Source organism: Necator americanus, chromosome IV (assembly GCF_031761385.1).
Source record: "Necator americanus strain Aroian chromosome IV, whole genome shotgun sequence".
Lineage (NCBI taxonomy): Eukaryota > Metazoa > Nematoda > Chromadorea > Rhabditida > Ancylostomatidae > Necator > Necator americanus.
Genome location: NC_087374.1, coordinates 34,957,258 through 35,020,907, shown reverse-complemented (window position 1 = coordinate 35,020,907; position 63,650 = coordinate 34,957,258). Strand labels below are relative to the sequence as shown.

General features: G+C 38.3%; 6 protein-coding genes across 9 annotated transcripts; 3 read left to right on the top strand and 3 right to left on the bottom strand.

Annotated features, from left to right (window-relative positions):
- Positions 1-20,605: 20,605 nt before the first annotated feature.
- Positions 20,606-26,914, bottom strand: RB195_003703 (uncharacterized protein; the record flags this gene model as incomplete). 2 transcript variants are annotated; one of them, XM_013447359.2, is made up of 7 exons in its annotated part: positions 20,606-20,747; positions 22,783-22,910; positions 23,930-23,983; positions 24,042-24,211; positions 24,952-25,172; positions 25,249-25,412; positions 26,873-26,914. In XM_013447359.2, the coding sequence occupies 7 exons, from the start codon at positions 26,912-26,914 to the stop codon at positions 20,606-20,608; spliced, it is 921 nt and encodes a 306-aa protein (XP_013302813.2). The 2 variants fall into 2 exon arrangements, with proteins under 2 accessions (XP_013302813.2, XP_064057346.1); XM_064201465.1 differs by having other exon boundaries at positions 25,333-25,412.
- A 1,297-nt stretch (positions 26,915-28,211) lies between these two features.
- RB195_003702 (uncharacterized protein) lies at positions 28,212-28,595 on the top strand (the record flags this gene model as incomplete). The annotated part of the gene is made up of 1 exon (XM_064201464.1): positions 28,212-28,595. One exon carries the CDS (start codon positions 28,212-28,214, stop codon positions 28,593-28,595), a length of 384 nt encoding a protein of 127 aa, XP_064057345.1.
- An 8,514-nt stretch (positions 28,596-37,109) lies between these two features.
- On the top strand, positions 37,110-42,371 carry RB195_003701 (uncharacterized protein; the record flags this gene model as incomplete). Of its 2 annotated transcripts, none has more annotated exons than XM_064201463.1 (9): positions 37,110-37,259; positions 39,224-39,332; positions 39,452-39,556; positions 39,730-39,831; positions 41,442-41,579; positions 41,659-41,736; positions 41,862-41,948; positions 42,018-42,170; positions 42,244-42,371. In XM_064201463.1, 9 exons carry the CDS (start codon positions 37,110-37,112, stop codon positions 42,369-42,371), a joined length of 1,050 nt encoding a protein of 349 aa, XP_064057343.1. The 2 variants fall into 2 exon arrangements, with proteins under 2 accessions (XP_064057343.1, XP_064057344.1); XM_064201462.1 differs by lacking the exon at positions 39,224-39,332 and adding an exon at positions 37,450-37,567.
- A 1,199-nt stretch (positions 42,372-43,570) lies between these two features.
- RB195_003700 (uncharacterized protein) lies at positions 43,571-47,548 on the top strand (the record flags this gene model as incomplete). 2 transcript variants are annotated; one of them, XM_064201461.1, is made up of 12 exons in its annotated part: positions 43,571-43,780; positions 44,707-44,736; positions 44,796-44,896; positions 45,396-45,477; positions 45,551-45,709; positions 45,792-45,940; positions 46,060-46,173; positions 46,455-46,566; positions 46,630-46,726; positions 47,178-47,268; positions 47,342-47,447; positions 47,498-47,548. In XM_064201461.1, 12 exons carry the CDS (start codon positions 43,571-43,573, stop codon positions 47,546-47,548), a joined length of 1,302 nt encoding a protein of 433 aa, XP_064057342.1. The 2 variants fall into 2 exon arrangements, with proteins under 2 accessions (XP_064057342.1, XP_064057341.1); XM_064201460.1 differs by lacking the exon at positions 44,707-44,736.
- Positions 47,549-48,090: 542 nt separating this feature from the next.
- On the bottom strand, positions 48,091-51,116 carry RB195_003699 (uncharacterized protein; the record flags this gene model as incomplete). The annotated part of the gene is made up of 4 exons (XM_064201459.1): positions 48,091-48,153; positions 48,217-48,290; positions 48,382-49,279; positions 50,976-51,116. 4 exons carry the CDS (start codon positions 51,114-51,116, stop codon positions 48,091-48,093), a joined length of 1,176 nt encoding a protein of 391 aa, XP_064057340.1.
- A 4,830-nt stretch (positions 51,117-55,946) lies between these two features.
- Positions 55,947-61,477, bottom strand: RB195_003698 (uncharacterized protein; the record flags this gene model as incomplete). Its single annotated transcript, XM_064201458.1, has 16 exons — positions 55,947-56,096; positions 56,313-56,436; positions 57,122-57,207; positions 57,269-57,418; positions 57,476-57,603; positions 57,670-57,785; positions 58,208-58,286; positions 58,417-58,552; positions 58,660-58,739; positions 58,932-59,079; positions 59,149-59,258; positions 59,348-59,427; positions 59,525-59,619; positions 59,867-59,989; positions 61,109-61,216; positions 61,397-61,477. The coding sequence occupies 16 exons, from the start codon at positions 61,475-61,477 to the stop codon at positions 55,947-55,949; spliced, it is 1,794 nt and encodes a 597-aa protein (XP_064057339.1).
- Between the last annotated feature and the right edge of the window lie 2,173 nt (positions 61,478-63,650).

Sequence of the window (63,650 nt, the reverse complement as noted above, 5' to 3'; positions counted from 1 at the left end):
CCATATTTTCAATAACTGTTTTCTGCAAAAATTCATGACCAGCTTTCTCAGATTTTCTTTCTGATTTTTAAGCTTAGGGTCCTTCAACAGACAATATCAAAGTACGTCTACGGGTTACTTGTACATCGCAAAAAAAAATTACATATCTTAATAGTAGAGTTTTTTTCTGGAGATCTCTTATTATGTTTCGTTTTGTGATATACTTTAATGTGTACATCTCAGACAGATTGCTCCGTTTATACTGTTTCACAGCTGTTATGTGTATACGGTAACGAGTTGCTGATGTTCTCATCGCTTGTTGTGTTGTTACATTACACTAAAAATAAATTTAACAACGAATAAGCAAATAAGTAAGGTTTATGAATGGAATTTGAAAAGGAGGGAATTTTGTAGAGGATTTGTGAAAGTTTAATATTTGTTGAAATATTCAGAAAGAAATTTTTTAGGAACTGAAGGTTTAAAACTAAAAACAAGAACTGCCCATGTTCGACTGTCTTTGAATCTTGGCATGTTGAAAGGTAGTTTTTATTTGATTTTCTTGAGCTGTAGCCAAGATTGGTATTGATCTTCTTTATTAAACAACAGCTAACGTTTCGGCGTTATTGCCTTCGTCAGAGCCTGAGAAAGTTCGAAGCCATTAGTGATTTATCCCCTGAAGCGCCTCATCACCCTACAGAAAGCATCCAAACGGTAGACAAACTCAAACAGCAACACATTGGCTAGTACTTACCTCATTAGCTAGACTTGTTAACACAGCAGACCACCACGCACCACAACTATTACATAGAGACCTCACGGCCCGCCCCGTGGATCAAAACCCGCATAGGTCTTGATATGAGGATAACTCGTTTGTGATAGCAATGCACTCATCCTTCTTGTTCATTTTTGGACTTTTGGCGGTGACCCAAAATGCCTTTAGTGTCCTGCGTGCTGTGATCTCGGACTCGTAGGATAATATTCTCACTTCTACCTCTACTTCGGAGTTTGGATGACATATTCTACGGTGGTCTCCAAGTGGGGTAAAGATTTTGGATTGTAATTTGTTGTTTAATAAAGAAGATCAATAAAAATCCTGGCTACCGCTCAAATAAATCAATTAAACACAAGCAATTGGAACAAATGAAAATTAAGGAAATAAACTAATAAAAGTTACCCATATCAGAAATTGAAATAATCGTTCCGCTTCACGAATTTTCCGTAGAGTCGTTTTGAAGGGTATTGTTTCAGATTTTTTTTTGAAACCAAGTCTGTAATTCACTTTTTTCTACTGCTATTGGTATTTTTAAAGTAACTGCCAACAATCTCATTTTTTTTTGTATTAAACTCAACTTTAGAGTGAGATTGAACTAAGAAGTGTCGCTTATATAACTGTTGCTTCAAATATATAAGATTTATTCTCTCACTAAAATAGAACATAGAATTTTCCACATGTACCTCATTTAGGTTTACGTTCATGTATAATCGTAGACACTACTATTGTTCCGTTTGTTGATGAGTTTTTTGTTACAAAGCCAAAAAATCGTGCTAGTGTATAATCTCTATACGGTCGAATAAAATACAAGCTTAGTAAAGGGCTGAGCATTGGCATCATGCCAAACGATAGAAACGTGAAACTTTCCAGCATTGGATGATTATACAGACCGAGTTGTCCAATACCATACGAGATAACGCCCAGGAAGAAAAAGATAGGTAGACAAGCTTGATAGGTAATAGCCTGAATTTTTTTTTAATTTTCCTAAAAGTCAATTCCATTATAACAACTGTTTAAAATCATCACCCACCAAATCTGAGGTGATACGGATTTCAGGTGGAGTATACGTATACGGCACAGTAGATCATGGAGAGAAGGTGATTCCGTCCATTTCTTCCTAATTGCCGTAAAAAAACGGTCCGGAAGATACGGCGCGTGCACAAGGCTGGCGCGCTCCAATCGAACTCGTTGTAGAAAATAGTGCGCCGGAATGCGCGAAGGTGTCTTCCGGGCCGTTTTTACCGGCAATTAGGAAGAAGTGGACGAAATCCCTCTCCATAATCTACGATCCGTATAACCTGAAATCCGTATCCCTTTGGGTGTGATTTTAAACAGTTGTTTATGGAAAAAAAAAAAATTCGCAGCTTTTTCTTTTTCTTCCTGGGCGTTATCTCGTATGGTATTGGACACTCGGTTGTTATCATACTGAAAGCGTTTCTATCGTTTGGCATGATGCCAATGCTCCCTTTACTAAGCTTGTATTTTATTCGACCGTATAAGATTATACATAGACGAGTATAGTATACATAGTCTGGAGGTGTTCCGTCCATTCTTCCTATTGCCGTAAAAACGGTCCGAAGATACGGCGCGTGCACAAGGCTGGCGCGCTCCAATCGAACTCGTTTAATAGTGCGCCGATCGCGAAGCCGTGTCTTCCGGGCCGTTTTTACGGCATTAGGAAGAGTGGACGAAACACCTCTCCTAATCTACGATCCGTATACGTTACTCCACCTGAAATCCGTATCACCTCGATTTGGTGGTGATGATTTTAAACAGTTGTTTAATGGAATTGACTTTAGAAAATTAAAAAAATTCGGCTATTCCTATGTTTTACCTTCTTTTTCTTCCTGGGCGTTATCTCGTATGGTATTGGACAACTCGGTCTGTATAATCATCCAATGCTGGAAAGTTTCACGTATATATTTCAGGTGGAGTATACGTATACGGATCGTAGATTATGGAGAGGGGGTGATTTCGTCCACTTCTTCCTAATTGCCGGTAAAAACGGCCCGGAAGACACGGCTTCGCGCATTCCGGCGCACTATTTTCTACAACGAGTTCGATTGGAGCGCGCCAGCCTTGTGCACGCGCCGTATCTTCCGGACCGTTTTTTTACGGCAATTAGGAAGAAATGGACGGAATCACCTTCTCTCCATGATCTACTGTGCCGTATACGAGTACTCCACCTGAAATCCGTACCACCTCAGATTCGTGGGGTGGTGCCTTTAAGGTAGAGTATCACGAAGATGTTAGAGTTTCCTCACGAGAGGATAGGATTAAGGATGTAGACGACTTTGAATATGAACTCGATCATGCTCAACTCCCCTTAATTGTCTCGAATAACGGCGTGGGGAACAGCCCTGTCGATCGAATTTCCCTACAAGGCTCCCAACTACGCGACAAGTTTCCTCACTTCCCTCGCAGGGGTCGTGCCCGCCTCCTCTCGAAGACCTGTTGTTAGGTGCCTCGTAAGGGGATGTGTCGCGCCAGTGTTGTTTAGCACGGTTTGTTTCTGGATAATTAGAAGGGATTGAGTGTGATCGCAACCACACTCGTAACTAAACCACTAACCCTATCTTTTCATGGAGAGATCACAACATCGTCAAATTCGTGGTGTGCCGTCTTTGCATGAAACTATGTAAATCTGTTACCTTTAGTAATTGAGCGTGTATTTTCCTTGTTTGCTTTGACATCATATCCGTTGACAACATCAAAACAATTCTTCTTCTTAGAATGAGAATACAAATGTAAACAGGAGTGATTGGAAGCGTCATATGCAATATTGCCGTAAACACAGGCCATTCGAATACACTTCTGTGGCCAGAAATCGTCTCACCGGTGGCATTATATTGCGGAAACCGATCTGCCAGAATGCTTATCAAATATTCTTGTCGGTAATTGCCACCACTTACTATCGCCTGAAAGAGAACGACACACTTTTAGAATAGTAAATGAAATAAATAAGTAAATAAATAAGTAGATATGTGAAGGTGTCTATGGCTGTGCTTATTTCTGATTGTCGTGGTAAGTCCAAACCGTCTAAAGCTGCTGTCCTCTTGCTTCTTTGTGCTAATAAATTCAAAGGAACTTGAAATTTAAAAGAATTTTAAGGGACGGCGATTTGATTCACCTGTTGGCTATCCCAAGACACTGCGTGAAGGGTGTGTTCCAAAACTAATGAGAATGTTTTGATAGGAATTGATTTATTGAACAACTTTGCAAAAGCACTTAAACAACACACGTTTTGATAACTCATGTGTAGTGGAGTATTTCGATGTTACCGCATTGTGCACGAACGTCTCCAATGACTCCGCACACCTGGATAGCAGAAGGAAATCACGTAACTCCACTACATTAGATGGCCATAGGGTACGACGTCATTACGAAGAAGATACTGAAGTTATGATCACGATACTGGCGTACAAACCTAGTACGGCGCCGTGCAAGGCTCTGGAAGCATTTTGTATCCACTTCAAGAGCCCAAAAATGAATTGCAAAGAGGTTTTTTGAAATGGTAGCCACGAATAAATGATTGTAACAATCTCGTTTCCAGGTCAATTTAAGAAAACAAATCCTTAATAAATCTTGGTATTGGTTTTTTCCAGGCTCTGACGAAGGCGAGAACGCCGAAACGTTAGCTGTTGCTTAATAAAGAAGATCAAAACAAATCTTGGCCACAGCTCAAGAAAATCAATTAAAAAGCTTAATAAATCAATTCTTATCGATCCAATCTTATTTGGGACGCACCCTGCCGATCAAACACCTGTTCATAAACTTCAAACAATTCTAAAGCGAAGTCGAGTCGAATGTGTAGGCGTAATGTAATCTAATGTGGATTGTTCGGATCAGCTACGTTACCCTTTTATCTTTCGCAAATGGCCATTATGAATAAAATCGTTTATTCATCGAGAGAAAAGTTGTTGTTGTGTGTTGTAGATTTTATATTCTTTACAAAAAAAGTGTCAGTAATAAGTTTTTGATAGCCAGAAAAATTAACATTGGAATGCGCTATTCGCGAATTTTCATAGTAGGGCAGGATAGTCAGCTGATCCTAAGGTACGGTGTTATCTTCTACTGGTCAGCTATGAGGCCCAACAATAAACGTAGGACTTTCTTTGTTGGGCGGATAAGGCGTTTGATCGGATTAATCACGTTCGATTTCATCCTTTCAGGCTCTAAAGAAGGCGATAATGCTGAAACGTTAGCCACGAATAAAGGATTGTAACAACCTCGTGTCCGGCTCAATCAAAGAAAACAATTATTGAAACATCAACGAGGTTTATCGAAAGTCGCACATGATAACGAATGATTTCGAAAGATAATAGCTTAAATACCTTAAATAAATAACTTACAAATTGAAGTATCGATGGGATTGCAATAACGGCTATAGCTATTTTTAATGATAAATGCGATAGTTGCGGTTTTCTTAACACATAATATCTGAAGTAGAATGAGAATAAAATCGAGTATAACGCATGCGTATAGCATGACAACATTAACGTGTACCTGAAAATTTGTGGATCTTTGAAGTGGATTCATCATAAATTTAAAAAAGACAGTTAAAATCTGTTAAATTTAAAATTAAGAGAAATAAAATCAAAATTTGAAATTCAAAATTTAGTGTAGGAAAATGAAATGTGACAAAAAAAAACGTACGCTACGTAGCAGAATCCTGGTCCAAGCAATCGGCACGGTCCATATGAGAAATAAATTAGACTACTACCTGCAGGAATGATCCTGCAAAAAAAAAGTTGTGTTTTATTCAGTGCCACTAATAATACGAAAAATTCTCATTTCTTTTGGATTCGAATAATAATTCGTGGCCATCTCTGACGAACTCAAAAAAAAAGCAGATACAACTGTTGGCAAAATGTTATGGAACATTTGAAAAGAAATTTTTTTCGCACGTTGTACGACACTGTTTTTTTTTGAATTTTTCAAAAATTTTCTCTTTTTTGGTCAGAAAGGAGTATTTTTGTCACTATTTATGGGTCGAATTTGATGGAGACGATAAGTCAACTGAAATTGAAATTGGAACCTTGTTTGTAGAAGGAACAGTGCTTGGAAATACTTTAGTGTTTTTTCGCATGTAAAGAATTTGAGTCGCACATAATTCCATCATAATCTTTCCTACAGTAAACAAACTTCACGAACAACTTTGATTAAGTGCGGAGAGTATCGAAAATGCTTCATGAGAAAACAAAATTAGGGTGCAGAATTTAAAAAAATATCGAAAAAAACAAAAAAAAATCTTGCAAAAGAGAACATTCTCTATAAAATACTACATAGTGTTTCGCCTTCCGTTTCATTTCTATGTGCATTTGTGAGTTTGAGAAAAACGGTCACAAATTATTCCTGAAGCCGTTTGCCCGATAGACGTACGCGAAGGCGACGATGAGCCAGGCAAATTGCTACACACGCATCATTCCTTAAGGTCACCATACCAAGAACCTGACGTGGTGAGGGAATCAGTGCAGAAAGCTAGAAATGGATTTGTTAAACTACAGATCTGGGATAGTTCTGCTCAACTCTCGCCAATCTTCGTGAAAAAAGGTGTGGAATGTACCGTTCTTTCCTACGAAGTTTGTTGCAACCACCCTCGTGCACGCATCCAGGAGCGAACAGTCGAAGACCAGTGATGTCTTCTATTTAGCTTATTCACGTGAAGTCGACTGCTGAGGGGACCGAAACGTTTACATGGATGAGCGTTCTAACGTGCCTCGTAGGAATTAAAACGGTTCCCACGCTTTTTTTTGCGACCGTTAGGGAGAGCTGGGCGGAATCAGGCCGGACTCCGCAATATACAACCCCGTCGCTAGCTTTTTCCTTTTTCCTTTTTTTTCCAGTGGATTTCCTCACCACGTGAGGTTTGTGGTATGTTGCCTTTAACCTTGTACTTACCGTTGTTGGGTGAGAAGCGAAACAAATGAAGCGAAAAAATCGATAATAGCCGAATTGCCTATTAAAATGGCATAAACTCGCAGAAATTTTGGCGTTTTAAAAACCACAAGATATAGAAGTATTCCGTTGAATAGCATTCCAAGTGAATTAATACCCGTATGGAGTATCAGAGAAAACAATTCAACAAACATATTCTGAAAGAAAGTTATTAAAGCAGTAGTCAAGGATGAACGAACAGAAAAAAAGCACGATGGAGGTCGACAGCAGAGGAAGAAGAAAAAGTACAGGAAGAGGTTTCAACAAGGTGTCTTTCCGAGAAAAAAAAAAAAAACGGTAAATAAAGAGTAAACGGACTTGAATAAAATTGGAATACTGTAAGAACAGCTGTAAAAATTACTGAAAATAAGCAGAATTCAAGTGTTTAGATTATCGATTGAGAAGATGCGTTAGATCAGTGCGAAAAAATTGGATTCAAAAATTTGATCAGAGAAAAATTGAAAGAGATGAAAAGTTATGAAAAATAGTAAGGGTAGGTCTGGCAACAATTTATAGACTCCGGAAGGTTGAAGGGTCTAGTTTACACAAGTGCGGTTTCAAACCATCGATCTTGTGGCCACAACGGACCTCTAACCGACTGCGCCACATCTCTGACCAAAATAACAGAAATATAAACATGAAAACAAAAAAAATAGGAATAAGATCTAAAAATGTACTATTAGTACGTAATAAACTAATGCAATAAACAATTATGTACATGATTATATTTACCAACGATATCACTTAAATGACGCCGAGAAATGTAAATTTAATTTTAAAAGATCCACAAATCGATGTAATAAGCAAGTAATTGTATCAGGAATTGTTTATTTTCATTGTGCTAAGAGTGGAAAACTCTGTCCACATTTTGTTTTTTTTTAATTTTCTTTCTGTCAAAAGTGAAAAAAAGTCTATTCATATATTGTTACTGTTTCTTCTTCCTTCACAGTCGGCAACTTGTCATAAAATGGAAATTTCGAAAAACTTCACATATCACTGAATTCCCTTCTTGGACAGGTCCTTTAATTTTATTGTAGCAACGATATAGAGAATACACGAGTTTTTTTTTTGCAACACTTTTTCGCGGTCAGAGATACGATATTTGTACTCACCTTATTTCACGTACATTATATACTTCTTTTCAAAATTTTAATTTTAGAAAAATTTATTTTTTATTTTACTTCATTACTATTTTTTTTCATTATATTATTATTTTATTTTATTTATTACTATTATTTACTTATTCGTTTCTCATTTCAAAAAATTACGAAAAATTTTGTTATATAAAAGAGTTATGATTTTTTCGGTTCACATAATAATTTTAGGCGGGACAAACGGCGGATAACGATTGGATTAATGGGGTTCTGATAAATTATAGTTATCAGAAAATTCATGTTTCTTAAATCTTAGTGATCATTTCAATATTTCAGTTGTTCGCACGATTGAGTTCTTCTCAGAGGATCTTTTGTTTTTAGCAACAGGAATTTTTTCTCAGCAGGGACTCAGAGGAGTGATAGAATTCCTGGAAGAAAGATTGACAGCAATATTATGCACAGGAACGTTGAAGAAGTGACGATGAGTGACGGTGCGGCGGCGTCTGCGACGCATAAGTTGTCAAGGAATGAAATTTTGGGGAAAATAAGTACGGGAAAGAGAAAGTAAGAAATTATAAGAAAGAATTTGTAAGAAATTACATATTATTGAAATCTTTCTTTTGAGATTTCAATTCAAATACAAGCATAAAATTGAAAAATGAGCGAAATACTGCGAAATATTACAGTAACTGGAGTGAGATCACAATTTGGAAAAGTGTCTAAGGATTCAAATTCCCAAATTTCATCGTAACGTCAGAAAACAAACGACAACAAAGGAACGAAAAAAAGACATATTAGAGGCTACTATAAGCAGTTAATTAATAATTAATTAAGTTAGTTAATAAGGTAATATGTTCGTCTATTCAGAAAAAACAAATTCTAACTGAACTCACTCTAAAAACGGCAGAGAAAAAGAAAGCATGGATTACCAAATGTGGAAATCGATTAAGTACCCAACAATTAGGTTTACTTACCTCAGTTAAACTCTATTAAGTAATCTAATCAGAAAGCGGAAAAGTTACTAAATAGCCTTCTTGGTGGTATCTACATGTTATGGCTGAATACTGACTAATTGCCAGAGGAACAAATCTACATATTATCCGTAAACAGAAGGAGAAGACCGATGATCTCTCAAATAAGAATGGAAGAGGATCTCTCTGTGTACTTTGGGAAGAATGTATACGAGAAATAAACGTAAGAAGAAAAGCACGGAGATAAAAATTAAAAAGTTATGATTTAAAAATTTTAACAGATTCATGTCAATTGGCAAATTTAAGTCAGTCTGTAGCACCTCAATATTCTCTGCTGTTAATAAATTACAGTAGCACTTTGAAATAAATTTTTTTTTACAACTTTTCCAAGAAATAAATGAACAAATGAGAATTTGATGTAAAAATATGTTTATATATATATATACGCAAATATACGACGATATCAATCAATAAAATCGAATCAAATCGAATCGTATCTGATATTTTGTTCTTTTGAGAGACGTGGCGCATAGTCTGGGACGAAAAAATTCCGAGAATTTTGTGAAATTTTTGTGTTTTCGTCCTTTTTTTCGCTCGCCTATAAAGTGAATTCATTCTAATCTCGTGCAGTAGATTAGGTTATTGTTAGCAAACAAAAATCAATTATTAGTATCATTATTTATTATTCATTATTCATTATTAAGCAGAAAATTTAAAGTTTTTTTTTCTAGAAAAGTCGTTTTCCGTAGAGAGTGGGACTTCATGTCATTCTGATTCACAACATCTGCGTAGAAATAAATTGTGTCAACATAAACTCGAACCGAATAGTGTTATTGCTTAGAATTTGACGTTGATTAAAAGCAACCCATCGCAAAATTGACGTAGTGTGGAAACTTCATCAAAAAATAGAGTTCGAGTAGTGGATTACGGGAGCGACCGTAGCCGTGCTCAATTTTCCCTAATCATCCTGGAAAATGGCGTGAGAATCACCTTCGTTCCTACGAAACACATTAGAACGCATTCCCTTGTGCACGCTGCGATCCGCTCAGCAGCAGTCTATTCATTTTCTACTTGGATGAGATGTTTAGGGGATCTCATTGATTTTCGACCGCTCGCCCGTCGATGCGGCGCGTTCCGGCTCACCTCGTAGAAACGAACGCCGTTTTTTTTTTCGAACGATTAAGGAAAATTGAGAGAGAGCACGGTTGTATTCGTAATCTATACTCTGAACTGTATATTTTCCATAAGACTTCCACACTCCGGTCAACACCAACCATCCACCAAGCAAGTACATGGATACACTTCTCCAGTTACGGAGAAATTCGAAAGGTGAAAGGTACGTTTCTGCCTTATACTAGTTTTTAGCGAAATGTTAGGAAAAAATCGCCCATGGGGATACAGCGTTGATTGCCGTTCATTCATATTTTTTTTCCAAAAACAAACAAATTTTCAATAGTTTTTATTTATACTCAGGAACTCTTGTGAATGAGAGCTCGTTAATCGTTAGAGGCAAAAGAAAAAAGGTTGTTATATAAACAAGTAAGAGTCCAAGAATCTCGCATGTGGGCGTAGAGCTCCTGTTTAACATTCAGATCGATTCAACTGGTGGAAAACAGCTGTAAACGACAATGTGCCAAAATAAAATTCAAACTTTGAGATTTAAAAGTTCATTAGGGAACAGATCTGATTGCAAATGACGACTAAGATATATACGGAAACTCCAACAAAGAAAAGAATTATAAAATGCAAGAGAATTTTGATTTTCTGCAAGATTTCATCAGCTCCTAAAGCTTTTTACAAAGAGAAATGTTTTTACTCTAACGTAATATGCAACAAGAAGTGTGACGTAGTGGTAACAGCTTCCCACAGGGTTTGTAGGGTCGATGGTTCGACATCGCATTAAGGAGATCATGTTCAGTGTCAGACACAGACACGTTTTCTCATCTTCACAACAGGGCCGTCATAAGAGGAGGAGGATGTGAGGAGGAGCATGTGAGTAGGAGAATCGAAAGGAGGGCCAGTGGAGGAGCAGGAGCAGGGAGATGACCACAGCAAGCAAGAGAGGGAAGCCACTGTTGGGAGGTTTCGTTTTAAAATTTAGTGGTAGCGGTAAACAAAGCGTAGCAGAATAAGCGAAAGTGAAAATATTCATTTCAGACGCTAGCTGAAGGAGGATCTGCATCGAATGGTTTTGATGGCATTTTTCTGACGTATGTCAAAATATATTTATAAACGAAGCTAATTTGAAGAAGGTGTTAGTTTAGGTCTTGATATCCGTGAATGCAAGGGAAAGAATTATTTAGGAGCGAAAAGAGTACCTATGAATTCGTGTTCGACACTTATCTTCGAAATAAAATTGTGAAATTATTGAATAAATGATTGGGAAAGACTCGAAATTAGCAGAGTAGAAATAATTTTGCTCAGATTTTTGCCTTGCAAAAGTCACAAAATGAGATAAAAAGACCTTATCTTCCATAATTCTTCATGTTTCTACTAATGGAGGTAGCGTGCTCTTTAAAGGCATCACCCAACGAATCTGAGGTGGTTTAGATTTCAGGTGGAGTATTCGTGCGGCGCCGCGCAAGGCTGGCGCGCTCCAGTCGAACTTCTTGTAGAAAATAGTGCGCCAGAACGCCCGAAGCCGTACCTTCCGAACCGTTTTTACGGCAATTAGGAAGAAATGGACGGAATCACCCCCTCTCCATAGTCTCCCATCCCGTATACGAATACTCCACCTGAAATCCGTACAACCTCAGATTCGTGGAGTGATGCCTTTGAGCCAGTCAGTTGAAGATGGACGACTTAGCATTTTCTTGTTGCTCTAAACTTTGTATACATCGATGATGTCGGGATCGTTCCGTTGCATCAAGCTGTGCGAAACAATATCCGGTGTTTATAGCCTCCTGTCAGTGTTGGGACAAACCATCGAATATTTGAGTAATAAGTAGCGCTATAAGTGACACGTGACAAAATTTCTGAAGGTAATGAAAAGGACAATAGATCGCCTAAAATGCGCATAACTTCCTAAGAAATTTGATTCTCTTGGAAGATAGACTTGCTTTCACAACTATCAAATTTAAGCATAACAAATTTTTGCAGTTAATAATAAAAACAAATTAACAAATAATTAATGAATAATATGGTTGGGTGTGGCTAAGTCGGTTAGAGGTCCGTTGTAGCCATACGGTCGAGGGTTCGAAACCGTCCCAGCGCTCGCCAGGCCTTTCATCCCTCCGGGGTCGATAAATTGGTACCAGACTTGTCTGGGAGGATAAAAACACTGATCTTGATGATCGGCTGGCCCTCCGCAAGTCATTTCATTGTATAGGCCAACACGCGTTCAAAACCTCAACGATTACGAATTACAGCAAATAAATAGCGAACATTCAACATTATACGTTACTGTCAACGTATAATGTTGAAAGCTCTCTATTTATTGAGATGGTTGAAGGCAGCGTATCACGAAGTTGACATACCGTGAAAACCTAACGAAAAACATTGAGTTCGGAGTGAACATTACGAATATGAGCGTGGCCGCGCTCAATTTCCCCTAATCGTCCTGAAAAATGGCGTGGGAACTGCTTTACTTCATACGAGGTACGTTAGAACATAGAACGATACACATTCCGGTTCGCTCAGCCGCGCATGCACTGGATTTTCTTAAATAAGCTGTTGTGAAGATCTCGTTGTTTCTTGAGAGCTCGCTTGTAGGTGCAGCGTGTGTGCAAGGATGAAGCGCCATTGCCGTGCGCCGCACGACTCTCCCCCAGCTTGCAACACTTTCTCAGGCAGGCCGCGGGAAACGTTGCCAATGGCAAACTATTACGGTAGCTTTCCTGCGCCAGCCACAGTATACAAAGGCTGGCACCGAGCATTGGGGGTCCAGTTTCCTTTCTTCTCTTGTGGTGTGGCTTTCGGGTGTAATATCGTATTCGAGCATTCACCTCACCACTCATAACCTCAGTACCATGGCAGGCTGCCACGGGGTCCGAACCGCATGCCATTTACCACTTGAGGCCGAGAGCCACTCACCACGTAACCGTCTTGACAGGTCCCATTCAATACCACTACCCATTTGTCATGCGTTGTGTTGCCGTATATCGGTGTTTCAAGGATTATAAACCATATTTATAATATTTTTCTACCACATAATATCACATACCACTAGTGTTGGGTTAAGGGATCGGGGAAGAGGGAATCAGAGTAGGGGGATGAGATGCTGAACACGAGCCCGCAGACTTCAGAGTGGGCTATCGGTAAGTCAGTAAAAATGCATTATTCGATACATATTTGTCATCTGTGAAGCATCTGTAAAAGAAAAAGAGCAGTCGTTCTTATAGGTCCCAATACAGTAATTCATTAGAAAAACTCTAAGTCCAAAACATGGTCTTAGATTCAGTCAGAACAGACGAGCATACATTGTACTTCCGTTCGTAGAAACGAAGGATTACATGACATGACGCATGACTTCATTGAAAAGTGCACGTTTGAGCTCCTGCATTTTTGTAATTGAAACAAAAACGAGAACAAGTAAATTGAGATGTATGCAAGAAAATTCACACTGCATTCAGACTGCACTTGCTACTAATGAATTCATCTGTGATGTTACGGCCTTAATCCAGGGGAAATATTAATTCTTCTATACTGCAACATTATTTACTACAGTATTCTTTAACAAGAGTTACTAATACTATGCATACTATTGAGAAATCCATTATGAATGGAGTGTGGAACTTCTTCATTTTGAAATTTCAACTTAATTTTTAACAAAAAAAAATCATCTATAAGGGTTAAAAAAGAACATGCATGGATTCAGTTCGGAAATGAGCGGAAATGGGCAGTTTTCTGGCGGCTTGGTCAGAGACAGAGTGAGATCCTCCAGATTCGGGCAATCGAACCTGGGTCCTTCTCACCGATGCCTGCCGCTTTTCCTTAGAGCGGACCCGGGGTACGACAGTTTCAAGTTCCTCGTAGGAACAAACGCTGTTTCCCACGCCGCTTTTCGAGACGATTAGGAGAAATTAGGCGAGGTCACGGTCACATCTTTAATGGGTCCTGCACCCTGTGGTCTAGATTTTCCATCACCTTTTTTTCTACCTTTAATGCGTCATCGGGGCGGGTGTGGTGCTGTCGGTTAGAGGTCCATTGTAGCCACATGGTCGAGGGTTCGAAACCGCCCTAGTGCAAACCAAGCCTTTCATCCCACCAGGGTCGATAAATTGGTACCAGACTTGTCTGGGAGGATAAAAACACTGACTTGATCATCAGCTGGCCCCCGCAAGTCATTGTATAGGCCAACACGCGTTACAAAAACCTCAACGATTGCGAATTCCAGTAAAACGCGTTGGCGCTTCCCGAGTGGATTGAGACGCCAGTGACTTTATCTTTTAATACGACATCTCAATATAACGCCAAATTCTTGATTTAGTATCACTCAAACAAGGAGTTTGTACATCACAACAACAAGAGAAAAGAAGGACATAAAACGTGATGTGAAATTGGGAGATGACTAGTGCAGAGAAGGCTGCACAGGCTAACACAGCCGGATTGTTTCGGATTCTAACCCATCCCATCGAGTAGAAAAGAACAGATGTAGTTAGTACGACAAATACTCAGTTATATACATACTGGAAAAGAATTATGGCACGCTTTCATTTCCAGCACCATTATTTAAATTGTTATTTAAATTCAAATATGATTCTCTACTAACCTACAACAAATATACTCCATATAAATCTTACTCTTAATTCCAACAATGTCTATTTACTACTTATATAAAGAACACTTTCGTTTATAGAAAATTTAGCAACAGTGATGCATAGTGGATCGAGTTCGCGACGTTGAAGCTAATCTCGTTGGGGTGCATTTGATTTCAGCTGAGCAAACGTAAACTCATTTCATTTCAATTAATGATTCCTTAAACGTTTACGAATGTGTAAAGCGCCCACTAATTTCTTGACAGATGATGAATCAAATGAGTATTCTTCTCCTTCCAGACAATTTTGAAGTCGATTTATGGACGTAGGAACGGTAAAAATCTTGGCTGCTCTCAGTCATCCTCGAACCATACAGTGACAATACCATACAATACAGTGACTGAAGAAATTTCTGTCACTGCGGAACACTCGTCAACCTGGGGAAATTTATCAAATAGAAGAGATAGGTGGAAATCTGCTGGTTGATTCTCTTTTTATTCCCACTATTGCGTTTAAAGTAATCGAGTTTAACATACAATCGTTAGGGTTTATGAGCGCAGGAGATATGTAAATAAATGAAATAAGATAGAACACCAACACACCAGGTGCTACTGGATGATGGACTGAGGTGTAAACGTACATACTTTAGTCGAAATGGTTAATCACCAACCCCTCTAGTCGGTGAAACTGGTCAGTTGTTTTTCTTTTGAAGGTCTTGCGTGGTGTACTTGGAACAATATCGAGGCTTGGCCAGGAGAGAGGAGGAGTTTGATGGGATATGCCTGGTATCAAAGACCTCGAACCATTTTCAGGCCTTTGAAAAAGACGAGTTTGTCGAAACATCAGGCCAACAAAAAAGTTTCACCTAAATCTCATTGGCAAAACAAGGAAACATAAAAGAGTTATTTTTATGAGTGAGTGAGATTTCAGCGTAAAACAATAAAAAGGACATTTCTCATGCAGCAGTGATGACTTTCTATAGTAACATTCAAATACGTAATTTCTACGTCACAACAATAAGAGAAAGAAAGAGATGAGATGTAACGGGAAATTATGATAAAATTAGTGCAGAGAAGGTTGCACAGGCTAATATAGCCGTATTGTTCCTCCCTATCACTCATCCCACCAAGTAGAATAGAAGAGATGTAATTAGTCCGATAAACACTTAACTATACACTTAAAGGATAAAGTGTCTGGCGTTAATAAATCCGCTTAGGATGCGCCACCGGATTCATTCACTTCAAGTCAGAATCGCTTGAGGTTTTACAATCTCGTGTAACTGGCCTATACAATGACTTGCGGGGGCTAGCCGATGCGTCAAGTCAGTGCCTTTTAGCCTCCAAGACAAGTCTGGTACCAATTTATCGGCCCCGGAGGGATGAAAGGCTTGGTGAGCACTGGGGCGGATTCGAACCTCCGATCGAATGTGCAGACAGTGGGACCTCTAACTGACTGTGGTACATCCGCCCCATTATATATACACATGCCTATTACACGCATAATGGTGTATAATTACGGTATGCTTCTATTTCAAACACAATTGTGTATTTGCCATTTAAATACGTATACGGTTTCCTTCAAAGGCATCACTCCACGAATCTGAGGTGGAACGGATTTCAGGTGGAGTATTCGTATTCGGGGCCGTAGATTATGGAGAGGGGGTAATTCCGTCCATTTCTTGCTAGTTGGCGTAAAAAACTGCCCGAAAGATGCGGCGTGTGCACACGGCTGGCGCGCTCAAAACTTGGAAAAAAATTGAGCAAACGTAAACTTCATTGTAAAACTTTCGTTTGTAGAAAACTTAGCAGCGTTGATGCATAGAGGATGAGTTCACGGCGTTGAAGCTAATCTCTTTGGGGTACATTTGATTTCAGTTGAGCAAACGTAAACTCATTTCATTTCAATTAATGATTCCTTAAAGTTTATGAATGTGCGCGCACCCATTAATTTCTTAAGGATGACAAATGATGGATCAAATGAGTATTCGCCTCCTTCCAGAAAAATCTGAAGCTTATTTATAGACCTAACAACTCGGGAAAAAATCTCGGTTCCCCTCAGTTCTCCTCAAAACGTCGACAATAAAAACACTGAAGGGATTTCTATAATTCCGCTACATACGTCAGTTTGTGAAACTTTATCAAATAGAAGAGATAGGTGGAAATCAGTTGCGGATTACTAGTTGATTCTATTTTTTTTTAATTCCTACTGTACTGCGATTAAAGTAATCGAGGTAACTCAATATCGTTGAGATTTATGAAAACAGATGCGGGCTACAATGATTTCCGAGGGACAGCTGAGGAATTGAATCTTCGGCAAAAAAGAAATAATAAATAGATAAGATAAATAAATAAATGGAAATAAATAGAATAATTTTGATCAACGCTATGAAATAGTACCAATATATTGATCCACCTTACTTTTGGTTGTCCTTAGACGTTTTCGAACCATTGCGGACAGAAAGAAGCAGCGAATTGTAGACTAACTTTACCTCGACACTGAATTTCACAGTTAGTAAAGAAAACGAAATTTTTGGTAATAAACGAAGACGTTTTTGACCAAAAATCTATTATTTTTTGCCTACTTTAATATTTGCTTGGAAAAAAATCACATTTTAGCTGAAGAATAAGCTTATAATCTCGCTTTTTATTTTGTCGTATGGAATATAGTTGGAATGGTCAATTCGAAAGGTCTAAACTAGGATTTGCAAAGATAGCAAATACAAAGAGCAGCCGTTCTTACAGGTCCCACTACAGTAATTCATTAGAAAATCTCTACGTCCGAAACATGCTCTTAGATTCAGTCAGAAAAGACGAACGTACGTTGTAGTTCTATTTTTACAAAGGAAGGATTACGCATGACTTCATTGAAAATGTGCACGTCTGCATTTTTTGTTATTGAAATAAAAACGAGAACAAGTAAATTGAGACGTCTGCAAGAAAATTCAGATTGAATTCAGACTGTACTTGCTACTAATGAATTCATCCGTCCAGGGGAATTCCAAGAGACGTATTAATTTTTCTATACATTATTTACTACAGTATTCTTCAACAATACTCACCAATTGTACATACTTTTGAGAAATTCATGATGAATGGAGTGCGGAAATATTTGAAGAAAAAAATTCTATAAGGTCAAAAAAGCATGGATTCAGTTCAGGAAATGAGCGGAAACGAGCAGTTTTTGCCGGCTTAATCGAAACCATCGAACACGTTTCGCTTCCTTAGTGCAAAAAATTCAACACTAAAGGGCTTCGTGGGTTTTTTTTTTGCAAATCCCAGAGGCAAATGCTACGAGGCTCTTCATTTCGATGGCTCTGGTAAATAATATAGTGGAAAATCGAGAATAATAGATAATTGAAATAAAATTCTCAGTTTCAGTTGGACAAAAGGTATATTTCTGTATTTTCCAGTACACCTGCAATATTATTCAATTTATCAAATCCTGAGGGAATCCACGTAAGTAAACAAGCGCAGTTAATTAGAAATCTGTATTTTTTTTTATTGTTAGGCGTTGATTTGCTCATCACGTTCTCTTGAATCGTTAACACGTGTTTCTGCTAAAATTATTTCTTGTAAGAAATAATTATCAGAAGAAGCAAGCGAAAAACAACAACATGGCGACATCTACTTTTCCCTATAAATATGATTATTTTTTGAATATTATATTTATTTTTATTTATTTGCTTCCTTATTATTTTATTTATTATTATATTTTTTTTTTTTTTCAGTTGATTTTATTTTACATTTCCTATGAATGGAAACCTTGAGAAAGAATTTTATCACAGTGAGTAACAACAACTTTTTTTAAAATACACTTGGGGGAAGATTTCCTTCGCCAATCTATCTAGAGCTTTAGTAATTAGGCTTCAGGAATGTTTTATCGCTCAGTGCTCACAGTGTGACCGACTCACCTCATCCACAATAGCTGAAAGGGAAAGGGAAAAGGAGGTGACCAACCAGAAAAAGCTCATACGAAAACGATGGGCGTTACCGATGGCTTTTTTTTAGAGTTTATATATATTATAAGTTAATTTTTTTATAGTTAGTATATAGTTATGGTTTGGTGTTTTTTTTATTAGGAGTTAAAGATCACTTTTCAGAGGCTTCAAAGACTTTTCATTCGAACGTTTCTGAATCAGTGCCGTACTAGCAAAAAGATGAGCGGCTGCTTTTGAAGAAACTCCTTAATCTTTAAAAAATAAGCGAAATCCTTCAATCAAAACACTTTTCTCCTATCAATAGGTGAGGATTCCAAGCGTACTGTAGACGGTAGGTATTTTGAGGTACATTTAAAATTTTTGAACGGCTATAAGTTCAAATCCATACTTTCGGAACTCTTCCTTTCTCCTTTTTGCCGTAAAATAATTGAGGAGGTATCCTGTGCACAGCTCCTATAACGATGTTCTGTCGATTTCATTGTCCTTTAGTGTGCGGCTAACATTATTTTTTTTTCCAGAATTACGTTTTTATGTAAGAAATAAATAGAAGAAAACATTAAAGAATTAAAGCACAGAAGAAATCCATTCTTCCAGAAAAAGCTTGAACAGCGTAAGGCTTGGAGATGTTTTTGTTCGTGATTTTAATATAGAACTCTATCAAAGTAGGGAAAAAGTGGAGGGAATAAGTCAATTTATAGGAAAACTCAGAAACCAACGAAGGTAGAACGAGAGAACATTACCACATCACCTATTTTTTTCTCATGCCGAATCTTAAGCATTTACAGCGACGAGACTGGAATTCTACATTTTTTTTTTACGACGGGAGGACGAATCCATTTTCTTAGCTGATGACTCATTTGTAACTTCAGACATCATTCTAGCCTGAGGGTCGATCGAGGTGTTCCCGGACCATAACATCTCAGCTTGTCTCGCCAATAATCTGCTGTATAAAAAAGTTAAAACTCTTTCCTTTTTAATTCCGTTTCTATCCTTTTTGTATTCTTGCTTTTGCCACTATTAGTTGTTTAATTACCCGACTTTGAGGAAGTAAAGTGATCTGCGGTGTGATTGAGGAAAGGAAATCCGCGTTCGATTAAAAGTAACTCAATGAGTCTCTGACATATCCATTCTGGCTGTAGGAAATAGTGATGCCTGTCCATCTGGGTAAAGTATTGAGTTACTTAAGAGTTTATAGCTTACTGCCCATTTCTGAGGTACATAGTTGTTTTCTCAATGGTTATTCCACACGAATCGATGTATTTCGGTTTAATTACCCAGATATTTAGTGCATGTTTGTGTGAAAATTCCTTTCAATTGAATTGAGGGAATGGAAGAGGTCGAAGGAGGAAACTACTGCCTCGTACTATTATTTTATAATTAATTAATTAATTATTATTATTTATTAGAGCACAGTAAAAACGATACCACCGTCATCTCTCCTCAAGTATAACTAAAAGTGTGTTTATCTCGTAACTTTTGTTTACAAAACCAAAAATTCGCACACACAAAAAGTTACATTATTATGTGTTTCAGTTCTTTATTATTAGAAAAAAAAACACTAATGTATTACTATGTTTTGGTAGATAACATTAGTTAGAAGGACAAAGCGAGTTTCTCTCTCAATGATACACAGTACTAAAAACTAAGAGACTAATCATTTATTGAAACACCCTAAAAAAGGACGTGAGAAACTCCCTTTCTGGACGAATTTTCTTGCGAGGCACCATAGAACGCGCCGCGCCATCATGGGTGTCGCGCTTGCGAGTGAGTGGCCGATAATCAATAAGGTTTCCGCGACGGCCTATTCAAGTAAAACCAATGGATAGGATGCTGAGCTTGAGCCGAAGCGTGCACAACGGTGGCGTAATGAGGTGCGTCGTGGGAAAATTCGCACAGGAAGTCCTTCTCTGAACCTGACTTTTTCCTGAGGACGATTAGGGGGAATTGACCGTGAACAGGCTAATGCTCGCAATCTACATCCTCAACTCTACCTTTTTCTAGATAGATCCGATCAACACCAAATTCGTGGTATGCTACCTTCAGATTAAAAAAAAACAACCTCAAGTTACACCAACTTCACCCAAAGTTACAAATGAATGGAGCATAACAAAATACACTTATTTATTCAGTTTTATACATTCCTGTCCGTCTTTTAATAACTACTTGATTAGTAACTACTTTGATCTCTTGACTTCTGCTCTTCTCTTGTTCGCGATCCCTCAGGCAATTGGTCTACTATGGGACTTCCATTTTAATTCTGTCGATACGTGAAGAATAGATATCTCTTTACGATGGACAGCTCGTTTCCACACGTTACGAAATGGTGTTTGAAACTCTTTTTGAAGAATAATAATACAGTATCTGAAAATAGAAATAGATTAGGTAGGATACGTTTGTTAACAACACTGAACCAGCTATAGGAATTATAAAATCATAATTATAATAATTAAACAATTAATGATCATAATATTTCTTTCTTTACAACGGATTGCTCATTTTGAATCTATGCAACTCATTTAGAAAAACCTAAAATCAGATAGAAAAAAGTCGCGATAGAACCCAGTGTAGGATCAATCCCGAGTCAGTACATTCTCTTTTTTTTCATAAGACCAGAGGAAAAGCTGAAAGAAATCGTAGAATTTTATGGAAACTACAAAATTACTACAAAATAATGTAGTCCTGGTAAATATGTATGCCATAATAATAACATAAAAAGCAGCTGGTTTGCGTCAGATTTCTATGACAAGCAATCTAAGGTGCGCACTTCTTGCTCATACGAAAAAAGAAGAAGACGACGTCTTTGACACCGGACAGATACACCAAATCGCGTGCTCTAAGGCTCTAATTCACTATTTGTTTAAAGGCATCACCCCACGAATCTGAGGTGGTGCAGATTTCAGGTGGAGTATTCGTATACGAGATGGGAGACTACGGAGAGATAGGTGATTCCGTCCATTTCTACCTAATTGCCGTAAAAAACGCCCAGAAGATACGGCTTCAGGCGTTTTGGCGCAGTATTTTCCACGGGGAGTTCGACTGGAGCGTGCTTGCGGCGCTCGTTTTTTACGGCAATTAGGAAGAAATGGACGGAATCACCCCCCTCTCCGCAGTCTCCCATCCTGTATACGAATACTCCAACTGAAATCTGCACCACTTCAGATTCGTGGGGTGATGCCTTTAAGAAACAAGGACAGGAACTTAGCGCACGAATCAACGAGAATCTAGACAGTAGGCGAAGAGCAGAAACAATCCTGGCAATCGAAAAGTATCGACGCAAAAACGCAACGGTAGTAAGTTTAGTGTGTCATGTACGCGATAATGGCACGTGATGCTGAGATCACAGTGAGAAAACATTGGAAGTATTCTGGACCTCTAGCAGAAATCCAAAACAATTGCTTCATAATCATCGGTGACATCTTGACTTGTCCTTATCATTATGTGAACTGAAGATCACTTGCAGCCCTTAAAGGCATCACCCCACGGATCTGAGGTGGTACGGATTTTAGGTGGAGTATTCGCATTTGGTGGGGCGAGTGTGGTGTAGCGGTCAGAGGTTCCGCTTCCTGCACGATCGATCGGAGGTTCGAGTCCGCCCTAGTGTTCACCAAGCCTTTCATGCCTCGATATGGGTCGATAAATTGACACCAGACTTGTCTGGGAGGATGAAAACACAACTTGACACATCGGATAGCCACCGCAAGTCATTGCATAGACCAGTTACACGTTCGTAAACCTCAAACGATTCTGAATTGAAGTGAACGTGGGGGCGCATCCCAAGCGAATTGATTAACGCCAGGAACTTTATCTCTTATCCTTTATTCGTATAAGAGATCGTAGATTATGGAGAGAATGGTGATTCCGTCCATTTCTTCCTAATTCCCGTAGAAAAATGATCCGGAAGATACGGCTTCGAGCGCTATGGTGCGCTATTTTCTACAACGAGTTCAACTGGAGCGCGCCAGCCTTGTGTACGCGTTTTTCTTCCGGAACGTTTTTTAAGGCAATTAGCAAGAAATAGATGGAATCACCACCCTCTCAATAATCTACGATCCAGTAGGAGAATACTCCACCTGAAATCAGTACCACCTCAGATTCGTAGGGTAACGCCTTCAAAACCCGGTCATCACATAGACAGTGTAGGGAACAATCACACAACCGCAATGAGTTCAAACGTCGAAGCGGACACTCTTTCCTGGGAAATGGTGCAACTAAAAGTTTTTTCTTTGCATTTCTGAGGAGAAAGATTATCTTTGCAAAAATTGAGCTAATATCAATGAAAAGATAAGATATTTAATGGTTCAAATTACGAATAGACCAACATCTTCAGCCCTCTGGAGAAGAAAAAGTAATCGTTGACGTGGAAAGCCGTTCTACCACAATTTCTAGAAAGACTTACGGTGCTGATGACAGATATAATTCCCAGGATATCACCGCCAGAAAGAAGCGAATGTTTGTTCCATCGAAAAAATCGGATGTGTGGAAGCACACGAGCATCAACAAATAAAGAGCAGAATTAATTGTAGCCTAGAAATTTTTTCTTCAGAATTTCCTTCATTTCTTTGCAATATACTATTGGAAGCGTAGTTTTTAATTGATTTTCTTGACTTGTAGTCTAGATTGGTATTGATCTTCTTTATTAATCATTGATTGATTTTTGATTATTGATTGATATTATTGATTCTTTATTGAACAACAGCTAACGTTTCGGCGTTATCGCCTTCGTCAGAGCCTGGGAAAATCAAAGTTTTTAGAAAGCATCCAAACGGTGGGCAAAGTCAATCAGTTAGTAGATTTATCCTCTTACCTGACATGGTAGCGCAACAGACCACCACACCGCAAGCGCCGGTCAGGTTTTCACCATGGTACGGCCCGCCCGTAGATCAAAACACGCATAGGTCTTGATATAGCGATAACTCGTTTGTGATAGCAATGCACTCATCTTTCTTGTTCATTTCTGGACTTTTGGCTGATCCAAAACGCCTCTAGTGTCCTGCGTGCTGTGATGTCGGACTCGTAGGATAATAAGCTAACGTCTACCCCTACTTTGGAGTTTGGATGACATATTCTACGGTGTACTCCGAGAGGGGTGAAAATTTAAGATTTTGCGAGTCCATTTAGATGCTTCTTGACCCTAGTAAACAGTGGACGTCCCGTTTCTCCCATATAATGGTCCCCGCACAACCTGCACGATACACCACTCCTGATACCATGGAATCACCCCCTCTGCTATACGGGCAAACCACGCAGCTGGGAGTTGTGCAGAGTCTATCATACGCACGATTACGTACCAGCTGACCCTTGAGGTTCGCTGGATGTATTTTCACAACCCTCACGTCATTCTCTAGACCCGCTTTTCGTAGAAGATCAATACCAAGCTTTGCTACAGCTCAAGAAAATCAATTAAAAACTACGTCTCAACGTGCTAAAATTCAAAGACAATCGAACATGGGCAATACTATTGGAACCGTTCTTCACGTCACGGGCTCTAATCATTGGTATTCGATTCTGCAAAATCGAAAGAGCTCTGTTTAATTGAACTGTACCTGAAGGAACCAAGGTTTTTCACGTCTCGTTTTGATGGAAACATGCGCAGTTCTCTGGAAAAGCGAAGCATGATTGTGCTAGTTTGAGGCATTCTACAATAGTTTAACTCACTCTAGCCATCCTTCTCAGTTTAGCTAGAGAAAATATGTCAATAGTTGTAACAAGTATCGAAAGAACAATGTTGTATATTAGGTCCTGATAGAGGGACAAATTGTCAGCACATCGTTCTTCACTGAAGACGAACCGTATAATGGTAAAGTCGAAGGTAAACTCGCAGCCCGCTGAAATATACGTGATAGAAACAGTAGAAATAGGCTCAGAAATAAAATAAAAAAAGCTAGATGATGATTGTTTGGCATAACTGTGGTAAATTTTAAAGGACTAAAAATTTCAGACAAGTCCGGCACCAATTTATCTAACGCGAAGGAATGAAAGGCTTGGTTGGCACTAGGGCAACTCCGAACCATCTACTGAAGGTCCACTGATTATGCAATCCTTCGAAATGCGGATCGCTAAACCGACTGCGCAACACCCAATCCAGGGTCACCCTTTAATTCTAACCTGGTCGCTCGCTGGTCCGCACAGCTTCGAGCGCAATCACTTACGCAACTGCACCGAGATTCATGCCGATTTGACTGGACTAGAGGAAGAAGTGTGTCAGAGAAAGTCTTAGAGAGTTAGCGTAGGCGACTAGGAAAAGATCAGCGATTTCGTCAGTAAGAAAACCTAAAAAGCCTTGGTGAGCCTCGATGAGTGTAGGTGAGTATTGCCAAGCCACCATCGGGGTTCTGAATAAGTTGTAGGTCATCAAACTTTATCATTCCGAAGAATCCTTGTCGATTCTCTCGATTCCACCAAATCAACTAACTTTACCATCCACAACAAATACGAGTAAGACAGGTCACCTGACCGTGACGAAGAGATTTTCGGAGAGCTACGCTAAAGTTAAATGCCTATTTTTTCTGTATAGGAAACTTCGTATCCGATACTTTGTGCTGAAACATCGCCGACATCAACTTACGTATCAAATAGATAAGATTGTGTGCCCATGCGAATAACCAACAGATAGAAATCATAACAATGATCGCTTTAGGTCGAAACCATTTACGACATTTTAACGGATACATAATAGTAAAGAATCGATTAATCGTCATTCCAACTGACGTATAAAAACTCGAGTACTGTAGCGCAAGAGCTAAATAACCGACCACAGGTCGATAACACTTCGGCATCCATTCACCACTGAAACATATACATTCAATAATTTATTCATTTAATTAAATTCTCTCTACGAATATTTCAATATTAATTAACGTACAATACCAGCTGCGTAGAGACCAATACAATCATAACAAGAAAAATTTCGAATCCATCAGCTATGAGTTTTGAGAGGATAAAATACCGGAATGGCGTTAAAGATTGACGTAAAAAGAGTATTTCAAAAATCACCAGCATTAATGGAAGAAGGCCAACGATGCCTACCTGAAAACATAAATCTTTTCGGACAATTTCATTTTAATTCTTGATTTTAAGACTTTCCAGAAAAGAAATCGTTGAAAAACGTTCCTAAAATAAGTCAACTAAGTTTGCTCGTGCGACTTAAAGCGGCAGTTTGTCATGGAATTGACATGGTACAGGAACCTTATGGAAAACGTTGAGTTTGGATTGTAGATTACGGAAACAAGCATCACTTCGCCCAATTCCCCTAGTCTTCCGAAAACGAAAGTACGGCGTGGGAACCGCTTTATCTAATTTATTATTTATTTTTATTTTCATTTTATCCGCGGTCCCCTCAGCAGAGCTTCATTGGTTTTACATGAACAGGATACTGAGCAGATCTCATTAATCCTCTACCGCACGCACGTGAACGCGACGCATAACTTATTTCGTAGGAAAGAACGGGATCTTCCACGCCATTTTCGACGCCGTTCTGTTTACGAGGATTAGAGGACGATGACTGGAGCCAAGCTCGTATCCGTAATCTGCAGCCCGAACTCTATGTTTTCCCCGAGGTTTCCGTATCACGTCAATTTCGTGCTACGTTGCGTTCAACAGCCAGGTGGAAAATGACATTTTTTCATTTCCTTCTCGCACCACAGAAACTTTGAACTCATTGAACTGATTAAAAGAACTCATTTGAATATTTACCTCCAGACAAGAAGGTAATTATCGCAGTGTTCGCCTTTGGATTTGTAGTAGTAGTTAGTACAAATATGCGTACGTAATTGAGGTTGACACATATGAACTCATGACTCATCTGTGTGTTGAAAAGTTTTTTCAAAGATTTTTTTGGGACAGTTCTTCACTGTCTGAAAAAAATTGCTTCCGCTGTATTTTATTTTGATTTTTTTAGATTTTAGCAGCGAGCATGGATCCCGTTTTATAAAATCAAATCCAAAGAGTAATATTTGGGAAAGAAAATATCGACACATTGACATTTACAAAAAGAAAGAAGGAATGTTCCAGAACTTGAGACATTTTATGGCGATGTGAAGGGACAACTAATATTATGCGGGAAAAGCAAAACCTACAAAAAACCTGGAACTATTACGTTTACGAGAAAGACTCCATATACGGCGAGCTTTGAAGTATCTTAGGTCAACAAGTCTATTCACTTTCGCCGAGATCAAAAATAACTCCCCCGCTGAAATTTAAAGTGAAATTATTTTACTGATTCATTTAAAACTTGTAGGAGGCCTCTTCCTTCCTTTTCCGATGATTCCCCTGCATATTTGACCTGTTTTCAATCGTTAGAAGTGGGCACTCTCACCACCTCACACTCTCTCACATTTCTGTCATTGTCTGTGTTCTCTGTCACACTCACAGTATTTCACTAGTTGTGGGCCTGCACAGACAAGTTTTCGTAATTACGTGTAATGTAACAAATTATTAAAACCATGATACAAAAATTAGTGTAGAAAAATGCGGAGTAAAAAACGTACCACAAACATAAGAACTCCACTGGCGATAGTTGTAAGAACCATCGTGATATCTGATAGAAGAATCAGCTCCGGCACACAATGAATCGAATACTACTTTGAGCTTCTAAAAAATCCAACGTATACTTTTTTTCCACGGTCTATAGCCAGGACTCTTCCTGCAGTGAGGAACACACTGCGTTTGTAAGCTGATCTAGAGCTGGTTGTGAATGAATGAAGTTAAAGGAAACGCCTTCTAGTTGAATATGAGTTATGAATTAAGCACAGCAAACGTTACAGGTGCAAAAGATGGTGCAGGAATAATAACACCACGAGAAAAACAAAGACAGCATAGCTTAAAGGTTGTTTATCACAAGATGACAACTATTTGTGTATACTAAACAATAACTGTTTATATGCTCTAAATTTATTTGCGTCGGAATGATGCAGCACTTGGAACATAGAAAAGGAATGAATTTCTTAGAAATAATTCTAGAATCCTCTATAACAGTTTGTCGTCTCATAGTGGTGTGACGGTGACTCTGGGCGGCAGCTGCGACGTAGAGCGCAAGTACGTCCTCTGGCTAGGTCTCCCAAGCACAGTGGGAACCTGTCGGAATTCGACACATCTGTCATTGCGACTTTTCGGAATCGGAACTAAAATTCGCCACCATCTTAACAAAATGTCGCAAGGCGGCTTCTTGATATCTTGAGCAAGGAGCTGAGGTAAAAGCTTATCTTGCATGGCAGTGCTACTTAGTTGAACCAATTTCAAATTTCAAAGGCCACCAAGGAATGATTTGAAGGAAGAGAGACTTTGAGGCTTGACCTGAATGCCTCGCCTATATTGTTCTATTTTCTGGCAACTATGAGGAAGCCTTCGACAGTGTGGAAGCTAATGCAGTACTGTCAGCTCTAGTCGATCAAGGTGTGGACGCGTCGTATGTAAGGTCATTAGCCGATTTCTGTCATCAATCCACCAAAAAGATACATTTTTTCGAACGCTCCCTTACCATATCTATTCGAAAGGGGACATGACAAGTTGATGCTATATCGTAGGCTGCTCAAAACTGCATTATAATGGGTAATGAAACCACTTTCTTGGGAAGAAAGGAAAATACGTGTTGGTAGATGGCCCTTAAACCTTCCGTTAGCGGTCGACATCGTTCTCTTTTCGAGAAGTAGCACTTACGCAGAGGCAATGCTAAAGGAATTGAACGAATCAGGAAAAAGAATAAAATTGCGAATAAATCGGTAGAAGACACAGTTTATACAGCACATCGATTGCGAGGGCGGAGGAAGAGTACAACTTGAAGGCTCCCAAATCGTGGAAACTTAGTCGTACGTATACCTTGGACGTTCTATGAATATGAAGAACGACTTGAAAGGAGAACTGAATAGGAGAATGAGAGCAGCATGGGCAGCATTCACAGCCGTCAGGGAAGCTATGGACCAACTGAGGGACCATGATCTTCGTGCCAATCTGTTCGACTCGACAGTCCTTCCAGCGCTCTGTTACGCAGCGGAGACGTGGGCAGACACCGCGGCCACGTCTAAGAAGCTACTTACTACCCAGAGAGCCCTTGAGAGATGTCTTCTGAAGTTTATCCGGCGCACACAACACCTAACCGGTCTTCGCAGCTCCGACTTAAGAGGAATGTCCCGTCTTCGCGACCCAGCGGAATATGTATCGAAAGCAAAACATAGATGGGCCAGTCACATCATGAGAAGAATCGACGATAGATAGACTAAAAGATTACTAGAGTGGATTCCAAGAGATGCTAAACGCCCTTGAGGGAGACCGCCAACGAGATGGGGTGACGTGTTCGCTACACGGATGGACCAGCTGAGAGCTCAACTGGATACGGCTCAACGACTTCGTCGACATCACTCATGGAACTACAGAACATCTTGCCGCACGTCCAGCGAGCCATGTAAGTATCTAAGTAAGTAAGTTATTCTAGAAAATCACCACAGTCACGGTACTAGACGGAAAAGAACTTGTAGAATTTAATTGTCTCTTTTAGAGAATGAAAAAGTTACCATAAATGGAAAAATAAGAGAACAAGGAAAAACGAAATTTCAAATTAGGTTTTGGATAGATAGCTTATTCTACACATACTACTAACAGGAGAATTATATTTTCTAGAATTCTGTTACGACATATGTTCTCCTGTGAAGTGACGTTAATGGGTATGGATCCAAAAGGAGGGTCGATGGATATCTCCAGCAAGGATTAGTCGGACAAAGCGGAAGCGTTTCGGGAGAGAACATTGTACTACGAGACACACGCTTAATCCTAACGTGAAAAGAAGATGACGTCACAATACACAATACTATTGCAATATATACGTGTTCAATAATCCTGGGATTAAATGGACTCAGGATAATGTGAGATTACCTAGAGGGTACAAACTGTCAAACTGGACTGCAACAGCTCTATTTTTTTGTCGCAAAAAACCAACCTCTTTTCAGTTATTTTCTCTATTGATCCTATGATAATAATGATAATATGATAATGATGTTATCTCTTCTTAAAGAAAGGAGGAAATACTATTTCAATCTATTTTTTTTGGTTCCGACAAAGAAGCAGAAGAGTTGGGATGAATGAATCAATGAATGAGTGAATGAATGAGCGAGTGAGTGAACGAATGAATAAGTGAATGAGTATGTACAGTAGAATCGCTAATTCTTCGACAGAAGACGAAAAAGACGCGGATCCGCGTCTTTTTCGTCTTTTTTTCATAACTCTCCCCAGTTTGATCTTCGTTATAAGATCTACACATCAATAATAATAGATTCGTGAGCGCGAGCTCTACCGATTGAATGTAACAAGAACTTTCAAAAATTACGATGGAAACAGTTTCTGAAAAAATTACCTGCGGGTACACATTAACAAGGCTGACTCCGAGATAATTGCGCCCCATGGATATATGATTTTTGACGTGAACATATTTTTCGAAAAATGAAATGATAGTTACATATTCGTAAGCTACATAATATTGCGAACATTTTGATATATCTCACAGCTATAACTCCATGACTCTGAAGATTTTGTAAATTTCACTAAAGTGACATGTTTGAACTCCAGGAACGACCGACATTACCAGCTTAAAAATTGTTTTCTTGCAAAATATGCAAGAAAAGTATTTGTTGGAGGAGCACCTTATCTCTTGGTTTTCTAGCTCAACAGGATTTTCTGTTTTTCGCAGCTAAAATTACAACTTCAGTATTTTGCATATTTTACTGCGATTTTTGACAGTTCATTAATATGCTAACAAAATATGCTAGCCATCTGTCGGCGCAACACAATAGAGAACAGTTCTTGTCCTCTGAACTTTTCTGATTTCTTCTTTAACATGTTTCAATTGCGGTCAGTTTTGAACCTGCAAAGGTATAGAACTTTTCATGTATTTTTACAGAAAGCCTACTTTTTTGAATTTATTGGAAGCTTCTTCACATATCATGTGGATATGTTTGATCAGGAAGAAGGGATCTACTGAATGATGTTAATTTCAAAAAATTCTGTATCATTCGAATTTTCATCACAAACTACTACAATCTCTATGGGAGGTTATTGTCATCCAGGGACGCCGATTACGAATATGTAGCTATCATTTCACTTTTCGAAAAATATATTCACGTCAAAAATCATGTATCCATGGGGCGCAATTATCTCGGAGTCAGCCTTGTTAATGTGTACCTGCAGGTAATTTTTTCAGAAACTATTTCCATGGTAAGTTTTGAAAGTTCTTGTTACATTCAATCGGTAGAGCTCGCGCTCACGAATCTATTGATGTGTAGATCTTATAACGAAGATCAACTCAAATCGCTAATTCTTTGACAGAAGACGAAAAAAAACGCGAATCCGCGTCTTTTTCGTCTTCTATCGAAGAATTAGCGATTCTACTGTATACATACAGCCGGTTCTTTTAAATATAGTTAATCAGGAAAAGGAAGTGGAAATGAATAATTCTAATTGAGTGTACACAATTTTGATATATATATATATAAAATAAAATATAAACATAACATAAACATGCTTCCAGAATATTCTATGTTTTTCATGCTTGTTTTCAATAAATATTTTCTTTTTCACAGACATTCTCGAGCTGACGTTTCGTATCTTTTAAGGTAACAACCCTAAAAGAGCGCAAAAATGGGAAACTTCAGATGTGTTTTTCTCCTTTGCTAACTAATCCATCAGTTAATAAATTTTGAAAACAAGCAGAATTGTGATGTGGATACTGTGGATAACTGTTTGTTTTTTTTTTGTTTCTTTCCTCGGAATTTTCCTTGGCAGAACCTCGGAAAGTCTCCAGCGAGCCGTCTAGTGTTGTTGGCGTTACATTCAAGTTTTGCGTTCTTCTTGGGAAGGGAGCAAAAAAAGGCACCTACGCCATGAAATGCGCCGAGAATTTCAGGATCAGGAGGTTGGAATTTGGTCAAAGTCGTTCTGGAGACGTGAGGTTCAAAAACGAAGCCGGAGGAAGTTGAAGGGAGGATGAGGGGAGGAGGTGGGGGGAGGTGGGCGGGGGAAGGTTGGGGTCACCCTTTGGATTTCGACTACGATGTTTTAAAGCAGGTATTGGAACAAAATTCACGTCAACGTCAATGAGAGAGCAGAGAACCTCATAACGTCACAATCAACTGTTTACCGCCACATAGAGAAATGTATCAGGAAGAAAACGAAAGTTGTTTATCACTTAACCCTAAATAGCTCACATTGGGACAGCCGCACCGCCCACTTTACCTCTAAAGAAAGTTAGGAAATGGAGTGCTCCATTTTCTGCCCGAATCCCCCTCTGATCCATCGAATGTCTGCATTCACTTCCAGATCGATCACATATTTCAAGAGCATAAGCAGAACCTGGAAGCATACGTAGCTTCCAGAAATCCGTAGTTTGTCATTTTTGAACCTGCGCAAAGCAGAGTTTAAAGTTCTAAAAGATTTGAAAAATTTTCTCGTGCATACGGACAACAATGGTTTGGGACTTATGAGGTTTGAGGAGGAAGTGATTGTTGGATGTTTGGAGAAATTGGTTTATGATACTCTACGTGAATGCATAATTTATTTGTGATTAAATTATACGATATCTTGTATTCTGCACGTATATTGTAGGCACATTCGCATAAATTTCCATAATTAAATAAGAAAAATAATTCTAAAATAAAAAAATAGAAAAATATGGGAGAAAAAACGAAGAATTCGAACAAAAGCTCGTTCCGAAGAGCGGTGAAGAATTTTGTCGCAGTAGAATTTCTGTTCAATGTTGGAAAATTTTGCTTTCTGTGCAAAGAACGCTGGCGGTGGAAAAAGTGTATGTTCTTGAGTACAATTCCTAATTCGTCGTTGCCGCTACAAAATTTGCGCGAAAATTCAAAACTACTTTAACGATTTCAAAGCCAAAAAAGCTAAAGCTAAAAGCTAAAAGCTAAAAAAAAGAAATGAAGAACTACAGAACAATTTTGCACCCATTGTCTGATCACCGTACATATATTTTTTCCCCAAAGATGAATTGTATTGTATTTTTGAGATTGTAGAACAAAAAAAAAGTGAAAGGCGAAGCAGCTCAGCGGCGAAGTTGCACCACGTGGGCCCCACCACGTAGATGAATGAGAAAACTGTAAGCCCGTTCGTGGGCTGAACACAATGAAATACAGTACGAGGTCCTGAATCCTGAACTTTTAGCTGCTGGAATGTGTGAAATCACATATGAGCACTGTCAATAGACATAAATTCTCTCATCACGCTGTTTTTTCCTCCCTCTTAGACAATGTCGCTAAAAAATTTCAAAATTTATTGCGTGATACTAAAATTAAATGTAGTCAATTGTAAAATTTTATTCGACTCGACTCATTGATTTTGTTTGGTTAATTTTATTATGTTTAATCCTATGGTTTTAATTTGCGGATTAATTTAAAAAAAAAATTTAAAATAAACATTGAAGGTTCGTAGTACCTAGCGATGACACTGAATTTTAGTCAACATTTCCTGAGAATCAAGGAAAATTAAATGGCTCACAGGCAAATTAGCAGATAATTACCACTTAACATTTCATATTGCACAAATAATTTCCTGAAACTTTAATAATATGAGAAAAATTGAATAAACGCGTCTAGCAATGCGTCAAAGTATCGTAAAGTTGTGATGTATAGAATTTTTTTAAAAAAAGAATAATAATATAAAGATAGTAAAAACAAGGAACTGGAGGAAAATAGCTCATTTCTTGTTACACAATTCAGGAGAGAATTTTCGAGAAGAAAAGAGGAAGAAGAGGAGAAAACATAATAACAATAACATAGTTTGAAAATTTTGAATGGAGTTAGAATTTTTCCCGCAGTAAAACCCAAAAAATGCAGGTCCCAATTACCTTGAACAAGTGAATTGCACATAGTTGGACGGATTAACGATTTTCAGTCTGAATTTATAGCGATTTCATTTTTGATTTTTTGAACAAACTGAATATTAGTAAAAGACGTAAAAAATATTGATAAATAATGATTAGCCAATAATAAAAATTATCAATAGCACCAGATTTACAGTAAATCTTTTTCTTGATATCGCTTACGAACCAACTACAAACATTCGAATCCGGGATTATTATTATTATTATTATTATTATTATTATTATTATTATTATTATTATTATTTATTGTTGCTTTTATAATATCATTATTATTATTATTATTATTATTATTACCATTATTACTATTATTATTATTATTAATTATTATTACTATTTATTGTCACTTTTATAATATTATTATTAATTATTGATTATTGCTGATCATTACTGACTATTATTTATTATTTTTCAAATTTTATAGGAACTAGGAGGAGGAATGCTTGGAAAAGTCAGTTTCATCACTTAAAAGACGTAGAACACTTAGAAAAGAGAACACGTTTACCATTGTTGCACTTGAATAAATAAATAAATGAATAAATAAATAAATAAATAAATAGGATGTCTCTTTCAGAAACTAGTTAAATAACCAATTAAATATGCAAATAAACATAGCGCTGGTCTCGCTCGAGCAGAAAAAAAGCACCTGCCTAAAATGAGATTTTCTTTAGAGATTGCCACAATCTGAATCTGAATTACTCGGAATTCTAAAACTACAACAAGGCTTTTTGGTTTACAAAGTACAAAACTTTATGTCTGATTTTTTTAGTGAAAAAATAATAATTTTTGAAAAAATGGTGCGATATCTAATATTGGTTTTTGTACAATTTTCAGAGAAGACAATATAGAGAAGTTAATCACTACTGTTATGGATTGAGAATATTATTCAGGATTTTTCTGGGTACCTTTACTAACATCTTAATAATTTCGCCCCATTAAAATTTAAATGATTTTAAAAATGCTGAAATCAGTACCATATTTATTTAGTTTATATGCACACCAGATAATACTTAAAAAATAGATTTTACAATCCGAAAAAAGCCGAAAAAAAAGAAAGTAAAAAATAAACGGCTGTATCTGGGCAATTTTCTCATTTCAGAAGAAGAAATGATTTCTATGGTTTTTTTTTTTTGAGAATTCGATTCATTTGCATTGGAGGTCGAATATCTTTCAGCTTTCAAATATACGCACTTAAACAGATCAATGATTTTTTTTGAAAAAAAAAGAACATTCACGATGAATATGTGTATATCTTTTAATACATGAAGGTTTCTCCGCAACTTCTTGTTTTTTCGGATGACTAATTCTGAAACATAGTCGGAGTTTAATGAGTAGGATTCAGTTTAATGAGGAAATTTCCCGATATACACATGTGACGTCTCAGCTGCCGCAAAAAAAACCACTAAACCATTTTTAAAAAATCGCTTACTTTGTTGATAATGATGACAGTAGAATAAGTCCTTAAAAATAATAACTTTTATTTATATTTGATGCCTATTTATTTTCCATTCATTTATTTTCCACGATAAAATTTTAACTTTTATCCAAAAAGCGGAACTTCAGTGGAAGTCAGTAGAAAATACCGTCACTGCAAAATCAGGTTATACAAAGGAATCTTATCCTAAGGGGATTATTTTTAACAAGGTTTCAGTTTTTTGCATAGGTACTGTAACTGGTGATACAGCTAAAATCCAATTTTTATTCAGAAATATTGAAGAAATTCAAAGAAAAAGTTTATTGGAAGTTAACTAGTTGTGATTTCTAACAGGAATCGTCGAATTATTAGTTTTCAAATAAATAATTCTATTTTATTATATATTTCTGTGTAGTTTGTTCCCAGAAAACGTGGTGTACATTTCAGGGAACACTGAAATGTAATCTTTTTTAAAAACTGATAAATTTTAAGTGCTCAGAGGTAGATAATTCCAAGTAATTGTTTCTTGGAAAGGAAATTTCTACAGATGCAATGATTATTCAAATGTAACAACACGGTAATGGTGGTTTACGGTATATTTCACATAATTTTCTCTTATTTTTATTTTGTACTTAAAAAAAAACGCAGCGATAAATTCCGCGTATTCATCCACTGTTTGCTATAAATTAAATTAATATTATTGTGTAACAGCTATGATACTCTACTTTAAACTTAAATTAATATCTTTTTTTCCTAATTTTTGAAAACACAGAAATCAACACTTCATTCTCGTTTCATCCGGGATAGATTACTGTATTTGTGCTTGATTTTCGTTTCTTTCGCTTTTTTTCTTCTCGAATCTCAAAACCGTGCCGACGTAAGGTGAACACAATATCCAGAAAGTCCGCAATTTGTGTTTTTGATTGCTAGTATTTTCATTGATCGTATTAAATAGAAAAAAGTCCCAAAAAAGTAAATTTTTGAATTATTCGAATATTCATACAGGTGAACTTTTCCGTTACTATAATATCTCAGTTTATTTCGTTTTACTTGTTTACTCCTTAGTGTAGCATGTCATGTGTAAATTACATAATCGGAATGAACACCGGTGAAATCACAGCGAAATGTCGATCGGATCTGCTCTCCGACATATACGTTTCCAGCGATCTTTCGCATAGATAACCTGGATTATATAACGTGGTGAAATTTCACTATATGGTCATAAAACTATCTATTTCACCTTACCAGGAGCCGTTCATTCCTTCCAAGGATTTCTTCTCGTGTCCCCATTAATTTAATAGTTTTCTCCTTTCTTCATCTTTGACGACACATTGATATGCTAACGATTCCTAGGATTCTAACTCTAGGGATAAAGTTGGGGGCTTAAATTCCTATTTTACTTCAATGTGAAATTTTATGAATTAGAAATGTAAAAATATCGCTAACCTCCTTTAGAGTCACTGAAAAAAATTTTCATTATCTTCATTTTTGAACATTTTTTTTGGAAACTTTTGGAAAATTTAGTTAATTATTTTGCATGTGATTTTAAGAGAATCTTCAGATAGATCCTTTCTGTGGAAGCTGAAATTTGATAATAATGAATTTTTCTGTATTATTATTATTTTATTTGTTTATTATTTTAGTTTTACTAATAGAAACTATCCAGGGTCGTATTCATCGCTGAATTTATTATTTTACGAGAATCATCCTCTTAAATTTAAAAAAAAATTTAAAAAATAAAAATTGGGACGCGAAGCTTGACGAAGCGCCTACGACATAAATTCCGAAGTTTCTGAACCTCACTAAAGACATCATCCTACTAATCTGAGGTGGTACGGATTTCAGGTGGAGTACTCGTATACGGGATCGTAGATTATGGAAACGAATTTTCTGTAAATTTTTCCTAATTGCCGTAAAAAACTCCCGGAACATGCGGCGCCACACAGGGATGCCTATTCAGTCGAATTCTTACCAAATCGCCAGAACGCCTGAAGCCGTATCTTCCGAGCCATTTTTTACGGAAATTAGGAAGAAATGGATGGAATCACCCATATCGGAATCATCTATAGTCTTCCATCTCGTATACGAATACTCCACCTGAAATCTGCACCACCTCACATTCGTGGGGTGATGCCTTTAAAACAAATTTTCTGGAAATGTTCCAAGTTTATAAATAAATATTCGCACGACCAGATCATCACGCTACAAATGCTCGAATTTTGACGGACGCGTCACGTCTCTACAAGTCAACATAAGTCTTTATGCTTCTACGGTTGCTTGAATGTATAAGGCAAATATACATAGATAGTTTGCTCTATGTTACATTCATAAATGGAAAAGCTCAAGTGCTTTCAAAAATTTATCCAAATCGATGGTATCGTAAACAAAATTTTTAAAATGTTGTGAATCATTAACTAGAAAAAAGAATTTATTTTTCAGGATGAGTGGCGATAAAGTGGAGCGAAATTTCATTTTTGCTCTTGCTACTAGCACCTTCGCTATACTCGTTACCGTAATAGCAGTTCCTCTCCTACAAGCAGATCTAGAGAATCTAAAGATTGCCGTGCTCAGCGATATGGACGAGTTTCGAGTAAGTTTTGCTGAATTAAGGATATCGGATGTTAAAAAGGGATTTTGAGAGCATAATCGCAAAAAAATCAAGCTATATACCCAAATTATTGATCTAAATTAGCCTACGAGATTCCCGGTCAACAATTAAAATTCGAATAAAATTTTTGACTGTGGAACAGCTATAAAAAAAACTATTCAGTCTCTTACAGGCATCGACTGACTCACTCTGGGATGATCTCCTTCAAATTGAACACAGGAGCGTGATCATTAAAAGAGACATCCCACTAGTTTACAGTTACAAACCGTTCGTTCATAGAAAAACTAAGCGTAAGTTTACATTTTTGATATTTTATAAATTAAATGCACATTTGTCTGTTCGCACTCGGCACACTTGGCAATGACAAAGACTTATGACTATGATGAATTTGAAGATCACTAATGAGTAAGAGAAGTATCACATTCTGGATGCGTTTATACTCTACTGCGTAACGATCGATTATCAGCGCAAAGATCTGCAACCTGCACAGTTTTCTGCTTAACGGAATTCTTATAACTTGCGTCTGGACGACATCCTGTTCCACCCTTTACGCGTCCGGTGGATCCTTGCAACATCATTCGCTTCCCCCTAATTCCTCTTACTATTACATTTACTGTCGCTTACTACCGTGTCTTTGGTGATGAACGACTATAAACCATTAAAAGTACATAGCATACCACGGAATTGACGAAGTGGACATTTCTTTGAAAGAAGAAAGGGTTAGAGATGTAGATAATGAGTATGAACGAAACCATGCTGGATTACCCCTGATTGCCCTGAAAAACGGCGTGAGAAATGGGCTTCCTGTGCGGATTTTCCTACGAGACACCTTATTTCACCCCAACCTTCCTTCTGTGCACGTGACGCGCGCATGAGCGGGCAAAGGATAATCAGCAAGAGATCCACAACAGCTTATTAAAATAAAACCCTCGCATAGGCCGCTAAGGGATACATATATAGAAATAGCGTCATAAGGTGTCTCGTAGGGAAATTCGTACAGGAATGTCGTATCCGACGGAGTTTTTCTAGGCAATTAAGGAGGAATGAATTTATCCTTGTGATCTGTACTCCTAACCTTATGTTTTCCTGGACCGATCCAAAAACATCGTCAATTCCATGGTGTGTCTAATATTTTTCCTTTGGCTAATGTAAACTGGGTGGAAACATGACGACTATATTGACGATGGAGCATGTTTGTTGGCCGACCATTTTTGATCTACTCACTCCATAGGCAATCAATCGAGTTCCCCTTTTCCATGGTCAGTTTAGTCGCATGGAGGCGATGCGAAAGTGTACGATTTCTTTCTGGATGTCATTTCCACCTACTTTTAGTTCTTTTTTTCTGTGAGGACTTTATTGCGGTTCAGTGTTGAGGTATGAGGACATTTATACAAAATTTATAAACCCACTTCCGTAAAGCTGTAATCAAAACTGTGTGCAATTATTGCAAGTTCGTTTCTTTCCATTTTTCGTCCTTTTTTCACATCGAGAGCAGGATTTTCCCAATTTTTCAATTTTCAAGTTATCCTGGACTACTTTTGGGTTAATTTTTTCTTCTGAGGTCACACGCTTAGAACATGACTGATTATTCAACGTATAAATAAATTGAATAGGTGGAGATTTTTTTGCAAAAAAAAATTGAAAACATCCAGAACTAAAAAATTAACTAACCTAAGCGTTTTTTCTACAAGAAATGCGTTCAGGTTTGAGTTTTACGATGTTTGAGTGTTATATTCGTGTACCATGTCCGGAATTGTTTCCACCCTATCCACTTCCGTATCGATCGAGTCAAACCCACTGCGCACAGTCACCTTAGCACCCCTTTTTTTCTCCTTTCATTATTTTTTTTCTTTTCTTCGTGTTTTCACTCTATTATTCACTCAAACTTGCACTTGCATTGCACAGTTCACCGCAAACGAATACTTCGTCATCAGCTGTTAGTAAAGCGACGGAAGCATCGACAGCATCGGCCAAGAGCAAAACTCTTCGAAATACTCAAAAATCGTGAAAATTTCGACAAAAAATGGGGAAAACGAGTGAGAATCAGTATGAACGGTAAGAGCACTTGCACAATTCTCACATAACAATGTATAACAGTGTTGTTATTTACCATTTCAAAATTATTTCGTTTTTTAGAAAATATTCACTATGGTTGTCACAGATTTCTTTTCCAGCTGAACCACAGCGTGCTTACGGGCAGACGATCATTAAAAAACATGGACGTGGAGTTTTCTCGGATGCTGAACTAATTGGAAAACCTGGTAAACGTAAGCTAAACAGTGAGTTTTTTTAATCGATATGTTTTCATGATGTCAAGAAACTGATGATGTCGCCGTTTTTTTCCTTTCGCTGCTTCTTAGTTTTTTTTTTTTGGTTTGTGCAGATTTTTTCGCACCCAATGAATGCGGGGGTGTATTTCCTTCCTTGCAATTCCATGATTTTCCCATTTTAGAAAAGCGCAACCACTTTGGACAAGGACAGTGCGGATTACGACTGGATCCAGAATGTCCGCAAGGCCCACCAGGATCACCTGGAGAAAATGGCAGTGATGGAGGTACACATAGTTATTCCTACACATTTCCAAGCAATAACACTCTCATGGTTCCAATATGTTTCACAGAAAATTATTTTTTTATTTTTGTTGTTTGTTTTTGTTATTTCTTTGACATATTTCTTCTTTTTTTTTTATCCGGGAGAACGTAACGTTCTCCGGAAAACTCATGGGACTAGAGGCTTGCAACCTGCCAATAGGTTTTAAAATTTTACGCATGTCATTTTTTAAAATAAAATGCCCAATATGAAACAGATCTTTCGAAATCAAAAGTCAAAGGGAAATCAATATATAGCTCAGTTTGGGGCCGCTGATTGTCAGTAAACTTTCTAAAACAGCACCAACATACGTTTTCTTTTTTTTTTCTAAGGGCACTATTCAATAGCTGATGAAAAGTTGGTGGTCTCGTGTCGTGCATCACACCGTTGTTGTGTGTCACTGTTAGCGGGACCTACAGTATTCATTCGCAAAACTTTTTTCTCCTTTCTTTTTTCATTATCTCCATTTTTTCTAAATCTTCTCGTTCGATTCTATTTTCTTGAATGATGCGCATGCGAATAGTGACGATTATAACCATTTTTAATCTGGTTCGGTCGTGAAAGAAAGGAAATCCTGCCAGGTTCTGCACGTGCCTTACGCGTATTCGGACGACCGCGTTCGTTCGTTTGACGAAATGCTGATGAGAAACTGTTAGTGCATTTCAAGCACACAAAGAAATGCTCAAATTGCAACGGATGCATCTCGGAAGAAAAGGAAACCGTTGGGATGACCTAGACGGAACCGAGGGACCCATATTTATCTCGAATTGAAAATTTTAACTGGACTACACCGTGATTTCCGCATTTTTTTTCTCATTTCATGGAAAATTTAAAGAAATTAAAACCTCGTTCCCACGTGTTAGGAACATGTTTTTAACACGTCAAATCCTCGTCAAATTTAAATAAATTAAAACCACACGTGTTAGGAACACGTGGAACACGTTAAACTCAGGAATAACTTTTTACAGACAAGTGTAAACTCGTTTAGTCTTGTTCTAATTTAAGAAAAGCTTTACGCAATACAAAGAATTCGTTCTAGGACCGCTTTTCTTTTGCAGAAATTTGTTGGTGGACATCGTTCTGCGTGCGAAAACACTTTTTAGTGCAGGAAATTCTCTTAGTTGTGCTGTATTTTTTATTTTGTTTTGTTATTTTTTTTATTTATTATTTATTATTATTACTCTATTATTTTTTTATTTTATTATTTTTTATTTTTATTTTGTTACTTATAGTCTACTTCTTGTAAAAAATTTCATTCTGATTTGATTCTTCACCTGGCTTTTTTTCTTTCGATTGAGATAAAAAATAGACTTATATTTTCTTTAATTTTTTTCTTTTGAATTTCTTTGACTGTTATTTGACACAAGGAATATATGACTAAGGACTTTGTCTTGTATGAGTTCACTCGATAAAAAATCGACCTAAAGGGAATTTTATCGGGTCAAAGTAATCGATGAAATGAGTTCCTATGTGCGGGTCCTGCGTGGATGGCTGAGGAACTAACGGCCCAACGTTTTGCTGCGAATGAATTTTAACATAACATATTCGTTGAATTCTGATTATTTTTCTTTGAAGAGAATGGTCTGGATGGTGTTCCTGGAATTAATGGGAAAGGCGGCGATAGTAGCGACTATTTCGATTGCGTTCAATGTCCTGTTGGTAATGCAGGTCCCACGGGACCACCCGGACCGCCAGGATTGGATGGACCAGATGGTGGGTGAAAATTTACAGAGGATTGTCTTTTCACCAGCTCTTTGTAGTTTATTTATTGTTTATTATATAATATTCGCAGGACCACCAGGTGAACCTGGAGTCGAAGGTATTGGCCCACGAGGACCTCAGGGTCCCAAGGGTGAAGTTGGTCTACAAGGTAAGTAAAACAGTTTCTTTCGTCCTTTTTTACTGCTTAATCTGATTCGATGACGCATTATCTCCAAATATTATCGCAATAAGGATATTTTTGTCAGTAATATTTTAAGAAGATGAATTTTTCAGGAATCATAGGTTCACCAGGTGCTCCTGGTGAACCTGGAAAGTACACTACGAGATGGATTTGCCCACGAGGTGAAAAAGGTACAGCAGGTATGGGAATCCTTAACATCGAGAATACCGTAATCGCTAAGATTTGACCAGTATACTCAATTCATTCAGGTCCACCAGGTGCAGCTGGTCCAAGTGGCCCGAAAGGTTCGGATGGTAAAGATGGTGAGCCGGGAAATGCTGGACCGATTGGTCGACCAGGATTACTTGGTGATGAAGGAAAACGTGGTCGAATAGGACGACCAGGAAGGAAAGGTGGATTAGGTAAGCAGCGGTCATTTTTTTTCGGCGTTTTTTTTTCCTTTCTTTTTCTGAAGGTAAAAATTTGATTTTACAGCTACCGCTGAACGCTATTGCAAGTGTCCGACGAGAACGAAATCCTATCGTGGGCTATTCACGATTGGTCCAAAAACAGCAGGAGCCGAAGTCGATCAATATCCGAAAGATCTTGACTTTGATCAATAGAATCCAATAAAATTCCTTTATACATCCCATCTTTTTTTTTCGTCAGGTTTCATGTTCAAAAATATCTCAAGAAAAAAAGAAAACTTCACTTGTGACATTTTTTAGCCGGTTGAATTTTTCCATCACAAAAACCACGACGCTGAGCAGAAGGTCTACGGGTATCCAGCACAGGACATCCGTATTCGTTCTGCCGGATCCTAGCCGCCCAGGATTCACTCTTGCCAGGATGTTGAAACGGGGATTTTTTTCTACGCTCCGATAAAAAATTCGCCTCATACAAAATTTTGACATTCATCTTAGAATTTGTACCTACGTACATACAAAACTCATGAGGATACATAGTATTTTACTTCCTCACACAAATCTTACCGGAACAATTGGGACCCAATGGTTGACGCACTGGGACCTCAAGCAAAACTGGGTCATTTTCATACGAAACACTCCATCCATTTATGGATTATATCGATTACGTTGACTTTTATAGTGAGTTAATTGTATTCTCAGGTTCTCGAAGCTTGTCTTCTAGGATTGTCGCCTACGAGTAATCAGGAATGTTACAATCAATTATCTTGGCACAACATCTCGAACTTATCGATTTATTGATTTCCCACAGTTTTTAGGAAGCCTTTTTAGGAGAACATTTTTTGAATGGGTTCTCGCATCAGCTGATTAGAAATGTGATCAGCTTATATTTAGATTACCTAAAAGATATCCATCCTAATCCAATGCTTTAAATTAATTGATTTATTGATTTTCATGCAGTTCCTTCTTGGGGTCAGTTCAATTGGAGCTATTCATCTGCTCGTATACGTATATACTTAGTTAAGAAAATTAATTTTTTTCCATTTTGCATCGGTTTTTTTTCGAATGGTAATGTGCAGCGGGGAATATGGTGCTCCTGAAAATTCTCAGATAGATTTATCCAGTGTCCACGATTTAAGGAAACGATAGTTGACTGCGATTGTGAACAAACAAACAAACAAACAAACAAACGCAAAACCAATAATATGGATGTAAATATACAATGTAGATAGGCTGATTTTTACAAATCCAACCGCTAACCTAAAGAAATCAAGGAAGAAAAGAATTTACAGAATATTTTGTTTATTGTTTTGAAATGATTGGAATTATCCGAGAAAATCCATGTAAACATCATGACTTTATAAGGGTAGCCACAGATGGTAGGTTTCATTTTTTACATGAGCTTCGAGAAGGGTTCGAACGACGCGGAAGCTTCCGATGAACACCGACTGAGTCGCGAAGGTCGTAGAAGATCGCATAAAAAGTTACGATTTGGCGCAGCAGGCGATCCCGCAAAACCTGAAGCACCAGAAGGAAAACATGAAGCACCGAAACCGGCGGAAGCAGCACCACCAGCTGGAGGTGGCTCAACGGCACCGCCTGATCGAGTGAGTTTTTTTTTCTGTGGTAGTTGTAGAAAGAGAAGACACTAATAAAGAGAGAAGATGAGGATTTCATCCAGGATGCGGATGCGTAGAAACACTTCCTTTACACTCCACTGCAATATCATGCCCCATCCATTATCCATCCGCTATCGAACCATGCGAATCTGCCTGAAATGGGATTACGGTGGCAAGGATAAAGGATAAAGGATAAAGTCTCTGGCGTTAATCAATCCGCTTGGGATGCGCCCCCACGTTCACTTCAATTCAGAATCGTTTGAGGTTTACGAACGTGTATCTGGCCTATACAATGACTTACGGTGGCTAGCCGTTGTGTCAAGTCAGTGCTTTTATCCTCCCAGACAAGTCTGGTACCAATTTATCGACCCCGGAGGGATGAAAGGCTTGGTGAGCACTAGGGCGGATTCGAACCTCCGATCGATTGTGCAGTAAGTGGAACCTCTAACCGCTACACCACACCCGCCTTACGGTGGCAAGAGCTCCAACAAAATAGTCGTAGGACTGGCGTCTTCTGGAAAATCCGACTCAAGCACTGGATGAGAAGATGGCTCGCGTTCAGGGTTAGAGGCGGTGGGACTTATGTTTGCTCGAATTACCGCGGTGCGCACTTGATCGGAGCAAAGCTAGGGGCGCAAGGGTGAATTGCTACGAACACGTGGTTCCCCCGTGCACAAAACGGTCAAAAATCATTGACGATAACCTCACGTATAACTTAATTTTCGAGGTTAAAAGGACCTATAAGTAAGCGTGAGTGGATTGATGGCAGGTTGGCTGGATGCTTCCGATGCGTATTGGTCGATAGCTTACCCCCAACTGTGTTCCCGTTTTCTCGGCGGTTTAACTTTTCATCACCAATCAATACCTATGTCTTCCACTGTACTGATGAATGAACTAAAAAATTCTGCTTTCAGACTGCACAAACGGCGACAAAGAAGTCTACGGTATCGATTTTTTTTAAGATCCTAATAGACAAATCTATAATTTATCCATAAATTTACAGATATCTAGAAAAAGGACACAGAAGAAGAAAGTTAAAAAGCAGTTACCGGTGAAACGAGAAATTATGGGAGAAGGAGATACTGTACAAAGCGAAAAGCATACGTACGTTACAGTATCCCGCCATCTTGGTATCTTACGGTATAAAATTGGCGTTATGTGTGTGTGTATTTGTGTATCTAGTCGGGAGATCGCGATTCATGTTGGACTGGAGGAGTGGAATGCAGATTACGGAATAATTCTGTCAAGTAAAACAAAAGCGTGCTCCATTGCCAACGCGTAGCGGTCAATCAGTTGAACATATGCGATATCGACTATGTTTACTGAAGTTCAGAGTGGTGCGCGTAGTTTTAGAATATCCCTCCATTTGGAGGGTAAATGTGACTAAGCAGCCATCTATAGGTATTTTTTAAAAAGTATTCTTGAAAAGTAATCAAAGTATCGTCGTAATTTAATTTATTGCTGGGAAAAACACAAGAAAGTACCACAAATGCTTGGATGTCAAATTTTGACCACCCCTATCCTCTACACCTCTTTAGGGTCCCAATAATAGTTTTGTATTGTATTTACGATCCCATGGCTGGTAGAAATAGAATTTTTCCAGTTGGAGAGTGATAAAATTGCTTGGATCCGGTGGATTCGGTGATGTGTATAAGGTTGTGAAGCACAACGATCCGGATAAAACGGTACACAGTCGTTTGTACGACATACAGAGTAATTTACAGTAATTTTCCAAACAACTCATCATCTTCATTCCAGGAATCAGCAATGAAAACAGAGATGGTAATCGGTGATAGAAGAATGTTACGATTAAAGATTGAAGTGATGGTATTGATGAAATGTCATGAACAAACCGATCCACAATTTAAACAACATTTTGTAGCGTTCGTGGATCGAGGGAAAACCGCTAAATTCAAGGTAAACTGTAAGGTCCCAATGTCCCAATACGTGTGGCGCAACCGACAAAAATCGTTTCGAATCGAATCGAAATCGATTCCAGTTCCTTGTGATGGGTCTGGTTGGAAAATCATTAGAGGATATTCGAAGAGATATACTTGGACATAATTATAGCAAATCAACAGTGATACAATGTAGTATACAAACATTGATTGCCGTACGAGATTTACACGGTATCGGCTATCTTCATAGGTATGAACTATCGATTAGTTGCTGTTGTTTATCACTTCATAGTTGTTGCTGGTGATATTGACGGAAATTTCCGGATACAATGATGAGAAACGTTTTTTTTTTCACTCTCCCTCTCTCAGAGATATTAAACCGCAAAACTATGCTGTTGGTCTTGGTGAGCATCAGAAGACTGTATATATGCTGGATTTTGGTATTGCACGGAAATATACGGTTGGAGATACGAAAGAAGTGAAGTGAGCTACTAGTATTCGTCTATAGTTGACGGCAGTTTCGTTGCATCCGACGACCGCGACGCGTTCAACGGAACTCGGCGCCGTCGTTCGATTCCCAGATGTTTATCACTCATTGGTGTCGCGTGCGTATTGATGTTGCTAAGAAATAGAAGATTATTTATTTTTTACTCATTATTTATTCATTAATATTTATTTTATTCTATTTTTATTTTTTCTTCATTTTCCAATTTATTTCTGAAATTTTTTCCTCTTCGTCCCTGCCCAAACAGTGATCTGTTCAGATTAGCAAGAGCAAAAGTGAGTTTTTTGGGAACTGTACGATTTGCCTCCAGAGCATGTCATAAATGTATTGAACAAGGCCGAAAAGACGATTTAGAGTCGTGGATTTTTATGGTGAGGGGATTTTTTTTCCGTGATTTTGAGCACATAATAATCAATCCCATTTTTATATTTTAGGTATTTGAACTATTTGACGACGCAAACGGTTTACCATGGAAGCGTGTCGATCGAACGAAAGTTGTACCTCTTAAAGAAAAATTTTTCAAAAATCAATGTACGGTTTTATATGCGGAATTGAAAAAGAGAGAATATTTGTAGCGATTCCTCTTCACATACTAGTCACCAGAATTTTTGTCCCCTTGACGCGTCTTATGGACGCACGCCTGGAATGTCTGGCGATCTGTGGAAGTGAAGGATCAAAAACCTTGGAAAAGAAATTCCAAAAAATTGTTTTCTCTCGTAAAAATAGAAAAGGCGGAACTTTCGCCCTGAGCCATAGAATAACACTGAATCTCACAATTTTCACCTGCGAGATTTACGATGCTAGAAATCCAGAAAATCTCAGAAATGTTAATTTCGCTGATTTTTGCGAGAACCATCCTACTTCAAATACAGCTTTCGTATATTGTAGAAAGCACAATGCTATTCTAATTCTTTTAGAATATTTATTTGTATTTTTATTTGTTGTTTGTTTGTTATTTTCGAATATTTTTTTGCTTTTACAGTAACAAAATGCTACAAAATCGTCCCAGCGGACTTTAAAAGAATTGTTGAGTATATAGATGGAATGAAATATGAGGATGAACCCGATTACGTGTACTGTTTCGGTTTTTTCTCACCATTCTCACTCATGTTTATCTTACGGTAGCTGATCTGAAGAATTTTCCAGATACATCACGAATTCTCTTAACGCCATAGCAAAAGAGCATAAAATTGATTTGAATAGAAAATTAGATTGGATAGGAGTTGTGGCAAAGCCGAAAAAGAAACGAGAGGTTTGTCGGAATGTTCACATTATATTTCTGGATGTATCCATTATGTTCAGAGATCAGAGATGTCGTCCGACAATCGACAATCTGGTTCCGAATCCGGATAAAGCGCTAAATTGTATTTTGTCCCAAAATGTGAGTTTCAATCAATATTTTGCACACGTTGTGGGGTGACAGAGGGGCACCTTTTTGAACGAGTTTTTTTTTTGCAATGCGCTATTAGCGCAGCAGTAGTGGAACCAATAGTGTTGGAGAAGAATTATGAGTTAGATGATTCAAAAATATTCTCTATTTAAAAAATCTGGGTCCCAAGAAATTTAAGGGTAGAATGAAAACACAGAAAATCTGCCTCTACATCTTTTTTTTCTTCGATCTGAATCCTAACAGTGGTTCATTTCAGAGTCATTTTCGAATAGACAGCAATTGTAATTATCGGCAACGGCTTGATCTACTTATTGATTTTTGCCAAGTGTCACACATTCACCGCACTAAACAACATAATATCCATGACATTTTCTTAGTGTTTTTAAATAAACGCTGACAGTGTACTTGATCTTCTTATTGATGATTTATTAAATGCCCTAAATGGCACTCTACAAGATTTCTGGATGTTCTTGTTGATTGGGCAGTTCTGGTTTCCGTTGACGCATTAATTTGCTGCTACCTTACGAGCAGCCGCGGACATCGTTCTAGCTGCTTTGGATACGAGTTTCTGAAAAAAAAAATGGTTAATCAATATTGGTGGATAGCAAGAAGGTGTGTACGAAAAAAGTACCTTGCTCTTGGAAATCCCCATAAATCGACCGCCTCCTCCATAACCGCCCCGCGGAGGACAGGGACAGTATGCACCTGAAAAAAAATTCTCGAAAATCCTGTCACCCTGTCACAACTTTATTTTTCCCAAGAAAAAAATGTTTGAAACTAGGAGAAAATAGCTTACCATCAGCACCATGAGCTCCGGGTTGACCGGGAGCTCCGGGTATTCCGTCTGGACCCGGCGCTCCAGGTGGTCCAGGTGGACCCATAGGTCCAGTTGTACCAGGGGCACCCACTCCAATCATGCCATCCTGGCCAGGACTTCCCATTGGACCAGGAGGTCCTGGGGGACCTGGTAGCCCTGGTAAAGATACAGCTCCTTGTCCGCGCTTCCCAGGAGGCCCATCTCGTCCGGGTTTTCCCGGTGCACCAGGTATTCCTGGGTCTCCCATTGGTCCTGGTGGTCCTGGTTGGCCCGCACCAGCGTAACCGCCTTTTCCTGCGCTTCCAGGTGGTCCAGGTGGACCCGTAGCACCATCAAGTCCAGGTGGCCCAGGTGGACCTGCAGGACATTTGATGCATCCTCCTCCGACTGGTGCTACACCGTATGATGATCCCGGTAAGCCAGGTTGGCCTTTTTTACCAGGAGCCCCGTCAAGTCCTCGTAAACCGGGAGCTCCTGGTGGTCCGGGTGGTCCAGATGGACATATATTTGGCGTGGGACCGCAGGTGCAACTACCGCCCCCTCCGACTCCGTAACCACCTCCACCACCATTACATCCTCCAGGACCGCATCCCGCGCCTTTATATCCTCCAATGCCATAAGATCCCCCTCCAACTCCGTAACCGCCTCCACCACCTCCGCCGCCTACATAGCCGCCTCCACCGCCACCATAACCGCCACCATAACCGCCACCGCCGCCTCCGTAGCCGCCACCGCCTCCTCTGTAACCGCCACCACGTCCTCCGCGTCCATGTCGTTTTTCACGAAAAGCTGTTCTGAATTGTTTTTGTGTGGATTTTGATGTTTTTGCTGGTATCGTAAGATCGGTCAACGCGTCCCATGCTCCACTCGATAGATCCTAAAGTATTCGTATAAATAAGCTTGGGAACAGAATTTTTGCTGAACATATTCTATGAACAGCGGATTTAAGGCATATAAAAGAGTTTTTATGAATTTTTCAATAAATAAGAGTATGTATAAAAATCTCACAATCGCTTAATAGAGCAGAAGGTGAAACTTTTTAAGATTTTGAAATAATTTTTCCGTTATCGTACCCTTGAATATCCTGTAAGAAAGGGATCTTGATGTCTTAATCAATCACATCATGCTGTCGAAAACTCCCTAGCACTCTTATAAAAACCTAGCTAGGGCAGTCTCTCACATTATTTGATGATCATACCTACGTCATAGGTGAACTTACTTAGCATCTGAGACTGAAAAAATAGTTTTTCAAGGGAAATATTTGAAAAAGACGCCTCTTAAAGACTTATTTTATTGCATTTTGCACTAAGTTTTGTTTCGAAAATAATTAAATTTCTCAAAAGGAGCCAGTTTGTGGCCGTGATATTATTCGAACAAGACCGCAATTGTTCAACTACAGCCAAAGAAAAGGTGCAAAAAGAAAAAGTGGCTACTCACGTACGATTTCGTTCGTACGTGAGTAGCCACTTTACGCCACGTACGTTCTTACGATTTTCATGAAAGGTCCCAAATCGAATACGTGAAGGCAGGGCGTCACGAAAACGACGTCGTTGGGATCTCTATTGGCAAATATGGAGATCAGGGTGATGATCTCGAGGATAACCGTGGCCCCGTTAATTTTCCCCAAATTGTCTTGAAAAATAGCGTGGGAAACAGACCCTTAGCTCCTACGAGGTACGTAGAAACGCTCCACCCTTGTGAACGCGCCGCATCCGCTAGCGAGCGGTCAAAAATCAATGAGGTCTCCTCAGCAGCCTGTTCGAGTGAGACCAATGAATGAGCAACCAACCAAGGTTGCCGAGGAAATCGGCGAAGAAAAAATATACAAGGGACGCGTTCTAAGGTATCTCGTACGAACCAATCCCGTTTCTCACGCCATTCTTCAGGATGATTAGGGGGAATTGGGCGGAGTATGCTCACACTCTTATTCTACACTTCAAACTCTATATTTACCTACAGAAAGCCAACATCGTCCTTTTCGTGACACGCTGCCTTTGAGAATGGAAACAGCTTGCTGCTCAGACTATACACAACTTGAGTTAAAACTTAATAATAAAGCCAGAATTAAAAATACTACTCGAAAACAGATCAAAGCCTTTTTTTTCAAAGTTGTGGATAAGTACATTTCATTAAGGACCTGAAATTTCTAGGCGATTCAGTAGTCATTATAGTCCGTTTCAGTTTTATTGTCCCGCGATTTGCTTTATCAAAATCGGTTAGGAGAAAGTCCGAGTTTTCCTTTCGTTTTCACTTTACATTGATATACTCATAACACTAGTAATATTGATTCGTTTCGTATGACTCTTCGCATTTCCTTCGAGGTCAGACCTCGTAAATTCTAACATGTCGCAAGAACCGGGTTTTTCTGAGGTCCCCGTGTACATAGTGCAATGGCTAGCATAGGAAAAAAAAGATCTGACTGAAACATGGGAAATAAACCTTTCAGGAGGAAAAATCCTGAACAGCGTTAGCTTAGAGGACATACCTGCAGGACCACGAAGCATTCAAATTTCACATTTTATAAAATTAATAGCACGTTAATTTTTTTCGAAGAAATTATCCAAGGGACTCACCTTAAACTCAAGCATATCCCTCATCGTTCGATCGTAGAATTCATTCACATCCGCGAATATCCATGCGGCAAAAAATAGACAAATAACGATGGTAACCGCCGATGTGGCAACGGCACCGGTCACGAACGCGTTCACGCTCATCGCACTGCCAATGCACGACGGACGATGTGTTGTGTGTTTAAATGCATTCGCTCGGCTCGGTCGCACTGTGTGTGTGCGTTTTTTTTTCTCGTCGTCCTCGACGTTCCGATACCGAACCGACATCGTCTAGCGCTCTCCTTCGCTCCTCGTTCACATCTCGACGGGGGTGGTGAACCTCTTCACCTGGTGTACTGTATTCATCGCCGTCACTGACGTTTTTCATCATCGAACTCTTGTGTCCTCGTCATCCATCAATCGAACGTCGGCAATTTACTGCAGCTTTTTATGTCGGTCGAAACCGGAACCGTGGGTAGTATGGGTCTGCGATAGGTTCAGTATGCAATTTTGAAGAACTTCTCCAGAGAGTTATTGTTCTCCAGAGTTGTTTTGATCGAGCTATGAGGATATGTGAATGAAAAACTTCATGATTCCACCTCTTCACACCTACTTCTCACCGTACTTTACAACTGGTTGTACTGTATATTCATCTGGAGTGAAACTAAACACGTTTCTACTAGGTCATACTTAAGGTTTTCCTTCTGACAGTGACAATGTTTTCGGCGATTGTGCGATGTGCATTATAATTTACAGCGGTCACAGTAACAAATTCTAGAATTTTCTTCACGAATTCCTTCACCGCATTAATTTGTTACGAGATGAAAAAAAACCTGACGCCGCTCACAAAATCGTATTCCAATTTTTCCAGCAGAGAAATAAAAATGTTGACATTCGTCTATTTAAATATACAATCTAAGAAAGGGTGAATGCGGTTTAGTTTCGAAGGATTTCAAGGAACAATTTTTAAAAGTACATATAAGTTACGTCAAGAAACTTTGCGATCTGTGATGTTTAATGGAAATTTTTTTTCTAGACACCAAGTTTTTCAGCATTGGCTTTCTATGACAAACTTGACTTAATCGCTGGGTGGAGTATATCGCCTTAGGCGGCTGTACTTAGCCTCACATCACTTCGTTACGCACTAAACGCTGTTTACTTGAGGAGAGAACTCTCAGCAATAGATTTTTTTTCTAAGTTAAGCCGAAGGGGTCATATTTTTTCTTTTATTTAACTTCGCACTTCTGCCGGGGCGTGTCGACCTTGAACACAGCTCTGCCCAGCCTTCTCCTTCACCAGGAACATCCAGCTCGGACAGAAATCATCCATTCGTCACTGTTCCATATCCTGTGAGACTTCTCTGAACTGCCCATCCGCACCGAGTGACCCGAATGCCCTTATGTCCAGGAAATCAGCTTAAAGGCATCACTCCACGGATCTGAGGTGGTAGGGATTTCAGGTGGAGTATTCGTATACGGGATGGGAGACTATGGAGAGGGGGATGATTCCGTCCATTTCTTCCTAATTCCCGTAAAAAACGGACCGGAAGATACGGCTTCAGGCGTTCTGGCGCACTACTTTCTACAAGGAGTTCGATTGGAGCACCCCAGCCCCGTGCGGCGCCGCATCATCCGGGCCGTTTTTTGCGACAATTAGGAAGAAATGGACGAATGACCCCCTCCCAGGAATCCATCCGGGGGAAACAACTGGAGATATTGTGGAGTGATGCCTCTAACGAAAAGTAGGGTTGCTACCAAAGATTCGACTTCCCTCACTGAGTATTTAACTTATCTAGGTTGGGCATTGGTAGTGTGTCGGATAACAACACCTTTTTGCAATATCTGGCTCACTTCCACCATATATCTGTGCACGTTATATAAAGGTGTTCGCACGTGCCCAGAGTGTATACTCAAATCCCTGACTACATTTGCTATAAACAGGGTGATTGCAAGCGGTTAGCAATCCCGTATGTGGCTTCTCTCGGGGGGGGGGGGGGGGGGGGGGGTTCCGAGCGCACTGCAATCTTTCTGACTACCCATCGCTGCAGTTTATTTGCATCCACCGAGCGTTCGAGCGGTACCAAGGATTAACCGTGTTAGGTCTTTCGATCCCACTATACTTTCTGTAGCATACTGTAAAAATTATTTCTATGTATGGTGCACGTTTCATCAAGCTATTTTTACTTTGCGGTGAAACATTATGCGAAAGTTCACTTTTGTCCTTTAGGGCCGGGGCCGCATACCATGAATTTGAAGGCGTGAAGGAACACAGGGGGAAAATTGGAGATATTGTTGAGGTCGAGGATCGGTTGATTGCTGGTTATTGGTGGTTTCGCTGATCCCTTCCTAGTCGTCGTAAAAAATCGACATGGAAAACGCTGTTTTTTTACGAGGATTCCATTTTACAGCTATCTGGCTCCGGAGCACGAATTCGATCCTGATTGCGGTATAATCAAGATCGTTTTAACGTATCTCGTTCGTACTAAAACGCTTCCCACGCCATTTTCTACGGCAATTTGAGGAAAAATGAGCGAAATCACCCGGAATCCCGCAATCCACAACCTCATTTCTAGCTTCCCCCACGTGTTCTCCCATCACGTCAGATTCGTGGTAAGCTACCCTTAAGTTTTTCACACCAGTACACTTCGATATACCTTTGTGGAGTTCTTCATGACTTCAGCTATCAGTTCTTATCCAGAAATAATTTTAAAGACAAAGTACTTCGAAGGTTCGAGAAGGCAGTGACATGAGAACATTGAAAACTCTTCCAATAGATTCCGAAATCTAACAATATTGATTTTTCTTTTAAAAAAAAAAGTCAGTGATAGGCAGATCTTCAGATAATCTTTTTCGGTTTCCACTCAGCAAGTGAATTTTGTCGGATAAATTAGGAGGTCTACTAGCAAATAATCCCGAATGTACCATTGTCATTACATCGAATTGAACTAATTCCCAAAATTCAAAGGATCAGTGAAGAAATGAAAGGAAATGAAGAGAATACAGGGATGTGCAGAGGGAAAATGACGACAAGGATTGACTGTAGGTCAAATTTTTTTGATAACAGTGACTTTGCCTTAGGCTCGGTTCTTCGGTCTTGATCTACAAGTTAAAACGGCTTTCTGTGCTTCTTCAATTGTATGTAGTTTTGTTATTTGACAGCCATGTCCTTATGTAATGTAAATTGTGAAAAATAGCGAAATACTTTGAAATTTAGTGTGTTTTCACGTAAGTTCGCCTATTTTATCAACTCATTCTTTTTCTCGCATTGATTCAAGGAAATAAGAGCGGTCGCTGATTCGTTAACGGTCATCCGCTATGGATTCCCGGAGTCAGTTTCTGTTGCAGTCTGCTTTCAGAAATTTTCACGTAGGACATCGTCCTCGATCTTATTCCTGGAAAATCTTTTCCATTTTTGAATGGATTCTTGAATCGGTCTTTAAAGAATTTTCGGAGAGATTTTTAATATGTCTATTGCGGTAAATAACTTGACAATGGTAGATAAAAGCTTAATTTCAAATCCTCACCACAGAGAACTCGATGCCCGAGCAGCAATTTCTCTGAAAGATTCCGATTTTCTCTGCCTGCTTTTTTTCTGGTTAAGCAGTCTTCGTTTTTTTTTACCCAGCATTGCGTGCGTGTTAAAAGAGAGCAATGGATAAATCAAAGAATTTTCCTTATAGAATTTTGAAATTTCTTCTCTAAGGAAACTTCTCATGGTTTGTATCACCGAAGTAGATTTGGTAACTACAAACCTTGTTAAAGGCATCACTTCACGAATCTGAGGTGGTACGGATTTCAAGTGGAGTATTCGTATACGGGATCATAGATTAAGGAGAGAAGGGTGATCCTGTCCATTTTCTCCTAATCGCCGTAAAAAACAGCACGGAATATACAGCTTCGAGCGTAGCGGCGGGCTATTTTCTACCAGGAGTTCGACTGGAGCGCGCCAGCCTTGTGCACGCGCCGCATCTTCCGGCCGTTTTTTACGGCAATCAGGAAGAGATGGACGGAATCACCCTTCTCTCCATAATCTACGACTAAGTATAGGCATAACCCACCTAAAACCGGCACCAGTCCAGACTTGTGGGGTGATGTCTTTAAGTCAAGAAATCCTAGTAAATGTGGAGAATTAAAGCAGGAAAATTTGGAAACTGTAGAAAAACGCTAGCATATTCTGCTGTATTTCCATGTAAATAGAATCCCAGCGCAAATATTCGCAACGAATGTGGGTTTTCTGTGTATTATATCCTGTTATTTTATTCATTTAAAAATTATTATCATGATTACGAATAATTGTTCTTCAATACAACAAAACTGACTGTTATCGGTAGGAAATTAGATTAGAATCGACTATTATTGCAATTCATAATAAACATTTCACTTTGCAACAAACAATACAATGAGAATTCGAGCATCAATGTACTGTAATGAGGGCATAAATTACGAATGTCAGGGGATCAAGCAGCCATTTATGCCTTTAAACCCTGAGAACATCTAATATTCAACGTGCTTTACATACAGAAAAAAAAGTGCTGATTATGGTTAGTAAAGTTCCGATAAACACCGGAAACCTACGAGATGATGATATGAATATGAATAAGCTAGTTTATAACGTTTGGTCGAAAAACATTTGGCAGTTAACTAAATATTTTAAGAGGGAATAAAGAAGACAAAGTCAGATACGCTGGATTAACGAGAATTTGGAATAATACAAATTCATGGAAGAACAAACTAAGGCAACACCGCTTGAAGAAAAAAAATGAGTAGTCCGAAAAAAAAACTCGTCAATTTTACAAATGCACATTATAATTTACTACATTTCAACGAAGCAATGCTTTAAAAATATCCACTTATAGATGTCACAGCGGAAATACATCAGCTGAGAAATTAAATGTGAACGGAAATAATTTACAAGAATAGAATTGAACAGAGCAAAACATATAGTTAGGCTTACTTTCTAAAGAACTTAACTTTTCACGGAATCACCAAAAGTTCCTTACAGATCATCGTCTTCTTCTTCTTCATCCTTAGTGGACGATTCCCCGTCCAGCTGCAAGTGAAACTCCCTGGCCGAAATTATAGCATCCAGGTCTACAGATGGTTCACATGATGCAGCTCGTGGACCCATGTCAACCGCATCCACAGCCTACAAATCATTGTCTACAGTAGTTAAGAAAGGAGTTGAACGTTTGAAATATTTAACGATCGGATCCAGACATCTGAACAATAACAAGGGAGGAGACTGAAGGCAACTAAATAAACTAGAAAAGAAGCACAAAGCATTAGAAGCATAACAGCTCATAGGTACCGTAAACACAACAAATCCCTACAAAGCATTTGGAAGCGTAAAAAATAGACACACCCCAGACGTGTCAGGCATGCTACATGCACGGCTGGCCATACCAGTGCAACTTTGACCGTCTTCGTCGAGATTGTCATCATCGTCATCACCGCTGTCTATTCCGAAATGTGCTCCGCCATCAGGACTGAAAAAACCAGAGAAATCTATCACAACTACAGTAGTTTTTGCTATGAAAACGGTTTTGTGCTGCGAAAAACCTGGAAAAAAGGAGCACTTCCAGGAATCCTTTTCTTTCTTTTCTAAAAGTTTGCTTCTGACCGCAAACTGTTGATTTTACAGTTATTAAATGCGAGGAAATTTCACTTGTAAAATATTCCAGCTAGCATAATAAGACCGATATCATAACGATACTTCTGCTCATTGTAAATACTATGTGCATTTGGGAACTTTTTAAGAAAAATACAGCTACACAATATCCAGCCCAGATAGAATTTGAATTTAAAAAAACTCCCAAATTTTTATATTTATCTGTAGATATGAACTTTTTTTGCTATTGTTCATAGCTGCAGTTTTTTTTCTTCAAAAACAAAAACTTCATACGAGATTTCCTTGAGTGTGGTTTCTAAGACCACGCTAAGAATGCTCGGACCTTCTCCCAAAAGAATATCGTACGAATCAGCTAAAGGTGCTGAATCGAATGATTGTGGAAGTGAGGTTAAAATCACTACTTCGTAAGACAGAAGCTATTCATTTACGAGTAGTTAAAAGCAAATATCTACATGAATATGTACAAAACTTACAAACATTGCGTATGTGCAACTTTCTTTCTCTCATGGTAATACTGAATTGGAATAAGTGTACACACTCACCGATAACTTGTCGGTTGACATATTGCACCGGTCTCGAGATCGTAGTAGAGCTCAGCTCCGGGAAACACCGCTCTATTGGCCGAAATCTAACCAAAAATTCCAAATGTTTGCAATGGGACAACATCATAAAGAAGGTATAAAACATACCTGGAAGTATGTATGTTCTGGAAGATGTTTCGCTACAGGAATATATCGCCTTTCGTACATGTCCTCTAATCGTGGCCTCTTCACCGCCGAAATCCCATCAAAATCCGAGTTACACTCAGAATGCCCGGAGATTTCAAGTTGCTTCATGATCTAAAAGTGAAGTGAGTATCGATGGACAGAAGATTCCCAGAAGCAGTGAACAATTACCTGAAGAAACTCCTCTTTTTTCGCGGTACGTCTTCTCCTCCTCACTACCTCAGAGACCGACACAGTAACTTGCTCGCTTTCAATATGACCATTACTTGTTGCACTCGACCGCTCCCTCATCTTCTTCTCTACAAAAAAATAACGTATCAACAAAGGAAGAATGAAGGAACAGTTGGTACGACGGAGTAACTTACGATGCTTTTCTAGCATTTCGACAAATGACCCTCCAAGAGCCAAACAAATATCCTCGATGATATCGTCGCAATTTCCAAGCAGTTCAATGTCTGCTTTGTAACCGGAAAGTGGTTCTCTGAAATAAATTGGATTATGCAGAAAACTAAACATTTCTCTCGGTGCCTACAGCAAAATTCAAATGAAAGAAATGATCTCCTAAACGCGTATTTGTACTCGAAAGAATATGCAGCTGGATCAAAACGACATGAAAAGCAGTGCAGCTGCGCATAGTGGAGATAGCTGGTTTTGGACTCGAGGTGAGATCATCGCGAACTGAGGCAATGAATGACTCTAGGGAGGATCCTGCTCGACCCTAACCGAACCGCTGCCAGGTTAGCCGGTTACGCAACTGCACGTTCCCGTTCCCGTTGTTTTGATCCGACTATAGCAAGCATTATAGCAGCACGGCTAAGAAAGAAAAAAAACGAATAAAAAAGCAAAGAAAATTCAAAACCCATTACAAAAAATGTCTTGCCAGTGATAACAAAACTAACTAACCGGTTAATTAAAATTTGGGGCACGTTTGGATTCACACTAAATGGTATTAAGGAGACTGGGCGCACTTTCAAGGAAGAACCTTAAATAAAAAATTTCAAAAAAAAAAATAGAAATAGAAGAAATAAAGGACTTCATAAAGTTCCTGGTAGCGTAAATACAGAATTAAACAAAAGAAGGAAAGCAAAAAATGAGACACAACTCTGACTTACCGATAACTACCAACAAATCCACTTCATCTTTATCAAGTGCCATTTGTGAGTGGAAATCCCTTCCGAGGTCTTCACCGAAAAATACTATGTCTGGCTTCATTACACCAACGGTACATCGAGGGCAACGTGCGACACGCTTAAACACATAAGTTAAAAAAACGAATGGATGAGATATTATGAAAGAAAGGGCAGAGACAGAGACAGATGATTAAGAAATAATAGAAGTTGCTCTATCCGAATCACCTTAGCCATAACGTCCTCCCTAATAACATCACCATCAAACTTTGCCGAGCAATTGAGGCATGTAGCCTTGGAAAAAGAGCCTGGAAATCTCAAACTTGACATAAATACGTCTCAGTTAAAGTCTAGTGCTATAATGAAATGTAATTACTACTGAAATAAAACAAAGAGACGAATGAATTGACATTAAACATAGAATATTCGTTTGTAAACAAGAGAACAGGCAACGAATAAGAAAAAAAAACGAAAATTTAATGGAAATATAACTCATTTACCGTGACACTCAACAACTTTCTCGATTTGGGTTTGTTTCTCAAGGGTATCAATATTTTGTGTGTAATTCCTCAGAAGTTGGTTGTTTATTTCTAGTTGGCGGATGAATTTATGAGAGATAGATGGCTCATACTGACCAGGGAAAATCTCCTGAATAATAAAAATGACAAGAAGGAAATGAAAACGTTTGGATCATCCCTGGGGTTCGATAAAACAAACCATTGCAAAATCATAAAATGGAGCTGGATTATGGGTAAAATAACGAATATCGAACATTGCGGTTGGGTCTGGCAAATCTGGGAAGTCAACGTGAAGCCGGGCATATATACCTAAACAATAAACTTATATCAGTAAACAAGAGGAAGAAACTTAGTATTTTTTTCAAAAAAAAAGATATATTTATGGTTTCTAACATTACCATCTTTACTGCGGAAATCTGGTATACCACATGAGACCGAAACTCCGGCACCGGTAAGAATTAGAATGCGTTTACGGGTTCTATAACAGAAATTTACAGAAAATCCTCAAATATATCCCCAAATTAAGACAGTTATTCTAGTGCAACGATTAACCAAAGAACTGAATAAAATCATACCTGAAAAGTTCCACAGCATCCTCGAATGTGTTAAATTCTGGAAGTTTTTCCCTTCGAGGCGGGCGATCTATGATCTCTGCGAGAATTGACATGATCTGCAACGCAAATAACTATTAAATCCGAGATTAATCTGCCATGAAAATAACGGAACCCTCTGGTTATACAGTCAGGTGCAGAATGATCGGAAAAGGAGAGAACATGGTCGTCATTGTGTATTGTAGATCAGATTAAATACGCATCAAAGAAATTCATTGAAATATAGAGAAAATAGAAATTTCCCGTCGGTAGAAACACTTACAACTATTACTAACTTCTAAAAACATTAATAAAACACAGACTAACCAGGTGATCTGACCAGCCCTCAGGAGGTTCTTCAATACCTGGGTAAAGTGTCTTAAGGACATCTATCAAACTGGCTCCTTCGCTTAACATGGCTTCCACTTTCAAAAAGGCATCGCAAACATTCTGAAATAATGATGATTTTGAAATCAACTAGAATTCATGGCGTAAAAGATATGGTATGATGTAGAAGTTTTTGATTTCAGTACGGTTATTTACAAAGTAGAAGGTGGGAAGCAAAAATACATTAAAAAAGGAATGTTCAAAGAAATCTTGCAAATATTAGATAAGTGGGGTACTATCTCTAAAATAATTTATAAAGTTATAAAACAGAATATTTCCTACATCAATGAAACATTACCAGAAGGGTAGATTATCAGAAGTATTGATAAGTAAGTAAGTAGCAAATTTTTTTTTAGCAATACAGGAAGAATTAGTGAACAATAAAGAAACAGTAACCACAAAGTAATAGAACGTCGGAGAGACAGGAATCGTGATTATCCATAGATTCCCGTAAAAGTTGTATTCAGAAGTTGCTTAGCTACGGTAGAACTGATAAGAAGCAGTTTTACAAAAAGGATGGACTTTGCTTACAACACATAAAAGTTCAAGCCCATAATGAGTTAAGAATCCATAAAAAGGAGAGATAAATTAAAGAAAAAAGATTCTTTTTTGAAGAAAAGAGAAAAGATTCCATAGATTCCCGTAAAAGTTATATTCGTAAGTTGTTCAGCTACGGTAGAACTGATAAAGAGCAGTAAAGTATTACATAAAGGATGGACTTCACTTACTATACATAAAAGATCACGCTTATGCTGGGTTTCAGAAAAAGAATAGATATATTAAGGAAAAAGGATTCACAACTCAGATAAAATAACTTCAAAATATCTGAATAATGCAAAGATATCACTATCACTATCAAATCACTGGTATATATAGTTTGTGACGATTATATCCAGGAAACTTTCTTGAGAGAAATCTTTTACCGCAAAATAAAGTAGGACACAATGGATTGTATAACTCTTAGTGAGAGAAACCTAGGCAACCAACGTAGAAAACATTATTTTTGAGACGTATTACAACTACTACCGATACTTAATATACTATCATCACTTCAACTCCAATAGAAAATAGTATAGTAGTAAGTAGATAGTAGCAAGAAGAAAAGAATATGAAAAGAAAAACTAAAGGAACCAACAGAAACATTCAAAAAAATCGTTCAGGAAGAAGCGAAAATAAACTTACAGGATTACGCCAGCAATCAGAGCCGACAGGAGAAGGCAATTCTGCTCCGTTTCCCTCCGTTTCTGGTGGAATATCGAGGCCACATCTACTAGGTTTGTCAGAGGTGTTCTACAAGATAAGAACGTTGAAATAATTCTTTAAAAAAGAGCCCAAGTATCGCAAAATAAATCCAAATAAATCTACAACACCATCTAAATCTTGAGTGTAATGAAAACAAGGTTTGAATAGCAAAAAAAAAAAAAGAAAAACATGAAGAAAACGAAAGAGAGAAACTGTTAAGGTCCTCACTTTCCTGCTGTCCTCTGGAGTCAAAGTAGATATTTCCGATGTTGAATCGCAACAACCATTTTCACTGGTAGCATTGACCATAGATGCTTATTTAGGTGCCGTACCTTCGAATAAGAAAAAGTATAGGAATAAGTATTAGTATAGAAATACGAGTAGAATTAGTTGTACAGTAAAAAAATTGCCTTGAAATAAAAAACAATTCGTGTTCTTTCACGTGAATACAATTTAAATCCTTCACGAAAAAACTGTGCGAAGTAAAAATAGGAACGAAATTTCGAATGCTGATAAAAAATTCGTTTTTATTGAAACACACAAGGAATTAGAAGAGCATATTAAAATAAAACGTGTAACAGTAGCACATAAAACATCTTCGGTAGTTATTTAAAAGAAAAATTACATGGAAAAGGAAAAACTTACATTAAAAAAACAACGGTCGTAAAGAAAAGAGCGCTAACCACTTAGGGATAGGGAAATAAACTAAAAGCAAAGAAATACTACTAGTATGTAAGGAAATTCACCTTACAACTCACTGCAAGTCACCAATTTCGAAAAATAAAGAAAACACCTTGAATACGATAAAAAAATAAAATGGACCAGGAAAAGCGGCGCACGCAAGCACGACACGCACGCGTTCGACGAAACCCAGCGCTGGCGGACGTGGTTGCACAACACCGAGATGTACGGATTGTTCGGAAAACTCGATCCCCATTAGAAACGCATAAAATTTCGGGGATTATTCAAATAGATCGTGGATGCGTGTTCAATGTAAGGGGACGGAAGAAATACTGTTGACTTAAGGGTGGAAAAGAGGGTTTCAATCCAAGAGAAGGAAGGGAAACTCGTCCGAGAATCTGACAAGAGTTCCACCACGGGTTTAACATTCGACGATGAGGGACGTGTCGAATATTTTGGGGCCCGAGCAACACCTTTTTTCTTGTAAAATCTACTAGAAAAAGCGTGTCAGAGATAGTACGAGTGAATTATTTGAATGTTTGCAATGAATGAATGAATGGACTTAAATAATTGCAATGAATGAATGAATTTCAATGATTGTAATGAAATGAATGAATTTAAATGATTGTAATGAATAATTTTGTGGAATAAATCTATTCAAGGCATTAGAGAGAAATTTATTGTCTTAACAATGGAATGGAATTCTTTTACTGCACATAATATTCAAACATTATTCTAGTGGAATTTTCTGGAACTTCTTTCTGAAACATTCCAAAATTTCCTAAACACTAAGGTTTTAGAACTGACAAAAATAAATTTAATCTTAACTAAGAAAACTAAGAAAAACTAGAACAGAAATGACAAAAATCCTGCCACCGTATACCGCGATCAATCCAAATGTATGTAGAATTAAAATTTTAAATCTTCAGGAAAACTGAAGTGATATACATAGAATCATTTCAGTTAAACTTACTTGACCGTAATAATAACAGAATTCTAAGCGAAACAAATCCCGTACGGGAAATAAAAAATGGTCAGTTCTAAAATTTTGAATTTTTACAGCTTATTTTATGGATTTCTAATAGAAAATAGGTGCTGATTTTTTAGCGATAGATCCGAATTCTTCGGCGTTTCATGGTAGCGTTTATGCGGTTAGCGTTTTTTTTTCCAGAATCTTCATCTTCTTCAAGTAAACCTTTCCCTCATTTTTTGCGTAACAAAGTCTTTTTATATGGATCGTGTTTACACGCAGGAAATCCTGGAAATTCTAGAAATAGTACAATTGATTTTTCAGAAAAGTTTTTTGCTCTGGGAATAGCACGAAAAAAAAACTGAAATTAAGTAATTTTTTGTTGGATGCGTTCTGCGAGAAGAAAGTTATGCCATAGGAGACTTTTATTTATTTCATTCGATTATTTTTTGTCTTCCCTCTTTAAAGTTTTAATCGTTTTGGTGGATTTTCCAGAACCACAAGGGGATGGATTAAACGAAAGGCACAGACATCACTTTTCGAGCACTTCAAATGTCGTCAATCAGCGGAAAGCTCTAAGCTCATCCAGGCGGCGATCTCTCAAATCGTTTTGTTTTTGGAAATACGGATCTTTGGAACTATCAAACATTTAGTTTAATAAAATCTATTCTTGCAGAACTACAGATCTTTGGAACTATCAAACATCCATGTGATTAAGCTTTTAAGAAACGAGAAAAGAGCTTCCAGCTATTTTTAGGATTATTGTACTCAAAGTCTTTTTCTGAGCATTTATAATCGCTTTCTTCAAACATCACCTCCCCTCCTCGCCAT